Raw genomic sequence first — 72,089 nt, 5'->3', positions numbered from 1 at the left:
GCAATATTGAAAGAATCTAGTTATTGTGTGAGTTTTGTATTACGGATTGTTACCATAAGCAGTTCCAATAGTGCAAATTGTGTTTCAGTGGTGGATTTTGTTGGTTCCCCAAAGGGTTTACACTGCAAAAGGAAGAAATCAAGTTGATGTTAGATAATTCAAAAAACCGGAAGACAACTAAGAGGGGGGTGAATTAGTTGTCACAGATTATTGAAACCTAAAACATTAATATAAGAATAGAAGATAAACTAATTAAGCATAAACAATAATCACATAATAAATACCATCCACATGACACCAAGATTTGTACGTGTAAAAATAGATAAAGGGAAAAACCACGGTGGGAAGCCTACCCACAGTCAGATAATACTTCTGCAATAGGTATGTGAATTACAATTGAAGGGCCTACACTTGCAGGAAGGCCAACAACCTAGAGTGCACTTCTCATCACAAAAGGAGCCTCACTGACTGCATAGAAATCTAGACTACAATCTGGAGAAGTGTTGAACTATAAAAGAAAGCATCTTATATGGCTGAGTATAGTTCCAGTTAAGCTCAATACCGAAGGACTAAATCCTCTTACATAAACCCAACTCAATCTCCAATAATAGACCAACTCTTCTTCCTGAATGATATTACATTATTCACACATTACATTCCTCACCCATGACCTCTAACATTAACCATGATGATCTACAATGACATCTTACATCTATTTATACAAAACCCTCGACTATAAACAATCAGGTCGGCCATTAGACAATAAATCGATTACATAATTATAAACCATGTCGGCCTTAGACAAAACAAATAATATCAACACATAAGACATCTCAAAAATACATCAATAGGTCTTATCCACATGTTACATTAAAGCTGGTCCATAAACTAGATCAATCGGGACCCAGTATAGGTCCATATGCTTTAGAAATGATATCCATCTGCCAAGTCTTAAACATGATCACTAAAAACATCCAAAAACTCTATCAGAAGCTGCACCAGCACCAATTATGTAATTCAACAAAGATCTCCACAAAAAGCTTTGCCGGTGAAACCCTCGCCGGAACCAGAAACCAATCTTCTAAGTAAGAAGCATAGCATCCAATCTCCAGACCAAAACCAACTGACCAAATATGAGTATGAGTATCATCAACAAGCCAATTCCATCATTAGACTATACCGGATCATGCCAGATCCAAGTTAACTAGAAACCACTCAACCTATCGGGACCATAAGGGTTCCAGTAAAGCATCCAAACAACTAGTGTTGGCATCAATGACAAAACATTAATCTGACACATAATCAATTCCACCAAATGGCCAACAATCTCCCCCTTTGGCATTGATGGCAACACTAGATGTGAAAACCATCTGAGTACCAAGAAATGCCAAATAAGTCTCCCCCAATGAAAGACAACTAACAAAATCCCACATATAGTTCTGAATAACAATATCTCCCCCTATGAATAATATCTCTTTAAAGCTTTGAATTTCTTTACCAATATCACTCCCCTTTCATTTTCTTTTTCACATCAATATCACTCCCCCTTTGACATCAATGCCAGAAATCTGACAGAAATATCAAAGCAAAAACATAAATCACAAAGTTGACTACTCCCCTTGAGCAGTAACATACCACATCAGTGCTAGAGTGAATAGTATCTCTGATAATGTATGTCGGACTGATGCCAAATTTCATCAATCAAGTCTCTACCGGAGGGGTAGAAACTCCCAATCTATCTCTCAGGTACTCAAATGATTTCTTGGGCAAAGGTTTAGTGAAAATATCTGCAATCTACTCTTTAGTGTTCACATAAACCTGTCTCACTTCATTTGATTTCACCTTTTCCTTAAAAAAGTTATACTTGATAGACATGTGCTTTATTTTAGAATGAAATGCCGGATCCTTTGATATATCAATAGCAACAAAGTTATCACAGTGAATAACTACCGGTGCATCACAATCCACCTTTATATCCTTCAACATTTGCTTCATCCATAAAACTTGTGTCAGTTAGTAGCAGCAATAACATACTCAGCTTCAGCAGTAGATAAAGAAGTACATGACTGTTTCTTGCTAATCATGAATCCAGCTTCTTTCCAAGAAAGAAATCTCCACCGAAAGTTCTTTTCCGGTCATCAACATCTCCAGCCCAATCAACATTTGTATATGCACATAAAGTAAAGTTATCATTCTTAGGGTACCGCAAGCCATATTCTAATGTACCTTTCAAGTATCTAAAAATCCTTTTCACTGCCATCTCATGATTTTCTCTAGGATCACTCTGAAATCTTGAGATAATACAAACAAAATTCATAATGCCAGGCCTAGTCTAAGTCAAATAAATCAGACCTCCAATCATAGATTTGTATCTTGTAGTATTTATTGGTGCAAAAGCATCTTTTCTTGTCAATTTTTCACTTGTAAGCATAGGAGTACTTACCGGTTTAGAATCTCACATACCAAATTTCTTCAACAATTCCTCTTCATATTTAGTTTAACAGATGAAAATACCTTTGTCAGTTTGCAAATTATTGCAAACTTAAAAAAATTTTCATCTCACCAATCATAGACATCATAAATTACTATCAGCACTACCCTTAGTAAAAACAAACTTCAAAAGATATTTATCCAACCTTGCATACCAAGCTCTAGGTGCTTGTTTCAATCCATATTGTAGCTAGGAAATGTGGAAATCATCAAAGCAATATAAACATTAATCATTAGCTCAATCACAAAAGCAAATTGCCATGATCTATCCTAACACACTCAATAAAGACATGAAAATGAAACATTTAAAACTTAAAGATTATGCAAACCAGATGTAGATCTGAATGCTTCCTTCATGCGGCTCCATTGTTCTTCTTTCTTCTCCAAATAGTTTTGTTGTGGATCTCACCTACTAGTGCATGATCATGATATGAAGGCAAGTAAATAAGATATTGGCGCAAGAGTACTCGAAGTGTGATTTGACAAAGTGATTAGAAATTCGATAATCTAATTAGGGATTAGATTGAAGAAATTCATCCAATTTATAGACAAATTGGAGAAATGGATCAAATTAGCATGATTCAATTCAAATAGAAATTGCAAATCAAAAATGTCAATTATGACAATTTATGACAAATTATGCACTTTCTATGCAAAATTTGATTGATTGATAATTCATGACAATTTATGACAAATTTCTATGTCAAGAATTGATTGATTGTCAATTATGACAAATTATGACAAACTTCTATGTCATTCCCATGAAATTAGGAGAAAAATAGGAGAGAATTGAAATTAGGAATTTAGAAAATTAGAAAATTAGAAAAAGAGGAAAATTAGGAAATTAGGAATTAGGTAAATTAATTAATAATTTGTCATTTATTAATTAATTCACAAAAAGAGGAATAATTAGCCAATTAAATGAACATTTAATTGCGATGAGAAGACCTAGGATAAATAAATAATTTATTAATCCTAGGGAGAGAAATGACAAACAAGGTTAAATGATTAAATCATGAAACCCTAAAAGATGAATCAAAAATGCAAGAACGACAATTAGGTCTTGATGAAAGATAATTGATATCGATTTGATTCTGATTAACAAAGGACCAATGTGATAAATGATTTGATTGATAAATGTGCCAATTGATGAGGAACAATGACTAATTGATCCAAATTGACATAATTGAGACAGACAACGATCGATGACAAATCGATCGCAAAATGACAAGATTGACAAGAGGACAAGAAACAATGACAAAATAGATTGCAAAATGACAAGATTGAAAATGACAACAATCAATGACAAATTGATCGCAAAATGACAAGGTCGAACATAACAACGATCGATGACAAATTGATCGCTAGATGATAAGATTGATCAGAGGACAAAACCCTAATTAGGATTGACAATGTCCAAAATAATGACAAATGAGTACGCACATTGATGTGATAGGATAAAATCGATCAAAATCATGACTGGATAGTGTTGTCGACAAGACCAAATTTGAGAGCGAGATAAATGAAGAACGTAGAAGAATGACTCGATGCTCGCAAATGATAAAAACCAAGTGCGTGACATAGGAGAAATGTTAATGCGACGCAAAAACCTAAAATGAGGCAATGCGCAAATGTTAAAGTATGACTCCGCAAGCGTTGACCATTTTTAGGTGTCTACATTTTGCCCCTCTTTGAGACAATGCGATTCTAAGCATTGTTTCAAAGAACTTAATGAAAATGCCCCAGACAATGACAATGACATATGCATGGCCCCTCGAGGAACTGGCCAGAAACATGCAAAAAATAGGCCAATTGATCGGTAAAAATGATAGGATCGAATGGACTGACAATCAGATACCGGATGCATGAAGGAAAAGCAATTAATGACACAAAAGACCATGACCAACATAAGATGGAGAGGTTGCACGTCCATCTATGCACTGACAAAGATCTATAAATGAGACCAAGAGAGAAGGAAAATTGCTCATTTGCACTAGCCCAAGAGGAGAATTTGTTGCTCTAGAAAAGGACACTTGCAGAGAGATGGCGAACATTCCATGGGCAGATCACCTTGGAGAATGTGTACGCACATTCAGACGACCAGACGATGTAGGAGCAGCGGTATGTATCTCAAAAACCCATGTTTTCAATTTCATGAATTTCGATCGCTTGCGGGACATTGCCGGGCCCATAGGGAGTGCAGAAACTAACTTCTGCGCTTGTGTAGGGTGAATCCTGTGCTTGTGTGAGGTCTTCTGTGCTTGTGTAGGGTACACAGGCGTAGGTTACATGACACAAGCGCAAGTTCCTTGACACAGGCGCAGTTGTGCATTGGGAACTCAATTTTGGTCCAAAACAACATGCAAATGATCCGGAAAGGGGGGATAAGGGTAAGATAGGTCAGATTAGATGAAAAACACCCTGATTTGAACATGAAAATGAGGAAATGCAACCCATAGGAGCAAACCCTAAAACAAACAAAATGTGCCCCAATTGTGATGCAGAGGTGACAGTATCCATTGATCACGCGGGAGAACCAACCTGACTACTTCATGATACGACATAGACTCAAGAGCACGGACAGAGATACATTAGCAGGACTGGGGATATACTATATCACGTTCATGCCCGAGATTAGGGCAAACACAGGACTGCTTACTGCATTGGCAGAGTGATGGCATTTGGAGACCTTCTCCTTCCATTTGGTGACTGGAGAGGCGACTGTGACACTAGAGGATGTATGGCATATCCTCCGCATTCTGATTCATGGAGAGATGATAGAGTATGACCCAGTGATAGGGAGAGACGCGATGTGCAGATTATTTGAGTGTAACGTAGATGATCTAAATATCGTAGAGAGAGAGATTGGCTGGGAGACTATGGCATTAGAGTATGATCGATGATATGTGGTGATAGTTGTGGTGATAGCATGTCTACTAGTAGGAGACAGACGAGGACATGGATTCCCTATTGGATGGGGAAGAGTACTAGAGCGGATGGCGATAGAGGGGATGGTGTATGCATGGGGACCATGTGTACTGGCTATGCTATATTTTCAGCTACATCAGATAGCGTATCAGGGAGTTCAGACTTTGAGCTGTGGAGTCACATTGCTACAGGTATGGGCATTTGAGCACATAGCCATATGTCAATCGATTACAAATAGACAGGTAGTACCACACCGACCATATGTGTATTGCTATGGAGGAGCACTAAGACAGGTTCCTTTTGGATACATACTATATTGGCGACATGAGCTAGACCGACTGAGAGAGTTCATATGGAGGCCATATCGTGATTGTCTGGGATGGTCAGATGACAGTGAGGAGTTACCATATTGTAGACAAGAGAGGTACTTGATTGGGTAACCTGTGAATCACCAGAGAGTGATTGAGATGTACCTACCAGAGAGAGTCAGATGACAGTTTGGAGAAAGGCAGGATGTACCTAGGAGGACTGTACACTTTGCCCGATCTCACAGAGAGACGAGTCAGTGGGGGAGTATGATTCAGCCACACATAGTATATGTTGACTTCTCATAGTTACAACAGAGACCGTGGGATTGGAGATCAGATGTGGAGGATGTCGGGATGACAGATGAGTATGAGAGATGGTTTGCACAACTACAACCAGTGCCATTGACAGATCCGGATATTCCAGTACCGAGGCGACAGGAGGACTTCCCACTCACAGGAGAGGAGGAGGAAGATGATGAGGACGAGGAGGATGAGGGCAGGGATGAGGATGAGGGGGATGATGAGGACGGAGATGAGGATGGGGATGACAATGATGGAGATGAGGATGGGGATGATGAGCAGGAGGCATTGCAGGATATACCCATAGAGCCGAAGACAGCTAGGACAGAGGAGATGGAGATGTGCAGGGCTATCATAGCAAGTCAGCAGGATCACATTGTGACATTAGAGAGATAGCAGGATCAGTTCAGAGCGGAGATAGCCAGACTCACAGCGGCTCGAGATGCAGCAATTGCTCAGGCACAGCGAGAGGAACAGAGAGTCACTGAGTTCATTGGGTCGATTCAGGATGCCAGTGCATAGGAGATGGCACAGATGTTGGTAGAGACCGGAGAGGAGATACGCCATTGGAGGACACTATATGAGAGCGCAGTCCCACCAGAGCAGAGAGCAACATCATATCGGACCCGATCAAGGACAAAGAGTAGGGCACGCTCTCGGAGGTCATTGAGCAGCATGGGAGTGAGTGGACCTATGAGACCACCACCGCCAAGACCAGGAGGGACATCATCCGCAAGACATTGCAAGGATGAGGAGGACAGAGGGAGCACCCAGTGACAAAGGCACGTGCTCCTTATGACAGACAGTGGACATTATGTAGTTTGACATTTTGTAGTCAGCCTGCGGGCCATACTTAGGACAGACAATCCAATTTTGTACTCCGATATTATTGTGACATATGATATGATATGCATTGATATGATTAAATGCAATGTGTTATGACTTATGTTATTTTCCATGTATGGATGACCTATGCACTGTTTATGTACCATTGTGGAACATGTATGGATATATTTTTTTATGTGTTTTTGATGCATTGATAATATGAAATGGATAACATGCTTGATGTGATTCTTGATATAATGCAAATGTACTAACCAATGAATGCAGGATGCAGCATATGTGTGTTGAAAAATCGAAGCACTAGACCAAACTGACTATCTGAATTGACGGAAGAAATGTTAGTAAGAAGAAATGAAATAGAGGACAGTTAGAGATGAAGAAAAAAACTTGCTTTCAGTAATGCACTTTGTAGGTGAGAACCTTTATTTAATGTAGCAAAATGGATGTGTAGCATCATGGCATTGAAGGCCAGAGCTGAAATGCAACCCTTTTTGCAAAAGACAGACACATCGCAAACAAACATCAATCACAACAAGGAAGGACCATGAACCATCCCGGTCACTCTAAATCACTCAGTGACATCATCGAGCAACATAGGAACATGATCGAAGCCAAAGATAAATCAATAAAAAGATAAGATGCAAAAATTCCAACAAATCAAACAAACATATTGATCTTCATTGTCAAGAGTTGAAAGTGCTGATAGGACAATCATGCTGTCTAGTTTCAAGACATGCGGTACCCTGTCTAAGACAGGACACAGTTTGGTTTTGAGTATACCACACCTTGTATAAGACCCATGATATTAGTGACAAGGACAAATAAATTTGCGATTGAGTGATATGACAAGTGCGATCAGTTTTGAATGTCTGGTTTGATTGAAAAGTTCATCTGTTAATGCATGATTTCATTAAAGCACAATGTGTGATTGCGTGTCATTGGAGGGATGCTCAGTGATTTGTCTTATGCACAAAAAGGGATCCTTTATTGACAAAATGTTTGTTTTTTGGATTTTAATGTTTTGAAATGTTTTTGTGTTCATTTTTTTAAGGACTTTTTATGACTTTTTAGGGATTTTCTCAGGACATTTTTCAATTTTTAAGAGATTTTTTTAGGACATTTTTCAATTATTTCAGGACATTTTTCAATTTTTTTTTGAATTATTTCAGGACATTTTTAAATTTTTTTTTGAATTATTTCAGGACATTTTTCAATTTTTTTGAATTATTTCAGGACATTTTTCAATTTTTTTGAATTATTTTAGGACATTTTTCAATTTTTTTGAATTATTTCAGGACATTTTTGAATTTTGTTGAATTTTTGCCCCCAGTGTCTAGCAAGGCAAGGAATATGACAAGTGAATAAATAGGCTTTCTAAAATGATGGTGGATAGAGGGAAGACAAAGGCCTTTTATCATGGATACAATACAGATGCAATTTTGAAGGGCTATTGCGTGATGGGACAAGAGACTGGATATGACAATGTAAAGCAGGGACATGGCATGAGGGACATGTCAAGAGGTTTTTGAAACCATGTTTAAATTTTGCGTCCTTATGTCAAATCAAGATCAAGGAATGAAAAAGAGTGTATGGATAGTGATAAGATATGGATAGGATAAGCAAGACCAAGAATGGATAAGGGACTGAAGGTCAAGATTGGCTAAGGGATAGTGGCAAAAAGTTGCAATAAGCTAGGAAATATGGATGAAAGGTTATAATAAGCAAATGGATAAAGACCAAAAGCTATGATAGACTAAAAGCTGCAAACAAGATGCATGATGCTCATGAAGATCCTCAGCCTTGTCAAGATCAAAGGTGGAAAGAGGAAATGGACATGAGGGACAATAGGATATGAAGGGTAATGATAGGGGATGATAGGATAATGAAGGGCAATAGGATATGAAGGAATATGACATGGGTTCGATAGGATAATGAAGGGCAATAGGATATGAAGGAGTATGACATGGTATGATAGGATAATGAAGGGCAATAGGATATGAAGGAGGAAACCTGCCCCCAAGTGTGGTATGCAAGAAGTTCATAGATTACGCATGATGCCTGTTTACCAGGTTTTCATCATGGTACTTGCCCAAGGCACCTGTTTACTAGGTTTTCACTAGAGGGCGAATTATTTTTGCTTTACTTTTTTCTTTTGTCTTTTTTCACTTTTTTTTTTTTTTTTTTTCACTTTTTGATTTTTTCAATAGAAGATGGACACATGATAGGGGATGGAAGAAGGACTCAAGCGTCTTTTTTTTTTTTTTTGGATAGTAGCCTTGAAAAAAAATGGACCATGACCTTTAAAAGTATGCTCAAAGACGTTGGTAGGATAAGGACATGGAAAATAAGATGAAACTAAGGCAAGGATTTATGTAAAGAATTGGATCAGAGGGATGGAAGGATGGAAAATATGCATTGGATAATGGATAGGGTATTGGAAGAATTGTGCTTGAGTGGATAGAAATGTTGGCAAGATCGACATTGGCACACACCTTGAGGGGTGATGGATTGATGGAGGAAAGACGTATTTTGGATATTGAGATTTTGATGAAGGAAAGGCTATGGATTTTGGGACATAAGGGCCCAAAATGGATGAAGAAGGTGATGGAGGAACAAATTTGAGAGGGTTGGATGGAGGAATAGCAACTTTGGATGCCAAGTTGGATGTTTCTTTAGGCTTTTGTGCTTCAAGGAGCCGCTTAGGGATCCACATGGTTTTTGATTTTTCATGTTTTTGTGGTTCCTTGGAGTGCATTGCTTGCACTAGGGATTTAGGAACCCATATATATTTTGACTTTGCTTGATTTTTTTCAGTGGGCCTTTGTGGCCTTTTGGATTTTTCCTTTTCTTTTTGGATCATATTGTTCTTTGTTTTGACATGTCGATTATATTGGACATGTTGATCCTTGAATACATGTGGATTGCTAGACTTATGACTTTTATACTTGGCATCCAAATTGCTTGGAGGGGGAAAGGAATGCATGGATGGATATGAATGAAATGGAGTTCTGTTGGATGGATGGAAGGTTCTCAAAGATGTGTGCCTTTTCTGACCTTGCATAGAGGACGAAGGGATATAAGGACCTAAGATGGATGGAAGGTATGATGGGGAAGGTGTATGTTTTGATCTTGATGGAGGGATGTTGGATTTAGCAGGGGTACCCACGTCTTGAGGGTGAGTTGTGTGGACATGACCCTTAAGATCTTCTTTAACATGAAGGGATTCTTTCTCATGAACATCTACTCCTTTGCCTTTATGAATATCTTGACTTGTAGGATGCTCTTTTCTTTGGGAAGAAGATGTGAGTCCATTATGAGGTGGATATGATATGAGAGAAATAATGAGATCTTGAAGTGGATCGGATTGCACCAAAGTGGAAGAACCCATTATGCATGTCAAGGGTTCATGAACATCTTGCACTAACATGTTAGAATCATGAAGGGGATTAGGATCATGAGAGGGACTAGGATCATGTGGTGGACATGGTTCAATGATAGGCTCTTCAAGAGATGGAATGGAAGAAATAATGGGATCACCAAAAGAAATGCGCTCTTGGAGTGGATATGCTGGATTAGGACGTGGAGATGGAGGAACAAGTGGATCTTGTGGAGGATCTAAAGGAATGATAGGGTCTTGTGTTGGAAATGAATTTGGAAGGATACTTTGATCTTTACAAGGAGGAAGATCATTGGATTCCTCTTTAAAGGTGCTTTGCTCTTGACTTTTAATGGGATCATCAGAAAGGATGGAAGGGATATCTTGATCTTGCTTAGGAAGTGGAATGTCAATGGGATTTGAAAGGACATTTTTTTCATGAAATGGAAGGGGATCATTTGGGATTGGATGGACTGGGATATCTTGATCTTGCCCAGGGAATGGAGTGTCAATAGGACTTTGGATAGGATGGACAAGAATAGGGGAATCATCATGAGTTTCTGGGAAGATGAGATCCTGGTCAATAATTGGATGGGATGATAAGGTTTCGGGATCTTGATCTTGATCTATTTTAAGACATGTTTCTTCATGCTCTAAATTATCCTCTTGACATGAGGTTGGACTTTGGATATGCATGGAGGATTCTGACAAGGGATCAATGTTTTGGCATGAAGGAAATGCACTTTGAACATTTGTGATGGATTCTGGCAAGGAATCAATGCTTGAACATGAGGAAGAGGGACTTTGAATGGGGTCCTCTAAAATAGGTAATGGCAATAAAGTGCATGGTTGCATTGGGTCTTGTATTTCTGAAACATGACAAGGATGTGCATCATGAACTGGATTATCGTGGCAATCAATTATGATAGCCCTTGGGTAATTGCATCCTTGGGTGTATTGTTTGATGAGGACAATATGGAAGGTTCTTGGGAAACTTCTAAAGGTGTAGGGATAGATGCCACTAGAGAGTCAATTTGTTTGCGGGGGGATGAGGCATTGCTAGACATAAGTGTATTATCTTGATCTTCCTCAATAAACTCACTTGGTAATTTCCTGAAGAGAATTGCAATAAAGCCACCTTTCTTTCGAGGTTTTGACATAGTTGTATCTGGAATTTGAATTTGTTTGGCAAGGAGTTGGTTCTGATCTGATGTCATGTTTTGATTTCGAACTAGATGTTGATCAAATTGGTTTGACATGTTCAAAATTTGGCTTGGTGCATGTTGCAAGTTTTGTGTTTGAATTTGTGATTGTGGTTGTTCACATTGATATGTTGATTGAACTTGTTGATATCCCACCATTGGTTGAACCATTTGTGGACATTGTATAGTTGGTTGGACATATTGTTGAAATTGAACCATTGGTTGTATTGGTTAAAAATCTGATTGATAGTAAACACCTTCTTGTTCTTGTTGTGGAGGCACATAATGTTGAAATTGATGTTGTCTCCTTTCTTGAAATTGTTTCATCATCTCTATTTGCGAGAGGAGAGCTGGTATGTCTGATCGTTCAAGAAGAGATCTTACATCAATTGGCTCAATCTTTGGATTTCGACCTGAAAATTTTTGAAACATTTTGGACATTTGTGATCTATTCTTCTCAATGTTTTTCACTCTTTGTTCCAATATCTCCTGTTCTTGAGCTAGTTTCTCCTCTAGTTTTTGTATTTGGACATTTACATCACCATGAAAAGTTTGATCAATGTTGCTTTGTTGTTGGGTTGGATAGAATTGTGATTGCATTGTCGGTTGATATTTCAATCTTTGTTGCATCATTGGTGCTTGGAACCTTGTTTCAATAGACATGTCACTATGCAAATGCAATATTTTTGGAATTTTTCAAGGATAATGTATGATATGCAACTAAGTGAAAACTAAAGAATTGAAGATGCAAAATCTATGGCAAGAATGCAATCTATGTTTTTGGTTGTTTTTCAAGATTTTGACAAAGTTTTTGGAATGCAAATCTAAAAGAAACCCTTAGGAAATTGAAATGATGTCTAGACCTCAAAGGACAAAAGGACCAAGTGACAAAAGGACAAAATGACAATGTCTCCCCTATATGCTTGGATACTAAGCTAGGTTTGACCAAGTGACAATAATGACATAAAGAGAAAAGGTTTGATAAGATCTAGACCTCCTAACAATGACTTAGGGTTTGTTCAAAGATTTGGATTACTCAAGTATGACAAAACCTAGTTTTGACACTATATGCTAAGGGACAATTACTATGCAAATGACCCTAATATGATATGATAATGACCTAAGCTTAATGAAGGGACCTAGGGTATGCAAATGCAAATGTATGACAATGGTATTACTCTAATGCAAGAGGACACATGCAAATGGATGACCCTTATTGATATGCAAAGGAGTATGACTTAGGTGAAACCTAACCTTGGTACTTGACAATGAACTTTGCAAAATGCAACCTAGGATGAACCTAAATGTAAGTGACATGAATGTTGAGACAAGATTTTGAACAATGTTTGATAACCATGTTTGAAAGTGTTTTGAAGTTTGTTGGATGAAATGCTCTTATGTTTAACCTTGTTTTGAATCAATTTGTCTTGCTTTTGAAATGAGATGCAATTTAAATTTTGACAAGTAAAGAAGACAAGATATTTTAACATAGACTCAAGACAATCATGCTCATTCCCACATTTCTTATGGTAGGCAAGGACATTAGGTACTTGAGAGGTAGACTTGTTGTGGGATTCAAGGAGAATACATAGATGCTTGACCCCACGGGCTCCCCTCCATGACACTCACTTCTCAGGGCAGCCAAGCATCAGTCCCCATGGAAATATCCCCATGGAAAACTTAGTAAGTATCCGAACTTGTCCTTCTCAAGCAACTAGAAGGGTTTTTGGCCTCTAAAAACAAGGTGTTTAGTAAGGATTTCTGTTAAGCGTTACTCCTTGATGTCACACAAGCGTGATTGAGACATTAAGCCCATCAAGATACCAAACAAATGTAGTCATGCAAGAATGATTTAGACCATGAGGTCCTACTTAGATGTTGATATGAGAAAGAGTTCAAGGGTCATCACTTCCCAAGTAACTGCAATTCCCACGTAACCCTTCCTTCAAAGCTTTCGCTCATCAGGTATTTTTTTATAGTGCGTTAGAATGCCAAGGTATTCTAGCCATACTCACTTTGGGTCATTCCCTTCTCACGATTATCACTTGCTTGCAAAAGCAAATGGTCGGGAAGGTAGGCCCTCTAAAGGTGACACACAATCAAAGATATGAGCATGGTATTGAAGATCTGGATTTTTGATCACCCTAAGAAGGATGAGAGCATACTCTCCTACTCCAATGTCAAACTTGACAATCAAATCAAGCATATATTCATTCCATCCTATTTATAAATCAGTAGGTGCCTAAAAAAATAATTGCAAACACAAGGTTTAGTTGTAGTCCAAGGCAACCTGCAAAACCCAAGTCAGAAGTTTGAAATGTTTAGTCTTTGACTATCAAAACTACACAAAAATGTGTTAGTAGTTTCATTTATTGCCTTTGTCATGCATATGCCAAGGTTCTGCACAGAGAATTAGTACCAAAAACCAAAAAGCAGAAAATAGAATGCAAAAATAAACAATTTTCAAGTAAAACATTGCATTTTTACCTCTGTTTCTGGACTTTACACAGGCGCAGAAGTCATGACACAGGCGCAGAAGCCATGACACAGGCACATAATGTCTTTAACACAAGCGCATAATGCTTAACATAGGCACAAGTTGTCTTACATAGGCGCAGAAGTCCCCAGAAAACCCTGCACTGCCCTGTTTTTGGTTTTTTTTGACCTGCAAATCAACTCAAAAGCACTCAAAAACATAGTTAAGGGGTTAGATGGTTAGTGTTCAAGTCGGGTTCACCAATTAATGTAGCTAGGAAATGTGGAAATCATCAAAGCAATATAAACATTAATCATTAGCTCAATCACAAAAGCAAATTGCCATGATCTATCCTAACACACTCAATAAAGACACGAAAATGAAACATTTAAAACTTAAAGATTATGCAAACCAGATGTAGATCTAAATGCTTCCTTCATGTGGCTCCATTGTTCTTCTTTCTTCTCCAAATAGTTTTGTTGTGGATCTCACCTACTAGTGCATGATCATGATATGAAGGCAAGTAAATAAGATATTGGTGCAAGAGTACTCGAAGTGTGAATTGACAAAGTGATTAGAAATTCGATAATCTAATTAGGGATTAGATTGAAGAAATTCATCCAATTTATAGACAAATTGGAGAAATGGATCAAATTAGCATGATTCAATTCAAATAGAAATTGCAAATCAAAAATGTCAATTATGACAATTTATGACAAATTATGCACTTTCTATGCAAAATTTGATTGATTGATAATTCATGACAATTTATGACAAATTTCTATGTCAAGAATTGATTGATTGTCAATTATGACAAATTATGACAAACTTCTATGTCATTACCATGAAATTAGGAGAAAAATAGGAGAGAATTGAAATTAGGAATTTAGAAAATTAGAAAATTAGAAAAAGAGGAAAATTAGGAAATTAGGAATTAGGTAAATTAATTAATAATTTGTCATTTATTAATTAATTCACAAAAAGAGGAATAATTAGCCAATTAAATGAACATTTAATTGCGATGAGAAGACCTAGGATAAATAAATAATTTATTAATCCTAGAGAGAGAAATGACAAACAAGGTTAAATGATTAAATCATGAAACCCTAAAAGATGAATCAACAATGCAAGAACGACAATTAGGTCTTGATGAAAGATAATTGATATCGATTTGATTCTGATTAACAAAGGACCAATGTGATAAATGATTTGATTGATAAATGCGCCAATTGACGAGGAACAATGACTAATTGATCCAAATTGACATAATTGAGACAGACAACAATCGATGACAAATCGATTGCAAAATGACAAGATTGACAAGAGGACAAGAATCGATGACAAAATAGATTGCAAAATGACAAGATTGAAAATGACAATGATCAATGACAAATTGATCGCAAAATGACAAGATCGAACATAACAACGATCGATGACAATTCAATCGCCAGATGATAAGATTGATCAGAGGACAAAACCCTAATTAGGATTGACGATGTCCAAAATAATGACAAATGAGTACACACATTGATGTGATAGGATAAAATCGATCAAAATCATGACTGGATAGTGTTGTCGACAAGACCAAATTTGAGAGCGAGACAAACAAAGAATGCAGAAGAATGATTCGATGCTTGCGAATGATAAAAACCAAGTGCGTGACATAGGAGAAATGTTAATGCGACGCAAAAACCTAAAATGAGGCAATGCGCAAATGTTAAAGTATGACTCCGCAAGCATTGACCATTTTTAGGTGTCTACACATATAAAGCTTTCCTTAACCTGTAGACCATATCCGTATCATCAAATAGTGAAAATTCATCAGGTTTCTCCATATAAACTTCCTCATCAAGATCCCCATTCAAAAATGCACATTTAACATCCATCTAATAAACCTTGTAGTTTTTATAAGCAGCATAGGCAAGAAATAATCTTACAGCTTCAATCCTAGCTATAGGTGAAAAAGTCTTTCAAAAATCAATTTCTTCTTTCTGAGAGTATCCTTTACAAACCAATCTAGCCTTATTCCTTATAACTTGACCATCCTCATTCAATTTATTCTTAAAAACCCATTTAGTTCCAATAACATTTTTATTTTTAGGCCGGAGAACCAAGGTCCATGTGTTATTTTTCTCAATCTGATCTAATTCTTCTTCCATAGCTTTCAACCAATGTTCATCTTTACATGCCTCAACTACTGATACCGGTTCAACTTTTGAAATAAAACATACCTAGGAGTTTTCTGACTTTTAGTTCCTCTTCCCTATTCTCCAGTTACTGTAGAGTTATCTGATACTGCCAGAGTAACTGGTTCAACTCTCTATTCTGGTAAAGGTGCTACCAGTTCATATATAATCATTTCCACTGCCAGTTCCTTCTCATAAACTCTGATTTGACTTCTGTTCAGCTTATCTACCTTAACATTAGCACTCTCCACAATTCTCTGCAATCTCTTGTTATAACATCTATATTCTTTGCTTTCATTAGAATAGCCAAGAAATATTCCTTCATCACATCTAGGATCAAATTTCCCAATTATATAATTTCTCTTGATATAGCATTTACTAACAAAAATTGTGAAATACTTAACGGTAGGTGTATTTCCAAACCATAATTCATAAGGTGTCTTACTAATTTCTCCTTTGATATGTACTCTGTTGAATGTATAAACCATTGTACTCACTGATTCTCTCCAGTAGATATGAGGTAGACTAGCTTCCATCATCATTTTGCTATCAACATCCAAGATAGTTTTGTTCTTCCTTTCCATAATTCCAGTCTGCTGAGGTGTCTAGGGAGAAGAAAATTGTCTTCTTATACGATGCTTGTCACAAAAGTTATTAAATTCATCGAATGTTAATTTTCCACCTTGATCTGATCTCAAACACTTAATATTCAATCCTTGTCTTAGTTTCCACTTTAGCTTGAAAGATTTTAAACTTTACAAATGCTTTAGATTTTTCTTTCAAAAAAGTAACCCACATCATTCTAGAATATTCATCAATAATTAGCATGAAATATCTATCACCTTGAAAACTTTTAACTCTAGCAGGGCCACACAAATCAGTATGAATAAGATCAAGAACATCATTTGATTTATATTGTATACTCCTTAAAGAGTTTCTGACTTGTTTACCCATTTGACATTCTTTACATATCAGATTATAGGGCTTCATAATCTTAGGTATATCCCTAACTACCTTAGTTGAGCTGATCTTCACAATGCAATCAAAATTCACATGACACAACCTTTTATGCCATAGCCAACACTCATCAATCTGTGTAATCAAACATGCCTTTTCACCAGAGTTCAAATGAAATATATTACCTTTTGTCTATGTACTGGTTTCTATCTCCAAGCTGAATGTATTAATGATTTTGCATTTTCTATCCTTGAACTGTAATTGAAATCCCTTATCTACTAATTGTCCTACACTCAAAATATTATGCCTTAAACCTTCAACATAATAAACATTGTCAGTATTGTTCTTACCATCCAATGATATAGTTCCTTTTCCTTTGATCATACATGCTTTGTCATCTCCAAATATAACTGGACCACCATCAAATTATTGCAAAGATAAAAACTTCCCTTTATCTCCAGTCATATGATGTGAACAACCACTATCAATTACCCATTAATCCTTGTCTTCAATTTTAGCAGCAAGAGCCTTCTCTTCAGGTACATTCTCTTCCAGTGCCAGATCATCTTCCTTGATAGCTAGGAACACCCATTCCTTCCCATTGTTGGATCCACTAGTAGAGTCTTCTGTTGGTTCATCGTATGAATCAGTAATGCCTCCCCCATCTTCTATGTACCATGATTTGTCTCTATTTTTCTTGTACTTATACTTGTTCTGATATCCAGGTAAATGATGTTCTAACTCTTTCTTCAAATCTTGAATTCCTTTCAGGACATCTAGATGCAAAATGACCAATCTTATTCCATGCAAAACATTTAAAAGGTGTTTTTCCTTCATACTTACTTTCTATTGGTCCTTTAGGTACTCTTCTAGAAAATAGTTCGTTGAGTTTCTCAAACTCATCATCTTGTCTTTTCATATCTTCCATTTACTTTGCATACAAAGCTTTCCAGTCTTGCTTATCAGTTGTAGATGTAGATGCATGAAAAGAAGGTTCAAACTTCACAGCTCCAGAAGGTCCAAATTCTTCAAGATCAAAAGCATATAGTTTCCTAACCAAAGTATCTTGGTTGACAGATGTATTAGCCATTGTTCTTAACTCATTAATAGTAGTAGCCTTCATTTTGTAAGCCAGTGGTAGGGCTCTCAGGATTTTAGAAACAATTTCATCTTCGCTCAGAGTACCACCAAAACATTGAATTCCCATAACAATCTCATTTACCCTTTCCATGAATGCAGTAATCCTTTGATCTTCTTCCATCTCCATAATCTCACCCCGTAACCATCAAATTTAACAATCTTGACTGTAGGGTCACCTTCATTAAGAGTCTCCAACTTATCCCATATAGCTTTTCCAGATGATTTGTCGGTTAATCCCATTATTTGCTGATCAGAAAGTACACACAAGAGGGCTTCTCTTTCTCTACAATCATTCTCAAGCTCCTTGTCCAGGTTTTTCAGAGGAGGATTGCTAGATCTCAGATTATAGGGTATGACACCATTCTATGTGATCTCCCAAATATCCTTGCCAAGACATCTAAGATGAGTCTCCATCTGAATCTTCCATACTATGTAATTTGTTCCATCAAGCCTCGGAATAACCCTTCGAAAGATAGCTCCAGAAGAATGTGATGAACTTGAACCGCTAGTTGCCATAGGATCTTCCTCAAATGGTTATGCTTTCTCTAGAGAGGACCAAATCTCTGATACCAATTGTTAGACATTCTAAATAACTAGAAGACAACTTAGAGGGGGGGGAGTGAATCAGTTGTCACAGATTACTGAAAGCTAAAACATTAATACTGAAATAGTAGATAAACGAATTAAGCATAAACAATAATCACAGAATAAATACCATCCACATGACACCAATATTTGTACATGGAAAACCCGTCAAAGGGAAAAACCACAGTGGGAAGCCTACCCATAGTCAGATAATACTTCTACAGTAAGTATGCGAATTACAATTGAGGGGCTTGCAGTTCCAAGAAGGCCAACAACCTAGAGTGCATTGCTCATCAGAAAAGGAGCCTCATTGACTACATAGAATTTCATACTACAATCCGGGAGAAGTGTTGAACTATAAAAGATAGCATCTCCTATGCCTGAGTACAGTTCCGGTTAAGCTCAATACCGAAGGACTAAATCCTCTTACATAAACTGAATTTGATCTCGAATGATCGACCAACTCTTCTGCCTAAATGATATTACATTATTCACACATTACATTCCTTGACCATGACCTCTAACATAAACCATGATGATCTATAATGAGATCTTACATCTATTTATTCAAAACCCTCGACCATAAACAATCAGGTCGGCCATCAGAAAATAAACCAATTACATAATTATAAACCTTGTTAGCCTTAGACCAAACAAATAATATCAACACACAAGACATCCTAAAAATACATCAATAGGTCCTATCCACACATTAAATTAAAATCAGTCCATAACCTAGATCAACTGGGACCCAATATAGGTCCATATGCTTCAGCAATGATCTCCATCTGTCAAGTCTCAAATATGATCACTAACAACATCCAAAAACTCCATAAGAAGATGCACCAACACCACTTATGCAATTCATCAAAGATCTCCACAAAAAGCTCTGCTGGTGAAACCCTCACCAGAACTAGAAACCAATCTTCTAAGTAAGAAGGATAGCATCCGATATCCAGACCAAAAACAACTGACCAAATATGAGCATGAGTATCATGAACAAGCCAATTCCATCACTAGACTATACCGGAGCCTACTACATCATGCCGAATCCAAGTTAACCAGAAACCACTCAACCTACCAGGACCAGAAGGGTGCCGGTAAAGCATCCAAATAGTTAGTGTTGGCATCAATGACAAAACAATAATGCAACACATAATCAATTCCACCAAATGGCCAACAATTGATTCTTCAAATATCTATGGAGAAGCTAACTCCAACTATCAAAATCCTCTAGAACTTGGACCAGCTGACAAGGATTCTATAGATCCTTTTACACTTTGGGATCTACAAGACCTGGGAGGGTGATGCCTTAGTGAATTCATGATCTTTGCGCCATACTCACAAATTTCACTAAAAAAAAGCGGATAATGTCATATACAAGCTCAACAAAGAGGGAGAATGCTTAAGAATGGCGAATTATTCAGTGATCCTCAACCTATTGGAGCATGAGATAAAGAAAACATACAATGACAAACATGAAGTAAAATGTATTTTGATAATCAGCAAATTTATAGCAAATATAGGTGAATGGAGCATAAAACTGTTCGTAAGGACTAAGACAAGCTAATAACCAGTGCCTTATTCCATTGAAGAGTTAGATTCATGAACTGTAAAATGAATCACAACATAATTTATCTGATATCATGTTGAACTAAGAATATATTGCATTACAGGATAAGTGTGCCAAGATGGTGAACAAAAAAGTGGCCACATGCCAAAAAAAAACTAAATTTTTCATAACCTATCTGGGTTCTAAAAATTCAAATATGTGCTAGGCTTGGTAGCACCAAGCCTAGAGAAAAACAATTAAAAAAACCAAAAGTTCCTCAAAACTCGTATGTGCTAGGCTTGGTAGCACCAAGCCTAGAGAAAAACAATTAAAAAAACCAAAAGTTCCTCAAAACCCGTATGGGTTTTGAGGAACATTTTTTTTTTTAATAAAAAATTAAAAGTTTCTCAAAACTCGTATGGGTTTTGAGGAACATTTTTTTTTTTAATAAAAAATTAAAAGTTTCTCAAAACTCGTATGGGTTTTGAGAAACATTATTTTTGGGTGTAGGCCAATGCCAAAACCCGTGGAACAGTAGCAAGTAAAATCCAAAAAAACATAGAACTCGCATGCGTTTGCAACTATTTTGGATTTTCCCAACATTTAGAGCAATTTTCAACAATGGCACCCCATCGAACAGATAAGATTTGATTGGTTTGATTATTTTTGTTTGCATTTTAGTTGAAGTAGGGTTTTTTAATTGATTTAAGTTTTGCTTTTATTAATTTAATGTTATATTCTTCAAGCAATCTCCCAAAACAAAATAGACAACAAAGACCTCCTCCTGCACAATCAACACAAGAAAACCTTGTAAACATTGCACAAGAGCAACAAGAAAACCCTCAAAATCCTCAAAATGTTGCTCCTCAACAACCACCACCACCCAGAAACCCTCCATGTCCTCCATTAGATCATGTAGATGCCACACAAGAGGATCTCATCAATCGCCTTACACAAAATAGTGCCCAAATTTCTATATTGGTGAATAGGTTGAGGTCCTCTAGCCTTGAGCACCACTCAACCATTGCTAGAAAACTGGAAACAATGGCTAATAGTGCAAATGAGGTATCTAGGGAGGTTACAAAATGGGGTTCATGGAGGGATAGATGTCGAATATTTTATGCGAAAGGGTTGTCATATGATCAAGTGAAGAAAAAGGGCATAGGTAAAGCTGACACATGTGCTCTTTTCACTGATCATGTTACCAAAAACAACCTATAACTAAATACGACTCGATTTCCTATACATTGGTGTGTTCATGCTAGGCTGAAAGAAGTTTTTTGGGATGGGTGGTATATGGCCTTTGACCAACCACCTTGTAATAATTGGGAGGTGCGCCCTTTATATTTTTTGAGAAAGTTGTATTGTGAATTTATCCTCAATGGGAAGCCGAATTACTTTGACATCCAACAATTTTAGGGTAGAGGGAGAGGCTCTATGTAGGATAGACCTGGGGCCCATAGTGTGGTAGAGCCACAACATAAGAGGTGTACAACTCCTTAATCCATGGTTCATGTCACTGTCCCTATATCCTTGAAGGAGTCTATGGAATTTTAGACTCTTTAGGCAGCTGCATCATTGATTGATGTCATTGTTCAGCATGGCACATAGTTGTTCGGGGTAGAGGATGTAACGACACCTACGAAACCTCCTTCATCAGTGACACCTCCTTCATCAGCAACACCTCCTTCCTTAACGACACCTCCTTCATCAACAACACCTCATGCATCATTTGGCATGAGCTAGCCCATTCAACATATGTTCCCTACCTGCCATGGTGTATGTTCTGGTGTAGACACTGATGCAGACGAGGATGGTTTGACATCTCATTCATGTACATGTTGCGGAAGTAGATGCCATGCTTCCACTGTAGAGGATGTGGCCCTTATCGACAAACTGATCAATATGTTGTACGCTCTCTATCAAACATAGGTGTGTTTAATTCTGTTTATGACATGTTATCAATTAAGTGACTAAATCTTATAAAAAGAAATGAATTTTTATTTTTAGAAAAATTTAAAGTGACATATAAATAAAATGCATTGCAGGGTGCAATAGGTGGTGGGAGTACACCACATACTTTTCAGTCGACTCCACAGTCACGAGTAGTTTCGCTACCAGAGGTAAATATTTGTAAATTTGTTAAAAATATAATAATACATTGGTTTCAAAATATATTTTGGTAAATATATGTATCATTACTTGGTATTTTATAGGGCTTATCAGTGATTGAGATGTCCCAACTTGATGATATCACGCTTTTGGCCATTGACTTTGGCCAAGATAGCTATGCGGTACGATTTAGATTTATATATTTTTTACTTAAGTGATATATTAAATACATACTCTTTTCCCTTATGTTAATTTTTTTCCATTAGTTTACCCCACCTACCTCAAGGACATCTCATGTGAGAAAGCCATCCTCTAGCACTCCGAGGCAGAAAAAGATATCGTCTCAGACACCCCAAATGATAGAAGGTAATTCAGTACAATTTAAATTCATTTGTTGAAATGTATTATGATCAAACATGTATATGTAGATATTGATAAATGCACTTAATTTATTTGTTCTATATACAAAAACATATGGGGTTTAAGGAATTAATGAATGCACCTGATGTTGATGAGGTTCAACAGAGAGAAGAGGTGATATCTTCATATTCACTTTGGATTGCATTCTTTCTTGTTCGAAATAACTAAATCCTTTTATGTCTATATCATATGTTATCATTTTTCATATAGGAAATGGTAATAACTGTATCAGATTCAACTAGGCCTCCTAAGGCTACAAGAGAACTATACGAGGCTTCGGTGTGCATTTGTTCTACATATGTTACAATATTTGTTTTATCTAGTTTGTCAACAACTTTGGGTTATTAACTTGTATGATTGTCTTTAACCTATTCCAGGCCCCTTCCAAACTTCCTACTATTATTCTACCATTCCATTTCAGTAGAAGTCCTACACATATATTATGGGATCCAACACGACCAAGGGAAAATGTATGTCTGTCTTAGATCAACTCCTTTTCACTAAGTGCACAACGGAGTTAAAACCATCTAGTTAACTCCTTTTGGATCATTTACCATGGATATAGGAAATGGTCATAATTGATTCATCTATGACTTTGCCTCCTACGACCACAACACATCCATCTGAGGCTCCGGTATGCTTTAGTTTTTCAGTCTATTCATTTTTAGTTATTATGTGTTATTTGACATATATGTTATTAAGATGTATTAATGTTGTTTTACCAGTTACAACCTCCTTTAGGACATCCCATGGATCCTCAGCCTCACCCAATTGCAGAAGATAGAGATGAGGTAATCAACATTTCAACTTTAAACAATTTAGAGTTCAATATTTAGTTATTTTGATGTTATATTGAGAAAATATATTTGATTTGACATTTGAATTGTCCTTGTGCAACCACCTGCAGAGCCACCTACTACTTCGAAGAGGCTCAATTTTGATGATCCGCCACAGTCATAGATATCAATAGAGACATATAGTTATAGTTGTGGTCATTGAAGGACCAATTTTTTTATATATTTGACATTTGTATATGTATATATCAACTATGAAAGACATGTAACATGCCACATTTTTGTAACTATTATTGATTTGGCATCTATGCTATTTTTTGATATGTACATGATTATTGTTCATTTTGATATATTTGAAACTTGATATTCGATCCAATTTGTTCATTGATATATATGAAACTTGACATTCTTGAAACTTAGTTAGTTACTATTGAAATGTGATCAAACTTGTTCATTGTGTATATGTCTTGAAATGTGATCCAATTTGTTCATTAATTGTAACTCATATGGTGTATACTTTTAAACTGTCTATTGCTCATATTGTGTATACCCAAGTACTGACACTAGTAATGCTAATATTGTGTATTTTGATTGAGTGAATTTTCTTTGAGTCCTTCGTGCATGAAGAGATTGGAGTGAAGTTATTATTTCATAAACTCATGCTTATGGAGCGAAGTTCATCATTTCAAGAACCAATTAAGATAAGATTTGAGCACACAAAGAAGATTTGAATTTTATCTAAGCATGAGTCAGCTTAGGTAGGGTTTTCATTTAAATTTTATTCCATAACAAGTCGGCCTTAGGGTAAGAGACACACCTATTCATCCAAATCGCCTATAAAAGAAGAGTTGAAGCACTTATGGATAATCCATGTGAACCTGTGGGGTCATTTTGTTTCTTCCTAAAAAGGCCTCTCGCGGTTTTGGACAACTTGATTTTGTTTTCTTGTGGTGAGATTTTTTCTGTCGCATCAAAAACTATCAATGAGAGGTGGCAAAATAGTGCATCTTTCATTTTGCTTATCGTGGGAACAAACTGTCAGTGCGAGCGCATCTAGGTGGCCAGGTTTATGTTATTTGTGCCCTTGTCTTTCTCCCCAAGACGTCTGATCGTTCTGAGCCACCTCATATTGACGGTTTCCCTTGAGCGCTCAAAGTGGAAAAAATGGTCAAACTTTGACGTCGCGTAAATTGGAAACCGTGGCACTTATGGATGATCCATTTGAACCTATGGGGTAGTGTTGTCTCTGCCTAAAAAGGCCTCTCTTGTTTTTGGACAACTCGATTCTATTTTCTTGTGGTGAGATTTTTTCTGTTGCATTAAAAATTGTCAAAAACCATTAGTGAGAGGTGACAAAATAGTGCATCTTTTGTTCTTCTTGTCGTGGGAACAAATTGTCAGCACGAGTGCATCAAAGTGGCCGGTTGTACACTATGTGTGACCTTGTCTCACTCCCCAAGACATCTGATCATTCCGAGCCACCTCATGGCGACGTTTTCCCTTGAGCGCTCAAAGTGGAAAAAATGGTCAAACTTTGACGTTGCGTAACTCGGAGGTTGTGGCACTTATGGATGATCCATTTGAACATATGGGGTCATGTTGTTGTTTCCTAAAAATGCCTCTCTCAGTTTTAGGAAACTCGATACCATTTTCTTGTGGTGAGATTTTTTCTGTCGCATCAAAAACCATCAAAAACCGTTAGTGAGAGGTGGAAAAATAGTGCATCTTTTGTTCTGCTTGTTGTGGGAATGAACCGTTAGTGCGAGTGCATCTGGGTGGCCGGGTTTACACTAGGTGTGCCCTTGTCTCACTCCCCAAGATGTTCGATCGTTCCGAACCACCTCGTAGCGACGTTTTCCCTTGAGCACTGAAAGTGGAAAAAATGGTCAAACTTTGACATCGTGTAGCTTGGAGACCATGGAACTTATGGAAGATCTGTTTGAACCTATGGGGCCATGTTGTTGCTCCCTAAAAAATCCTCTCTCATTTTCAGGCAACTTGATTCTTTTTTCTTGTGGTGAGATTTTTTTTGTCGCATAAAAAATTGTCAGTGAGAGGTGGCAAAATAGTGCATCTTTCATTCTGCTTGTCGTGGGAATGAACCATCAATGCAAGTGCATTTGGGTGGCTGGTTTTACACTAGGTGTGCCATTGTCTCTCTCCCTAAGATGTCTGATCATTCCGAGCCACCTCGTAGCGATGTTTTCCCTTGAGCGCTCAAAGTGGAAAAAATGGTAAAACTTTGATGTCGTGTAACTCGGAGAATGTGGCACTTATGGATGATTGGTTTGAACCTATGGGGCTGTGTTGTCACTGCCTAAAAAGGCCTCTCTCAGTTTTGGACTATTCCTAGCATCCCTTCAGATCGGGTAATTCAACAATAACTCAAAACTTTCCCAAAACACTTGGAAAAAGAATTACATATTCAAATACCCATTTGCAAGTTATTTAACATATGTCAGAATTAGAATCAGTTATTTATAATCAAATAGTACAAATTTATAATCAAATGGTACAAGTTTATTACAAATGTATTTATAATGAAATGGTACAAATTTGGGCTCTCAAAATTTGCAAATCAGCCTCATGGACACTTGCATATATAAAATTTGGCATCTAATATAAACGATCAATCTCATTAGTGTTTATATTTACAAAATTTTGCATCTAAATATGCAAATTACAACTCGTTGTTGTTTTTTATACAAAAATTAGCATCTAGATATGCACCTTACAACTCGTTTTTTTATACAAAATTTAGCATCTAGATATGCACAATACAACTCATTGATGTTTTTATATACAAAATTTAGCATCTACATATGCACATTATAGCTCATATGCATATTACAACTCATATTCATGTAGAGCACATCCAGAAAAGAAAAGTTACAATGTTTCACATAAGATACATACAAAATTGTCAAAATTATTCTACCATATTGTAGAATTATTCTTCTAGATGGCCCAAAATCAATCCAGTGAACCTTCTGGATCAGCTCTAACCCTTAGTGTCTCAAGTATTGCCTCATGGTCTAATTCACAAACTTTCCACAAATCCTTGTTAAGAGGTCTACCACGATGTTTAATCAAATGAATATTTGTTGCAAAAAGAAGGTTTGAGTAATGAAGAATATGTCTATGTGTCTCAAAGTCCTCAAACAACGAGGCATTAGAATTTTTGATAGGGTACCTTCATTTTATAGAAGGATAAGTTAATGCAAAAATCAATACAATGACTGCTAAACAAATGAATTTAAGAGGTCTCAATACAACTTGACACAACAACGGTACCTTGTAAGCAATGTCCCTGTCACAACAACGGATCCTATTGGGTACTCAATACCCTCTCCATCAACCACTGTAGAAGTCAATTTATTTTTGGGCTCAATACAATGACACAAAAAGTAATTTGTTCCTTCTTCATTGTTCTCATCCGCAATAACTACATATACATGACCTACATTTAATAGAAGGATATGAGTTAATACTAAAATCAGTATAAGTTAATACTAATAAATTAAGCTTAATATTATAGCAAATTGCAACCCTTTACCTATTTCAACTATGTCTGATATGTTGGTATTATGGATGTGTTGCATTGGTTTTGTCATTGATGTCAACATTTATCCTTCTAGAGATCTACATTGTTGATTTGGCACTATGGTTATATTGGTTTACTGCTGAACTGACACATTGTGTTCACTAGCAAGGTCAGTGACTTATGCATAGTCACTGGTATATGCTCACTGATAGGTTATATGTTTCATTGGTATTGATGATGACTTGTTATCATCTAGAGATCACTTGCCTATGTCAAAGACATGGCTTGGATACTTGGTTTTGGTGTTTTTGTTATTGGTCTAATCGGGTTGACATATTTGTTGTTATCGATAGATAGGTCTAGGTTGTGGACAGGTATACGTTATCTATTCTAGATCCAAATGACACGTTATGGAGATGATTTATTGATTGGATTTTGTTGTAAATGTATTGAGCTGACAGGTTGTATCACATCAAGACTTATTTGTAATTGATTTAATTGTAATATTCTTAGTGAGCTGACCTAGACATTTGGTGTTAGGTTTTGTATAAATGTAAGATCTCATTTGTGAGATGAAGTGTGGAATTGTGGTATGGTCATGGTTTGTGCGAATATTGAACATCATATGAGTAGATCATAGAGCGAATCAAGCATACATCATTTCAAGGTTAAAGGAAGGTTTAAAGGTGTTTATCAGAGCTTAAACCGGTACTGAATCCAACATTGTAGATGCACTTTGAAGCAATACATTATTATAGGATTTAACCATCCTAATGTAGTCAGTGTGATTTCTATTATTGAGCAGTGTGACTCCCATTATTGAGCAGTGTGCTTTAGGTGATTGGCCTTTCTGCATGTGCATACCCCATTTGTATACACATACTATCTGCAGTAGTATCATATGATTGTAGGTAAGGTTTCCCACCGTGGTTTTTCCCCTTACAGGGTTTCCACGTCAAAAAGATATGTGTTATGTGTTGTGGATATTGTTTCTCTTTCTGTTTCATGCATGAAGTTTCACCGGTATTGATATACACTATTAATCTGTTTAACCGACATTAAGATTGGTTTACCGACATTAAGTATTAAGTTGAATTAATTTATAATTGGGTTGAAATTCATTGACAACTGATTCACCCCCCCTCTCAGTTGTCCTTCTGGTTGCTAACATGGTACATGGTCAAAATCCACTGATGCTTCAATCTGGTTCATTTGTAGTGCTCTAGGAAGTTGATATGTATCTAGGGTTTGCAAAGGTCTACAAGACCATTGGTCAACCCACTCTTTTGATTCACATTCATCCCACACAAAATGCATACACGAAGAGAAAAAGCATGCAATCTGTCTAGTATAAATAACTAGTGATGTTGCATTTGAACTTCTAAATGAATGCATGTCACTTGATCTAGTAAGTGTACAACAATCTAGATAGTTTTAAATGTTAGATTCACTTATTAACCAAAAATATGTAGAAACCATAGACTTACCTGCATTACCTAGTCCCATCGTAGAGTTACACCATTGCACAATTGTTTCTGCATCTATTAACATTGTACCACCTTTGTACTTCAATTCCTCTCTGGTAAGAGCTCTTTTCACACATTCTCCCAGACCATCATGCTCTCCCTTTCCATGCCCCGCCTCAATGAAATTCCAAAAATGTTTCACACCACTTGTCACATGCATCCTAGTCAACCAGTAGAACATCCTTGCATTCTTGAATTGTGTGGTGCAATTGTCCGACCATATTAAGTGCTAGTTGTATCTTATATCTCTTTCCCTTAAACTATCATAGAAGACTGTAAATCATCCTTGCACAAACTCTGAGGAATGAGTACAATCATCACTGATATAGAAGTGATATTCTCTTATAACCTTTCCATCCTCCTCAGTGCTATCATGTGCATGCATGAATTCTATGTGTACAAAAATTGTAACTTGTGTAGTGTGGTAATACATATATTGTACTTCATTTTGTAGCTTTAGTGTATAATTCTTAGTAAAATCAATGGCAGAGACAATAGTGTCAAGGGGGAAAGTGTCCTTACACAACTTGAATTTCTCATCTAACCACCTAGCTCTATGTGTGTGACCTATGTACTCATGCACTAGTTTCTCTTGAAACATCTTCATAAAATCAGCTATGCATATATCCCTTTTCACTAACTCACACCTCTTTAATTATTTTCCATCTTTAACACCATATGTGACTGACTTATATTTTCCAATAGAAACTAGTTCCTTACCAATTTCATGTGTTCTATCCAGATGTAGGCATCTATGCAACTGTTGCAAACCGCTACATGTAGGACAAAAACCTCTCAAACACATCATCTTATAGTAAATGCACCCGTCATCTTGTTTACATAGTAAAATTGAAATAAATTCTCTCAGTGACTTAGGAGGTTCTTGTAGACCACATTCCTGCAAAACATCGTTACTGTGCAAAGTACAACATATATAGTGATAAATATCATAATGTATGGAAAATTCAACATGGACCCTACAACAACATGTAGTATGTGCATGATTAATCTTAACATAAAATGGTTTTGTCATCTCAAAACATCTTTGACTAATTTTAATCTGAGGAAAACTTTGAAGAAACCTTTCATAAAATTGTGTTTGAGTGGTATCTAAATAGTGTTTTAGATGTGGCTCACGATTACTAATTCCAATTCGCCTTCTAACAACATCTCTTTTGTTGGGTGAAACCTTTGTGTTGTCATGCCAATATTTCTCAATTAACATTCTTAGTGCATCAAACAACCCTGTCCTTGCGTGGGAGTCCACCCGAGAATGCCCAAAGAGAATTATTGTTAGGATCCTCAATTTTCTCTCGCCTCTCTAAGGCATAGTGTAATGTGGTTCTGCTTATCCTTAACGACTTGCTTGTTTTGCTTATTAAACGAGATTTTTTCATTTTGTTTGCCATTATGGTTGATGTGAGGACACGATGAGTAACATTAGCATTTTTAGTGCATGATTTTGAACCAATGGCTTGGTATGCATCAAAAAGATTTCTCACAATGGTTCTTTCACTATTACTTTTGGATGTTCTTAACCCCAAAATTTTCATTGTCTCTCTAAATTTCATATTTTTAATCATTTCAACAACTAATTGGCATCTTCCACTTTGATTTAAGTTTTTAAAATAGTTATTCCAAATTCTTCTAGCCATCCTTCTACAAGTTCTTTCAAAAATTTTATCATGCATTGGCTTCACAATATTTTCATCAATATCTATTAGGAACTTTGGTTTTCTACGAATTATTCTAAGAGGTGTTAAGATTGGTGTATGCTCTTCGTTTTCATTATGTGCATTATGTGCATTGATCACATCAAATTCAAATGGTACATCTTCTTCAATTTCATTAACATGTGCATTCACCAAATCATTTTCAAATGTTGTATGTTCATTGCATTCATTAGGTGCATTCATCATATCAATTTCAATTATTGAATGTTCATCACTTTCATTAGGTGCATTAGATGATGTACCTTCACGTAATCTCCTCATAATCTCCCTTTGTCTTTCCTTTGCTACCTCTCTTTGTTCATTTGTTCCTCTCTTGTTCTTTCCCATTGTCCTACACATAACATCATGATTACAATCCATAATCAAATAGAAAAAAAACAAGAAATGATCATCAATTTGTTATAATCTAAAGTAACAATAATAAAATAACTAAAAAACAAAACAAAATACAAGCCAAATCAATCATGATCAAAGCAAAAAAATAACAAATGATCATGATTTTGTTATAATCTAAAGTAACAATGATAAAATAACTTCAAAAATAATCCAATATACGAGACAAATCAATCATTCCAAAGAAAAAGTGACAAAAGAATATGAAAACTTGACTGTTATTGTACCATCAAATCATGTGCAAAAGTAGTGTGGCCTTCAAACAACTTGCAATGCATAACCCGTATGGGTTATGGAAACTTTTATGTAAACATTCACAATTAATCATAACCCATACGGGTTATGTAGAATTAGGAAAAGGAGAGGGGGAGAGGGAGAGGGAGAGAGAGGGAGATTGGGAAAAGGAGAGGAGAGAGAGAGAGAGAGAGAGAGAGAGAGAGAGAGAGAGAGAGAGAGAGAGAGAGAGAGAGAGAGAGAGAGGGAAATTGGGAAAAGGAGAGGCATAGAGGGAAGGGAGAGAGGGTGGGAAAGGGATATTGGGAAAATGAGAGAGAGAGAGAGAGAGAGAGAGAGAGAGAGAGAGAGAGAGAGAGAGAGAGAGAGAGAGAGAGAGAATAGGAGGGTGAGGGGGATGCATGGTGAGGGAGAGATAGGGAGATTAGGAAAAGGAGAGTGGGAGAGGGAGAGGGAGGGAGAGAGAGAGAGAGAGAGAGAGAGAGAGCGAGAGAGAGAGAGAGAGAGAGAGAGAGAGACTGGGAAAAGGAGAGAGAGAGAGAGAGAGAGAGAGAGAGAGAGAGAGAGAGAGAGAGAGAGAGAGATAATAGGGGATAGGAAGAGAGGGAGAGGGGGAGGGAGGGAGAGAGAGAGAGAGAGAGAGAGAGAGAGAGAGAGAGAGATGGATGGAGAGGGAGAGAGAGGGAGAGGGAGAGAGAGGGAGAGAGAGAGAGAGAGAGAGAGAGAGAGAGAATATGTTAGGGTTCCCACAGACACTGAGAGGGGGGGTGAATAAGTATTTGACCAGTAATGAATTTTTCTTAAAATTGAATATGCAGAACATAAAGTAACAATATACCGGTATGCAAGAATTAATGTACATAACAGAATCAAAAACATCCGCATGAAAAGAACACCATAACACAAGATGTTTAACGAGGAAACCCGGCGTGGGAAAAACCTCGGTGGGATTTGTGACCCACAATATTCACTTACTGGCCAATAAGAGAATATTACTTACAATAGGGGCCTGCACATGCAGGAAGGCCAACTGCCTGGAGCACATTGCTCAATAAGAAGTCACACTAACTTACAACGAGGATTATGCAAATCCAATGATCTGTACTGCTTTACAATGGCATCTTCAATGCTAGATTCAGTACCGATTCTTGCTCCGTTCTTTACATATACCCTTGACCTACAATTCGCACATTAGGTCTGCCTTATAATTTTCTTTATGCTTCCTATCCATATCCTCCAAATGTCTACAATGATCTCTTTTATATACAAGAGTCATTTTACAATTTGCCAAGTCGGCTTACAATAATAAACAAAATATTACATATCAAAAATCCTGTCGGCCTCTGTGCCGATATACATGTTCTCTTCTATGCCGGTGCCGGTGTAGATTGATCTTGCTGATGTCGGTGCACTGTCTTGTTTGAATAATGCTTTGTCGATATAATGTCTTGCCGGTGCCATAGGATTGCAAGGTTGCCTGTGTAATGCTTTTGCTGGTATAATGTCTTGCCGGTGCCATAGGATTGCAAGGTTGCCATCAATGACAAAACCTTCAATCACACACAATGTCTTATTGGAGTGTCCATATGCCAACAATCTCCCCCTTTGGCATTGATGGCAACACTCATGAGAAATTTCAAAAGATATCCAAAAAATATGTAGACCAAAAATGTTACCAAAAATGTGAGAGCTCCCCTTGAACATATGATCCCTATGTTTTGAATTTTCTCATCCTACTACTCCCCCTTTGGCATCAATGACAAAGGTTAGTAGAGATTGTAGTTGTACCAATCCATAACCTCAACCTTGTAGTTGGGTAGTTATTATCCGAAGAATATCTCCCAAAATTAAGTTTATACCATCCATAAACTTCTTACTGTCTTTTATTACTGTCTCAGTTCTGTATACTGTACCGGTGAGATCCTGCAAGTGCTCTGCTAGTATTTTGCTTCCCTGTGTTAGTGCCTCTGAGATTTCCTTCCGCAGAGATGCTAAATAGTCCAATCTTGGACTTAGTTTAGATCTCAAGAATTTTGCCTTGTTTATTATTTTCTCCTTTTCTCTTTCCAATTTGAGTACTTCTTCCTCAAAATTTGTTATCTTTTCCTCAAAAACTAATAATGTATCAGGTGAGTTAACAAAATTATCTACAAGTTTATTGATCTCTTCCTGTACCTTGCTCATATTTTTGTCTACATCTATGGTCAAAATTTTTGTCTTACAGGTGTCTTTGTACAAAGTTTTGTACTCTTTCAATAAATTGCACAGTTCCGGTAGAAGTGTGTCAAATTCCCTGTTACACTTCTTTATTCCTTAAAGAATTTTTGTTTCTCTTTTTCTACAATTTCCTTTACAGTTTCTACCTTTGTTTGCTCAAAATTTCTAGAAATATATTTACAATGTGTATCCAACTGGCCTAAAGAATCTTTATTGTTTATATTACAATTAGGAGCTATTGATTTCAAAAATGGAATTGAATCATCTATTGCTTTATAAGCTTGTGAGCTATAATCAATTATTTTCTTGATAGATTCAAGTAATACCTCAGTCACATTTGATGGTGACCCAACAAACTGAGTGCTGGTGGAAGTGACCATGCTAGTATTGACCTCTGGTAGGTCTGTTTGCGTCTCCATCTCTTTAAGCACTGGTTTTCTTGCATCATATCTTACTGGTGGCATCTGTTCTGGAGGCTTTAGCTCTGTTGGTTTCTCTATTTGTGTTCCAGATTCCATCTTTTTCTCTATATCTGCTGCCGGTTGCTCTGTGTTTCCTGTTGCCGGAGGCTCTTTAAATATACTTGATTTGTCTATTGTATCCTTATCTACCACTATGTTGATCTTCTGAGTATCAACATTCACAGTATATAGGACATCAAGATTAGGATTATTATCCTCTATATCCATACTCTCAGCTACTGGTTGATCTTCTGTAGTTGTTGTTTTTACCGATGGAGTATTTAAAGGAGGTGGGGGTAAGTTGTCTCTAATCTTGATACTTGGTGGTCCACCAACTTTACCTTTCCCTTTGTCCTTTTGATATACTAGAATGGGCTTGGGATTCCTATATTCTTCTTGTTTTTCTTTTTCAACCAAGAATATGTCCCAACCATTTTCTGTTTCCTTTGAAACTTTTGTAACTCTACCTGCCATTAGTGAAATTTGCCGGTGTGCAGTGGAAAAAACTGTCCGATTGGCCTGAGCTATCAGATCATCAATTTCCTTAGGTGAGTTAACCGGGTATACTGCAAGTAATTTTTATATTTTAATTTTCTTATCCAACTTAGTTATTCCTTTCCTTCTGGCCTCAAGTCTTTTATATAGATCATCAGGAATTTCATTTAGGACTTGCATCAAAAACTTTTTATACATGTCCATGTGTAATATAACACTCTCCTCAACTTCTCCTTTCTCATCATCTGTTAAAGTGTCATATATTTTCTCTATGTTTTTCAATTTACCTTCCTTTGTGATCTCTTTTAGTAATATGTCAAGAGGGGCCAAGTCAGTGTTTGTCTTCTTCTTCTTTTTGGGGGTCAGCTTCTTCTTAGGTGTGACTTTCTTGACCGGAGATCTCACGGCTTGTTGCTTTTGTCTTGTCTTTCTAGGTGAAGGAGTGGTTGCCGGTGAGGGGTCTCTTTTCCTGACAACTCTTTTGAAGGTTGCTGGCATATCTCCTTCTAAGGAGGTACCTACCGGTGATAGATGAGTTTTAGGTTGTTGGGCTGCCAACTCATCTTCAGTTATGCCAGTTTTCTTTAATACATCTTCCTTTATGGCTCTTGCTTGTCTGGATCCTTTTCTCACAAATTCCTCAACCTTTTTCACTCTCTTCTTAGATTGAATTTGACTTTCTATGGTCTTAGCACTACCAAATACTTCTTCCTTTGGTTCATTGGGGGCTTCCAGAAGTGTTTTGGCATAAGTTTCAATAATATGATCATCGGTCTCATAACCCATCTCTGTTACCCAAATTGTTCTTGGGATGACTGCATCCATCCAGATCTCATCCTTTTTGATTACAAAACATATATCATCCTTGTATTTGTTGACAATTTCCTGTGATAGTTTGATTCTTTTATTCATTCTGACCTTTAGTGCTTGAAAATACTCATTGATATTCTTTTTTCTGTTTTCACCCATGTTGTTGAATAAGTCAGATAATTGTTTTCCTACTGGTATGTCAAATCCAAAATCCTTGTTACCTATACCGGGAGCCTATTTGGTTATATGTAGCATTAAGCATGCAAGTAAATTTCCAAATCTAAAGGTTCCTTTCTTATCCTTCTTGATTTTTGCTAAATTGTCAATTAACTCATCCTTTAACCATTCACAAATATCAATTTTTACATTGTCCTTAACCATGTCATAAGCACTCTTTATGCATAAACTAGAAACTGAGTTAAGCCTATTAGCACGAGTTGCTTTGTAACCTAAAATCATGCTAACAAATCTAACATTTGTATCGGTCACATCATTAACCCTCAATGATCTCTTGTCGGATGTTGCACCAGTTAAGTTTGTTACTAAGTCATTGGAGACCTTATTAGTCTTGTCAGGTCTGTTACTGGTGGAGGGTAACCCTGTTACTACTTTCACAGCTTCCTTTGTAATTTTATGCACTGAGTCAAGCCAAAAGAATGAATCATGTACCCTGCTCAGAACTATCCTAACCACTTCTTTGGGAAATTCAGGAATGCAGAGGATTTCAGTGAATCCTAGGGTTTCAACAACTTTATGTTTAGGTTTCACATTTTTGGAATTGTCACATATAACAGTCTTATACATGTTTTTAATTTCTTCATCACCTAATTCCTCTATGTTGCAATGAATATACATTCTAGGGTCTTCTGCATTAAACAACACCTTTTGGAATTTTTGAAAAAGCGCCTGTGTTGTCATCTTTCTTAGCTACCTCGGGAACTAGCTGAAACATGGGCCTAGGTCATTTTATAACTTTGACTACTATAGGGTTTGCTATGAATTGAAGTGCAGAGGAGGATGCCATGATGATAAATACCTTTTTCTGCCTTTGGATGGATTGATTGCTAAAGTGCTTTGCCTCTTTTCTCGGAATGCCTTAGCTCGGAAATCTTCGTGCTCTCTGAAAGATTGAATTCATGGTGAAATGAAATGGAGCCAAAACCTTATTTTATAAAGTCTTTTATGCTACCTGCCACATTAATTGCTTGTCGGTAATGTATTAGCTCAACTTTATTTGCCGGTAATGAATGATTTTCAACTTCTTTTCTCTAACCGAGGGAATAATAGCACATGTGTCATTAGATTGCCAACCCCTCAAGATAATTTTCTTCAATTTGATGAAGAACATCCTGCTGGTGGAGCATTGCTCTACCCTGCTGGTGGAGCATTTGTTGGTTCTACCGGTGGAGGAGTATCCCCAATATTTAGATCACCTTTTCTAATCCATTGCTTTGAAAATTCTTGCTTAACCTCTTCAACCTTTTCTTTACCCTTCAAACTAGTACTTTTGTTGTCTACCGGTGTACCTTTACTTCTATAAAATTTAGCAATATGACCAATCTTGTTACATGCATAACAAGTTACATTATTTTTCTGAATAGCTTTCCCATAACCTATGCCGGTTTGTGTTCTGCATTTATTTGATAAATGACCAAATCTTCCACAAACATAACATCTTACATTCATTCTGCAATTTTCAGAGTTATGACCAATTTTGTTGCATTTGGAGCATTGACTGGTGGGAGGATTGATATTCTAATAATTCCTAGATCTACATTCATTTGCCCTATGACCAAATTTATTGCAGTTAAAGCATTTTCCATTGAATTTGTAAGTATTAGAAGGTCTTACCGGTTTGCTATGATCCTGGGTATTTGTAGTACCGGAGCTTCTTCCAACTTCAAATCCAATTCCAGAAGTGTCACCTTTGGGTTTTTGATTCTTCAATAAGGTACCAAGTTCTTCTGAGCTTTTCTTGAATTTTTCTTTGTGTTGATTTGCAGTTTCCAATTCCCTTTCCAAGATTTCTTTTTGTCTCATTAGTTCATTCGAGTCATTCTGAGTATGCATCAGATCTGTTTTCAATATGTCATTTTCATAGCTAAGTCTTGTGTTCTCATTTGCTGCATCACTTAGTCTCCTGGTCAATTCTTCTTCATTCTTCTTTCTATCCTCAATCTCTTTGTAAAATCTCATAGTCATATCCTGCATTTCATTTTTTGTTGTCATGATCTCTTGTTTCAATTTGCTTATCATATCATTTAGTGATTCCTTTTCATCATTCTCATTTTGTAATTTTTCACAAAGTTCTCTTCTCTTATTTCTTGTAACAGTAAGATTTTCTTGAAGTGCCTGAATAATGTCCTGAGCTGCATTTAAATCATCTTCTAATTTGATATTTTTCAACTTCTCTGCATCATAGTCAGTAAGAGCTCCTTCAAGTTGCTTCATCAGATTTTTCATCTTTATCGGTGTCAAGATCTTCCTCAAGCTGTTAGGCTTCTAAAAATAGAGGACCAGGCTCTGATACCAATTGTTAGGGTTCCCACAAATACTAAGAGGGGGGGGTGAATCAGTATCTGATCAGTAATGAATTTTTCTTAAAACTGAATATGCAGAACATAAAGTAACAATATACCGGTATGCAAGAATTAATGTAAATAATAGAATCAAAAACATCCACATGAAAAGAACACCATAACACAAGATGTTTAACGAGGAAACTCGGTGTGGGAAAAACCTCGGTGGGATTTGTGACCCACAATATGCACTTACAATTTGCCAAGTTTGCTTACAATAATAAACAAAATATTACATATCAAAAATCTTGTTGGCCTCTGTGCCGATATACATGTTCTCTTCTATGCTGGTGTATATCTTCTATGCCGGTAGCGGTGTAGATTGATCTTGCTGATGCCGGTGCACTGTCTTGTTTGAATAATTCTGTGCCGGTATAATGTCTTGCCGGTGCCATAGGATTGCAAGGTTGCCTGTGTAATGCTTTTGCCGGTATAATGTCTTGCCGGTGCCATAGGATTGCAAGGTTGCCATCAATGACAAAACCTTCAATCATACACAATGTCTCATTGGAGTGTCCATATGTTAACAGAATAGGGGATAGGAAGAGAGGGAGATTGGGAAAAGGAGAGGGAGAGAGAGAGAGAGAGAGAGAGAGAGAGAGAGAGAGGGGGGGGGGGAATAGGGGATATGAAGAGAGGGAGATTGGGAAAGGAGATGGAGAGAGGGAGAGAGAGGGGGGTAAGATATAGAATAGGGGATAGGAAGAGAGGGAGATTGGGAAAAGGAGAAGAGAGGGAGAGAAGGAGAGGGGGAGGGAGAGAGGGAGGGAGAGGGAGATTGGGAAAAGGAGAGGGAGAGAGGGAGAGAAGGAGAGGGAGAGAGAGAGAGAGAGAGAGAGGGGGGGGGGGAATAGGGGATATGAAGAGAGGGAGATTGGGAAAGGAGACGGAGAGAGGGAGAGAGAGGGGGGTAAGATATAGAATAGGGGATAGGAAGAGAGGGAGATTGGGAAAAGGAGAAGAGAGGGAGAGAAGGAGAGGGGGAGGGAGAGAGGGAGGGAGAGGGAGATTGGGAAAAGGAGAGGGAGAGAGGGAGAGAGAGAGAGAGAGAGAGAGAGAGAGAGAGAGAGAGAGAGAGAGAGAGAGGCAAGGCGTAAGAGAGAATAGGAAGAGAGGGGGAGAGGGAGAGGGGGAGAGGGAGAGGGAGAGTGGGAAAAGGAGAGAGAGAGAGAGGGCGGTAAGAGAGAGAATAGGAGATATGAAGAGAGGAGTAGAATAGGATAAGGAGAGGGGGAAGGAAGACGAGAGAGAGAGGAAAAGAAGAGGTACATGAATGTATACAAACATATATACATATATCTATATAAATATATGTATATATAACTATAGATATGCCTATATACATACATAAACACATATTATATAGGTATGTAAAAGATATGTGTAGTAAATGCTAAGTTTACAAGCATACATTATTATGTCTTCATAACCCGTACGGGTTTTGTGAAACAAAAAAAAATGTTTTTAGTTTAACATAACCCGTACGGGTTTTGTGAAACAAAAAAAAAAGTTTTTTAGGTTTACATAACCCATATGGGTTTTGTGAAACAAAAAAAAATGTTTTTTAGGTTTACATAACCCATATGGGTTTTGTAAAACTAAAAATAATGGTTTTAGTTCTACATAACTCGTGCGGGTTATTTAGAACTGTGAATAGTACTTTTTGTTTTTTAAAACCCGTGCGGGTTTTGGCTTGGTAAGAGGGTTGGAAAACAACCCTAAGGCTTGCAAGCCCATTTTCCCCCCTTTTTTGTCCCTTTACATGGTTTTTCATCCTCCAACATGATTTCTCGACTTCATCGTCATCAAGTTTACAAATGATCAAGTGGGTATCTCTAAAATTACCACCATAATCTCACACATCTTCTTAGTTTTCTGACCATATAAATATTTCTATTTTTGGACAACATTAGCATAGTAAACTTTAATTTTCTTTATCAGTGCCTTGACAGTCCTCACAAACATATATCTACCATTTTTTTAATAAATTTTGATATACTTGACCAAATTCAAAATAAATTACATATTATTATTCTACACTAGATTCTATACACTTTAAAAAAAAAAGTTTGCATTTTTTATTATGTTGATGCAAGTTATGCCCAGTGCACGAACATGTACCAAATTTTCAGGATGCGGTCACTTCAAAAAATCATTAAAAAAAAATACTCAATGAAAATTACAAAAAAATAGACGACTTCTAGATCTCACTCTTACCTAGCATCCTACCAAAGGGTTTTGCAAAATACTAAATCTAACTATATATTTTGTGCAGTGCATGTAAACAACTATGTTATATTTTTTTGAAAAAATCAGGAAAAGTTTTTCGTGCGTGAAATATTTGACCCTCTTAATCTCATCCATTTAAAAAAAAAATTAGTAGTTTAGAAACTAGATTCAAATTAATACAATTCTTATTCTTTTCTCAACTCCTAGTTTTGAGTGCATGACCTTCAAATATCTCTTTGAAGTTCAGGTTTACCTGTTTTTCAGAAGAAAAAAAAGTGGCCACTTATACCCCCCTTTTTGTTCACCATCTTGGTGCACTTACCCTACAATATATTTGTACTATAACCCAAACCCAAACTACTTATCAAAATCTCTACACAAGCCCTAGCACTTTGCAATTTTGTTTAAGCATTTAATTGATCCCTTAGATCACAACATAAACATAAATCACATATATCATAAAAATGCAATGAATGAAAAAAATTATTGATAATATTTCATTCAAAAGATAGTAGAATCATACAATGGAGGGAATAGGCTTGAATTCTATTTCATTAATTCAAATGCTATATCTGTCATAAGACGATATACAACTCAATCCTTCAAAACCTGCATAAAATATGACACAAGACTCATTTCTATTTTTGCTCTGCAAAAGGACTTTACACTTTACTCATGTAGTGCCCCTCCCTGATTCATCTTGTCCATTTTGCATTCATATATCATATTAATATAGCTTAGTTTACTTTATGATGATTTGATGACATCTAACCATGTACTAACCCTAATTCATGATTAGATTGGATATGATGATTATTATGACATTGCTTGATTGTTTGTGAGTGTCTTCTACTATTTTTGTTATGGGGATGATGTCATATCACTCATTGCGAGTGGGATGTGCCATTGCAATTCTCTATCACTTGCTTGTATTATATATTATATATGTTGTATCGTGGATTTGTGGATGCAAGATTTGTAGGTACTAGACATCGACTCCACCTGGCTTCACAAGTTTGATCGTGTCTTATCCCAATGGCAAATTGATCGGAGATGACATGAAAACCCATTCCACACTCTAGGTTTAAGTCGGCCACCCTTGTCAATTGGTATCTTGGTATGAGTTGTTTTTTAATGTTAGTGATCTCTTGAGTTTCCCTTTGTTATCTTGTGTGGCATATTGTGTTTATTGTTTGATTTAATTATTATTAATTAATTAATTAATTAATTAAGTTATATAGTTTAATAATGTTACATTAAATTAATAGATATATATAGTTTATAATAAATTAAATATCTATAGTTGGTAATAAAAAGATAAATAATTGAGAAAGAGTAATATTGGATAAATAATTTTATATCATTAGATAATTATCATCCATTATTTAATTAATTGCTTTGGAATTAATATTATCATTTAGTAAGAAAAAGGCTTTATTATTAATTTGAATATTTATTTATATAAATAGCCTTTGATTTATTCTTGTGGCTTTAATTTATTATAGCCTTGGTTTATTTATTTATTTATTGCGGTTTATATTTCATAGGTGATTTTATATTATTGATTTATGATCATTGGATAAATATTATCTATTAATTTGAGTATTTGTCTGTACATCCTTAGCTATTTTGTTGATGGGATTTGATAGTTAATTGTGCCCATGAGTATTATTATTATTTCTCTTTTTACACTTTGGGATAATTAATATATGTTGGAATCGAAGAACATTGAGAGAGGGGGGGGGTGAATTAGTGTTCTATCGGTATGATCAATTTTAACCTTATTAAAACATGCATACACCAACCGGTATACTGACACATAAAGAATTGAAAGAAGTAAAGCAACCAATATGCTAATCACATAAATGAACACCATAACACACATAATTATACGTGGAAAACCTCAAAGAGGAAAAAACATGGTGGGATTTGTGACTCACAATATCAATTCACTGGCCATATAAATAGATATTACAAAATATAGGGGCCTGCACTTACAAGAAGGCTTACAGCCTAGAGCACACTACTCAATCACAAAAGGAGCCTCACTGACTACATACAAATCTAGCCTACAATTCAGAGAAGTGTTGAACTGCAAAAGATAGGATCTCCTATGCCTGAATATAGTTCCAGTTAAGCTCTGTCTATTTAGATCTGAAACCTTAAACCCTTTACCGGAATAGCCCTTACATAAATATCCTCACATACATGATCTCTCTGATATATTTCGCATCTCCTTCCTAATAGATAATCGCATCACATCACATATATTCCATAATCTCACATCTCCCAAAATGATCTAATCAAACTGACCTATATACCCTATACAATTTATCATGCCTTATGTCAGCTTACAAAGATATTTACAATATCAAATTACATGTCAGCTAGATAACATAAATACATGAATATAAAAAACAATTGTCGATGCTAGATCCAAGAGATGTCGTCCTCCAATACCTATTAACTTATTCTAAACCATGTCGGCCTGTATTGCGGGTACCCTGAGAATTTCTTCTATCCTGTCAGTGTCGGTGCTGATGTCAATGCCGGTGTCTGTGAAATTCCTGCCGATACACAAGTGAACCAAAACATGAAGTCGGAACAAGATACCATGTTGTCATCAATGACAACATAGTGAAACCAACCAATTGAGTGTCAATTGCCAACAATATATTCTTTCTACTTACCCTCTTATTCTATTGGCTGAATTATTGGGTAAGTTAATTAAATAATATCTTATCATTTTTACCTTGGATTTTTTTATGGATTGGTAAGAAATATTATTCTTGCTATTATTTTGATCGACTGACATATTATATGATTTTGGCTTGATTTTCTATTTAATTGCTTTCCTGTGATTTCATGGGGGCTGGCTCCAGAAGTATTTTTCTGTGATTTTCGATTTGGATTGTAGCTTGTTGGATTGTGTTATTTGGGTTTGTGTTGTGATTGCATCCTTATTGAGTGTATTTTCAGAACCTTATCTTATTACTGTGATTTTATTTTACTTCCATAAGTTTTATTTCTCCATCTAGGAGTAAACGCGCTAAATCTATATTTGCGCTAATGTTTTGATTATATGCATTGTTTTAATTATCAATTGCACTACCTCATGTGGCAAATGGGTTGCATAATAGTATGTATGCACTAAAACTTAGTAAGAGTGCTAGAACTTAGTGTAAAAGTGTTGAATTCCTCGGCATAAGTGTTGCATGAGTTGTTGAATGCGCTAAACTATCAGATGAAAGCGCTGCACAACTAGGTGTAAGCACTAAATTGGTTATTTTTGTCTTCTAATCTATTATTCTGAACTATTTGAGTTTCATATTTGATTTTTTGTTTTTATCAGACTATGTTGAGGTCAGTCCAAAGGCTGTGATATGTATTTTGAATACTCTTGGATGTCCAGAGTAATATTTTGATGTGTTATTTGATTATTTGTATTGTTGCAAGTGGAGTGATGCCTTGCTATAATGATGGATTTTTACAGAATGATGTTGGGTGGACTATGTGACCTATGTGGTATATGATATTGATTCTTATGCATTTATGATGTTCTATCTTAGTTAGCCAGATTTGGTTTTGTGAGATTTGTTGTTTGAGTAGGGGGAGTGTGTTGGCATATGCACACTCCAATGAGACATTGTATGTGATTGAAGGTTTTGTCATTGATGGCAACCTTGCAATCCTATGGCACCGACAAAGGCATTATACTGGCATCAATAGATCACACTCAGGACACCGGCATCGGCACATAAGAAAGGAAGTATACCGGCATAGAGGCCGACAGGATTTTGTTATATTATATTTTGTGTATTATTGTAAAAATGTGTAAGCTGACTTGGCAAATTGTAAAATGACTCTTATATATAAAAGAGATCATTGTACACATTTGGTAATGTAACAGATGTGGAAAAAGAATTATTAAGGAAAATATGAGGCAGACCTAATGTGCAAAATATAGGTCAAGAGGTATATGTAAAGAAAAGAGCAGGAACCGGTACTAAATCTGGCATAGAAGATGCTATTGTAAAGCAGTACAAGATATTGGATTTGTATAATCCTTATTGTAAGTCAGTGAGACATCTAATTGAGCAGTGAGCTCTAGGTAGTTGGCCTTCCTGCATGTGCAGGCCCCTATTGTAAGTAATATTCTCTTATTGGCCAGTGAGTGAATATTGCGGGTCACAAATCCCACCAAGGTTTTTCCCACACCGGGTTTCCTTGTTAATATCTTGTGTTATGGTGTGTTTTTCATGTGGATATTCTTGATTCTGTTTATTGCATTATTTCTTGCATACCGGTACACTGTTATATTATGTTCCACATGTTTTAAGTTAAGAAATTCTAATTACTGGATAGATACTGATTCACCCCCCCCGCTTTCAGTATCTGTGGAACCCCTAACAATTGGTATCAGAGCCTGGTCCTCTATTTTCAAAAGCCTAACAACTTGAGGAAGATCTTGACATCGGTAAAGATGGAAAATCTAATGAAGCAACTGGAAGGAGCTCTTAGAGACTATGATGCAGAAAAGTTGAAAAATATCAAATTAGAAGATGATTTAAGAGCAGCTTAGGACATCATTCAGACACTTCAAGAAAATTTTACTGTTGCAAGAATAAGAGAAGAGAACTTTGTGAAAAACTAGAAAATGAGAATGATGAAAAGGAATCACTTAATGATATGATAAGCAAGTTGAGACAAGAGATCGTGACAACAAAAAATGAAATGCAAGATATGACTATGAGATTTTGCAAAGAGATTGAGGATAGGAAGAAGAATGAAGAAGAATTGACCAAAAGACTAAGTGATGCAGCAAATGAGAATACAAGACTTAGCTATGAAAATGACATGTTGAAGACAGATCTGATGCATACTCAAAATGACTCAAATGAACTGATGAGACAAAAGGAAGTCCTAGAAAGAGAACTAGAAACTGCAAATCAACATAGAGAAAAATTCAAGAAAAGCTCAGAGGAACTTGGCACCTTATTGAAGAATCAAAAACCTAAAGGTGACACTTCTAGAATTAGCTTTGAAGTTGGTGAAAGCTCTGGTACTGCAAATACTCAGGATCACAGCAAACCGGTAAGACAACCTAATGCTTATAAATTCAATGGTAAATTCTTTAAGTGTAATAAATATGGTCATAGAGCAAATGAATGTAGATCTAGAAATTATTAGAATATCAACACACCCACCAGTCAATGTTCTAGATGCAACAAAGTTTGTCACAACTCTAAAAATTGCAGAATGAATGTGAGATGTTATGTTTGTGGAAGATTTGGACATTTATTTAATCAATGCAGAACACAAATCGACATAGGTTATAGGAAAGCTATTTAGAAAAATAATGTAACCTGTTATGAATGCAACAAGGTTGGGCATATTGCTGAATTTTGTAGAAGTAAAGGAACACCGGTAGACAACAAAAGTTCTAGCTTGAAAGGTAAAGAAAAAGTTGAAGAGGTTAAACAATAATTCTCAAAAGAATGGATTAGAAAAGGTGATCTAAATATTGGGAATACTCCTCCACTGGTAGAACCAACCAATGCTTCACCAGTAGGACAGAGTGATGCTTCATCGGAAGGGGAGAGCAATGCTCCACCGGCAGGAAGTTCTTCATCAAATTGAGGAAAATTTCCTTGAGGGTTTGGCAATCTATTGATACATGTGCTATTATTCCCTCGGTTAGAGATAAGAAGTTGGAAATTACTTATTACCGGCAAACAATGTTATGTGAATAGTTAACCGGGATGCAATTAATGTGGTAGATGGCAAAAAGACATTATAAAATTAAGGTTTTGGCTCCATTTCATTTCATCGAGATTTCAAATTTTCGAAGAGCACGAAGACTCCGAGCTAAGGCATTTCAAGCAAGAAGCAAGAACAATCCAAACAATCATCCATCCAAGGCAATAAAAGGTATTTAATCATGGCATCCACCTCTGCAATTGAATATAAAGCAAACCCTACTGTTGTTGAAGTAATAATAATACCTAGGCCCGTATTTCAGTTAGTTCCCAGGATAGAAAAGAAGGATGATACCTTAGGTGCTTTTTCTCAAATTCCTAAGGGATTTGTATATGTTGAAGACCCAAGAATGTACATCCACTGCAACATTGAAGAGTTAGGAGATGAGGAAATTAAAACCATGTATAAAACTGTGATAAGTGATAATACTGACAATATAAAGGATGAACACAAGATCATTGAGACCCTAGGATTTACAAAAATCCTTTGCATTCCTAAATTTCCAAAGGATGTGATTAGGATAGTTTTAAGCAAGGTACATGGAGAATTTTTCTAGTTAGATGCAATTCACAAAATCACCAAGGAAGCTATGAAAGTTGTCATAGGGTTACCGACCATTGGTAAAAGACCAGATAAAACCAAGAAAGTTTCCAATGACCTAGTTATAAACCCAACTAGTGCAACATTTGACAAGAGGTCTCTAAGGGTTAATGATGTAAAAGATATCAATGTGAGATTCATCAGTATGATATTAGGGTATAAAGCTACTCATGCTAATAGACTTAATTCAGTTTCAAGTTTATGCCTTAAGAGTGCTTATGACATGGTCACAGACAATGCAAAAATTGACATATGTGAGTGGTTAAAGGATGAATTAATTGACAATCTTGGAAAGATTAAGAAGGACAAGAAAGGAACTTTCAAATTTGGAAATCTGTTAGTATGCTTAATGCTACATATAACAAAATAGATTCCTGATATAGGTTACAAAGAACTCGGATATGACATACCAGTAGGCAAACAATTGACTTAACTATTCAATAACATGGGTGAGAACAAGGAAAATAATATTCATAACTTTTTCCAAGCATTAAAGACCAAAATGAAGAAAAGAGTAAGTTTATCACAGAAGATTGTAGACAAATACAAAGATGATATATGCTTTGTCATCAAGAAAGATGAAATCTAGATGGAAGCGGTCATCCCAAGGACAGTTTAGGTAACCGAGATGGGATATGAAACAGATGATCACATAGTTGAAACATATGCTAAAGCACTTCTGGAAGCCTCCAGAGAACCAAAGGAAGAAGTATTTGGTAGTGCAGAGAATATGGAAAGACAAATTCAATCAAAGAAAAGGGTGAAAAAGGTTGAGGCAGTTGTAAGGAAAGGGTCCAGACAAGCAAAAGCCATTAAGGAAGATGTATTGAAGAAAACCGGCATAACAGAGGATGAGTTAGCAGCTCCACAGCCTGAAACTCACCTATCACCAGTAGGTACTTCTTCAAGAAGTGACATGCGTGCAAATTTTAAAAGAGTTGTAAGAAAAAGAGATCCCTCACCGGCAACCACACCTTTACCTAGGAGGACAGGGCAAAAGCAACAAGCTGTAAGATCTCCGGTTAGAAAGGCCACACCAAAGAAGAAACTGACACCCAAGAAGAAGAAAAGGACAAATAGAGACTTGGCCCCTCTTGATATACTGCTGAATGAAACCACAGAGGAAGGTAAACTGAAGAACATAGAGAAAATATATGACACTCTATTAGCTGATGAGAAAGAACAAGTTGAAAATAGTGTTATATTGCACATGGATATGTACAAGAAATTTCTGATGGAAGTAGTCAATGAAATACCAGATGGATTATTCAAAAGATTAGAGGCAAGAAGACATGCAGTAATAGAATTGGATAAGAAAATAAAAATTGAGAAGTTACTTGTTGTATATCTGGTAAACTCTCCACAAGAAATTGATGACCTGATTGCAAAGGGCAACCGATCAATATTCTCTACCGCACACTGGCATATTTCACTAATGGCAAGAAGAGTTAATGAAGTGACAGAGGAAACAAAAAATGGATGGGATATATTCCTGGATGAGAAAGAAAAACAAGAAGAGTACATGAACCCTAAACCCATAAAGGTATATCAGAAAGATAGAGATAAGGGTAAAGGAAAAGTTGGTGGACCACCAAGTATCAAGGTTAGAGACAACTTACCCCCACCTTTAAATACTCCATCAGTAAAATTAACAACTACTGAAGATCAACCGACAACCGAGAGTATGGATGTAGAGGATAATAATCCTAATCCTGAAGTCCTATATACTGTGAATGTTGATACTCAGAAGATCAACATAGTAGTAGACAAAGATACAATAGAAGAGTTAGATATGGCTAGTGAGCCTCCGGTGACTGAGGAAACTGATAAACCAGCAGATGATAAAGAGAAAAAGGTAGAGACTGAGACACAGACTGAGGAAATGAAACCTACAGAGAAACAAACAGAGCAAAAGGCTCCAGAACAACAACAATCAGAACAGGTACATAAGGAAATAGTGCCACCGGTAACTAGTGAAGTAGGAAAACCAGTGCTTAAAGAAATGCAGACACAAACTAACCTACCAGAGGTCAATACAAGCTTGGTTACTTCCACCAGTACTCAGACTGTTGGATCATCATTAGGATACAAATCAACAAATGTGACTGAGGTATTATTAGATTCTATCAAGAAAATAACTGACTGTAGCTCACAAGCTTACAAAGCAATTGATGATACCATACCAATTTTGAAGGTAATTGCACCTAACTGTAATATAGATAACAAAGATTCTTTAGGACAATTGGATACACTGTGTAAATACATCTTTGAAAACATTGAGAAAATAAAGGAAGATTTAGTGAAGGATAAGGTAGAAATTGAAAAACATAAATTCTTTGATGAGAAAATAAAGAAGTGTAATAGAGATTTTGACACACTTCTACCGGAATTATGCAATTTGTTGAAAGAGTACAAAAATATGTATAAAGATACCTGTAAAACAAACTTTTTGACTGTAGATATTGACAAGAAAATGAGCAAGGTACAGGATGAGATCAATAAACTTGCAGATAGTTTTGTCAACTCACCTGATACACTATCAGTTTTTGAGGAGAAGATAACAAATTTTGAGGAAGAACTACTCAAATTGGAAAGAGAGAAAGAAAGAATAATAAATAAGGAAAAACATTTGAGATCTAAACTAAGTCCAAGATTGGACTATCTAGCATCTCTGTGGAAGGAAATTTCTGAGGCATTAATACAGGGAAGCAAAACACTAGCAGAGCATTTGCAGCATCTCACCGGTACAATGAAGAGAACAGAAACAACAATAAAGGATAGCAAGAAGTTTATGGATAGTATAAACTTGATTTTGGGAGATCTTTTTCAAATCATAACTACCCAGCTACAAGGTTGAGTTTTTTTTGGGATAGTTGAAACTACCAACTCTACTGACATCTTGACAACCTTTGTCATTGATGCCAAAGGGGGAGTAGTGGGATGAGAAAGTTCAAATCATAGAACAGGAATCATATGCTCAGGGGGAGCACACACATTTTTTTGGTAACATTTTTGGATACTTTTTGAAATTTCTCATGAGTGTTGCCATCAATGCCAAAGGGGGAGATTGTTGGCATATGCACACTCCAATGAGACATTGTATGTGATTGAAGGTTTTGTCATTGATGGAAACCTTGCAATCCTATGGCAACGACAAAGGCATTATACCAACATCAACAGATCACACTCAAGACACCGACACCGGTACAGAAGAAAGGAAGTATACCGTTACAGAGGCCGACAGGATTTTGTTATATTATATTTTGTTTATTATTGTAAAAATGTGTAAGCCGACTTGGCAAATTGTAAAATGACTCTTATATATAAAAGAGATCATTGTAGACATTTGGTAATGTAACGGATGTGGAAAAAGAAGTATTAAGGAAAATATGAGACAGACCTAATGTGCGAAATATAGGTCAAGAGGTATATGTAAATAACAGAGTAGCAACTGGTACTGAATCTGGCATAGAAGATGCTATTGTAAAGCAGTACAAGATATTGGATTTGTATAATCCTTATTGTAAGTCAGTGAGACATCCCATTGAGCAGTGAGCTCTGGGCAGTTGGCCTTCTTGCATGTGCAGGCCCCTATTGTAAGTAATATTCTCTTATTGGCTAGTGAGTGAATATTGTGGGTCACAAATCCCACCGAAGTTTTTCCCACACTGGGTTTCCTCGTTAATATCTTGTGTTATGGTGTTTTTTTCATGTGGATATTCTTGATTCTATTTATTTCATTATTTCTTGCATACCGGTACATTGTTATATTATGTTCTACATGTTTTAAGTTAAGAAATTCTAATTACCAGACAGATATTGATTCACCCCCCCCTCTCAGTATCTATGGGACCCCTAACAGAGTGGGCTTCCATGAGTGTGTTGAGGTCATGAGGAATGAACTGCTAGGATTATTGAGTAAGAGAGCCGGGGTCTAGACTATCTGGATAGCTCATTGGAGGTTTTTCATTGTAAATAATAAGTGATAACATTAAAATTAATCTTAGGTAGTAGTAACTCATTTAAGAAAGATAATAAATATGTTGTGGTGCCTATCTCATGGATTAGATACCAGAGTGAGGCAGAGGATCTAGTAATCAGGTAAACCATACTCCTTGATTTCCTCAAAGGTTGAGATGGTTATGCATGTGCATCCTTTGTGGTAGCATGTGATGACACTCTTTCCCTACATGTTGATCTTAGTTCATTATGTCTTGATGTTGAGTTGCCTCTAGGGGTTCTCTTTGTTGTTTGGTATGTTTCTCCTTAGTTGTGTTAGAGTTGTTTCCTCCTTGGTTGATAGGTGTCAGCTTAGATCTAGAGTGTGTGTGGGTTCTTGTGTCATCTCCTAACATGGGGGGTGGTTCCTTTGGTTCCACATGGTCGGGTGGTTGGTGCCTTTATTCCATTGGGATGTTCTTCATTGGATGCTCTCTTATGCGTGGATATGGATTCTATCATTGTAGCTCATGGATGGATATTTGTAGAAGCTTATTGTAATATGATTCATTTGACATATGCATTGGTATTATCCTTGATGTAATTTTATTTAGAGGGTTATACTCATTGATGTAAAATACATTGTATTCATGTATCTAGTAGATATTATTAGGGAAAATGATGTATCATGTGTATCTTGATATTTTTTAATAATGATATTAGTAGATATTGAATCTATGGATGTGTACTTAGTGCTATGCGTGTGATGATGCAATTAGTTCATATTGCTATGGTTTAATAATGTGGTAATCGGTATTGAAATGGTTATTTGATGTTAAAAGAAATGAATGGTTGGGATTAGGAACATTCGGTATTGGTGCTTAAAATGAACCTTATAGGATGGTTGAGTATTCATAAATGGATTTAATCATTCTAGGATAAGTAATCAATCATATATGATTATGTGAAAGGAATTAATGAAAGTAAGTTATATTGCACGTGGATTATGGAAGTTAAATGATATCATAATTAGGAATTGTTAAGTGTAGATTAAGTAGTGGTGTTGATTTATCCTAGGGAAGTTAGATAATTATTGATGTATTATATTTCATTTCCACTTGTGTAACATGATTGGTGATTATATTCATGATGAGTAGTTGTGTATCAAGTTAATGGATGTTATTGCATATGAGAAGTTATTGTATTGGATGCGTGGATAGATGTTTAAAAAAAACAATTGTTATCTCTGTTGCGTATGTTAGTTAGTGTATTTATCTAGGGTATTTTGGCAAGCATTACAACTCATTCCACCTAAAACATTCTAATGGGACCTATAACTCTAATTTAAAAAACTAAGTACAAAGATCAAAATCAAAACCCTGACTCTTGGTGTTGAATTCCCTTTAATAGAAACAAGGGAGCAAACAAGCTATGGGCTAGAGGAGAAACATGTCACAAGACAATTGGATAACATGTGACATCTTGTTACAAAAATATTTCCTTTATGGAAATGTCACTGTAAAGTGGAAAATTGGACCCTAGTGGTTCCTCACCTAGGAGAGAGAAAGGAAACTAGGATGATTTTCACTTGGGGAATACTTTACATTCAAAAGAAGGGTTCAATCCACTAGATCCAAATCCAAGGAGAATAAGGATGTGAATACCAAGTGGATTGCAAGGATGAGAATGCAATATGCCCTCTTTTATAAATAAATATGTTGACTTGTTGACTATGCAAAAAAGGGAGACAAAAATGAATGAAATAAGGAGCTACCGGTCTAGGATCACATTATAACTTTAGATATGAGATATTTAGACTGATACAGATCTGCCTTGCAAATTTGGAGAAAAGTCACTGGGACTGGGTTGAAAGTGTACTTGGTCCTCCGAAAAATCTGTGTGTCAAAAAGGGTTGTGGATAGGGGTTTGCCTCAGTGAAACCCTGGTTGAGGAATCAACCTTGATAGAAAGTGATTGCAAATGCTTAAATGTAAATGATGGAAATGTAACCTTGTAGATCTGCAATTTGTTGATGATTATTGCTTTTCTTCTTGAATGTAATCACAAATGTTGTATGGAATGACATGTAACATGACAAAACCCTAACACACACATATGCTTGCAAATAAATGTTGTAATGTTTCTCTAATGGATGAATGTGTTAGAAATTCACACTGTACTATTTAGGTTTCATTATATTGTCATTGATGGCAACATATTTTTAGGTTTAGGCTTCATATGGTGTACTAGCAGGCACTTCATAGATTCTACACCGACACTGGCACTGACATCGATAGGATATAAGACTTCTTTGGTCACTGACAATGCATGCCGACATGGTATGGTAAAGGATATCGGTATTGGAGGCCGACACATCTTGGATCTGACATCGACAACTTGTTTTAATGCTTATTCATTTACGTTATAAGGCTAACATGTAATATGTAATTGTATATATCCTTGTAAGCCGACATAAGGCATAAATTTGTATAGGGTATATAGGGGAGAATGATTAGAACATTTAAAAAAAAGAAGATGGATGAAATGTAATGCAAAATATATTAGAGAGACTATGTATGTGAGGAATTCATTGTAAGGGTTATTCCGGTACTGAGGTTTAGGGTTTTAACCGGAACAGATAGAGCTTAAACTGGAACTATATTCTGGCATAGGAGATGCTATACTAAGAAGTTCACTATTCTCTGGATTGTCGCCAAGAGTTTTATGTAGTCTATGAGGCTCTTTTTGTGATGAGTAGTGTGCTCTAGGCTGTAAGCCTTCCTGCAAGTTCAGGCCCATCATATATTTTAATATCTCTTCATATGGCTAGTGAATTGATATTGTGGGTCACAAATCCCACTGTGGTTTTTCCTCATTGAGGTTTTCCACGTATAAATTTATGTGTTATGGTTCTCATTTATGTGTTTGGCTTATTGGTTGAATTACTTCTTTCAATTCTATTTATATCAATATACCGATTGGTGTATGTATGTTTTGTTAAGGCTAAAGTCTTCTATTCCGGTATAATATTGATTCACCCCCCACTCTCAGTGTTATTGGTTTCCAACAGAATGAAGAAGACACATGAAGAAGAGAACTTGATAGATGCTTGAAGACTTGAATGCTTAATGACGATAATGAAGTCCTTCCTCCTGAATTTTTCTTATTGTCCTTATATTATATATCAAATGAGGGAATTGAATCCCCTTTGTATACATACCTGAGAGAATTAATTTTCATCTCATTGAAGGCCGACATCAGGGAGATTAAATACTGAAAGAAAACCGGGTGCAAGGGTCAGATGGACCTATCTTAGGGCCAGCTAAAATGCGGTCAAAATTACATGGGTCACCATTTTATGATGCTACATTTAACCCCCACTTTAGTGGGAGTATGACTTACACCAATACTGTCGGTAAAGTAGAAGAAGGGAGAGATGAAGATGAGAGATCCAGAGCAATACCACAAGGAGTATAGGACATCACTAATCTTGAGGAACAAAAGCCTCCAATCTTAGGATCTTAGCTCACTCAAGCATATGCAAGAGCACACAAAACAAAAAGAACAAACAAAACAAAACAAAGCATAAAAGGCACATGACAAAGACAAAACACAAAACCACAAATCAACTAGCCAAAGAGACCTTGATACTCAAATGTCTCAAATAACTAATTGAAACATAAAGACCAATGGAATCACATAAACACCAATGATCACATAAAAGAGAAAATCTGACATCATCCATGAACCATCAATAGTAAAACTATGAGTTCATGAAAGGAAGAAGAGAACAAACATGAATACACACTTGGTGATCCATTAGAAGAAAGGTGAACAAAAGGAACCATGGACATCTTGTTGGTATTTGATTGAAGATTGCATTGATGAACTATTGTGTTGTCATTGATGTCAATTGTAATCGGTAATAATGTTTTTATGATGTTGTTTTGCAACCGATAGGTGAGCTAGTGAAGGAAACTGGTATTACTTTAGAAGCAGTGAGATCAACCGGTAACCCTACGTATTGATGTGACAAACCCTAACCAATGGAGCTTGGTGAATTGGTTGTATTGGTTTATGATAAAATGATGAATGATAATGATTATGCCACATATGCATGTTGTATGTGATAAGTTTCAAGTGGTTTTTGGCATGTAGAGATAAAAAATTTATCTGAGGAATGAGCGAGTACATTGCATGAAGAGGAAACCGCGTGATAAGTTAAAAGTTTCGATGAAGTGGTGATTAAGGAGTGGTCGAGGTTGTCTTGAATAGTGTGCAATGATTCATATGTAATCTAATAGTCATACTTGAACCAATTTGTTTGTAATCTCTATGAGATCTTAGGTTTGTGATGTGTTACTGACCTATTGTTTTTCTTATAAGGTCAATGAGTTGTTTTGTGTTGGAAATTTTGGTTAAGTGCAAGTGTGATTGATTGCTGAACCAGAAGGAGTATATGTAGTATGTGTGAAGGTAGATAGTAACATGAATAGGATCTGATCAAGCAAAGTGGTGCTATTTACCAGATCAACAAACCCCCGTTGTTCTCTAAACATTACAACAATCAAATCCCTTAACCGGGTAAGCTTTAACAGGCTTAGTGCTATCTAAATCCTTTAACCAAATGATCCATTAGTTTGTATTTGAAATCCTCTATCAAGGTTACTCCTAATGGTGTATTGCTTCTAACGGGGCATTATAGTCAATCCCTTAACTGGGTAGTCCCTAACAGGATCTATTCTTAACAGGACTTTTTGTAAAGCTTTAACATGCTTGGCTCCTAACAGGGAAAACTTAAGAAGAGTTTAGAATACTTGTGGGTATTCATCCCCACTGTGGTTTTTCCCATTTGGGTTTCCATGTCAAAAATCATTGTGTCAAGTGGTGAATAGTTTTTGTGGTTATTTTTTATATGGTTAATTTGCTTAACTGTTAAATCCACTTATATATGATAAGATGAGTGATAATAATCTGAAATGTGTTTTTACTATTGTCAGTAAAGTATTTGGATATTTTGGTTAAATGGTTTGGGAGTTTCAGAGTTGTTATACTATTATTTTGATATGCCAGTCAAACTGGTAAACTATCAATGCTATTAAAGTTTGTAGTTCAATGTTTGAACCAGTTAGTTCATAGATTGACTTGTGAGATCGTTGTAGAGGTTGGTGAAAATTTAGTTATTTTTATATCTACCGATTCACCCCCCCTCTTAGTAGTTGTCTAGATCCTTATTGATTCATCATATCATCAATTGGTATTAGAGCTATTCAGGTCCTCTAGTGTCTACGCCTAGCAACTTGAGGTAAAGATCTAGAAGAACATGATGAAGAAAGAAGGTCCAAAGTTTAATAGGGAAAACTATAGAATATGGAGTGATAGGATGAAAATCTATATCAAGAGTTTAGGAAGTCAATGAAGAGGGGAAAAGTGAAGTGAAAGATCAAATGATCAAAAACACAAAGAAATAAGAAAGAAAACCATAAAACATCAAAAGATAATTTTATACCTTTGCTATTTTACCTCTTCCTTGGATTGAGCCTTCAGTGAAGTTGAATAGCGCCTCTCTTCAACTTGATTGGGTGAGCTCCTTCTTGATGGATGTGGAATGCTCTCCAAATGCTTAACACGGTAAGTGGATTTGATAGGATTTTGATAGGATTATTGATAGGATTAAGGATGGATGGATTTGATAGAGGATTATGAAGAGAGAGAGGAGAAAAGAGTAGCATGACAATGCATGAGAAGTGGATGATTTGTGAGGAGAATAGGCTCCAATTTATAGATTGGATAAGGTCAATGGAGGGCCAAGATTGATTTGATAATGAAGGGTTGAGATTGATTTTAGATAGAAGGCATGGATCGAGGGTGCCTTGGAAAAATAAACAGGAATATAAAATTCCTTGGAAAAAGGGGGGAGAAATTTGAATTTCAAATATGAAGAATTAAAAATTCCAAAATAAGGATGCATTGAGGGATTCAAAGAAATTTGAATTTCTTTGAGAGACTCAATGTTGATGTGACATGCATAGGAATTAAAAATTGAGGGATAATGATAATCATGATTATGAGAGATTCTAGAAGAATTAATTAGGTTGAGTGGGATTAGGAAAAGTGATTTGTAGGAATCATATGACTAGGTTAATTAATTAGAATTAATTAACTGAGTGGGTTTAGAGGAAATAATTATTGGAGGGGACTTTAGAAGAATAGGGGAATAATTTATTTATTTGATAAATTAATTATTGGACAATAGTGATAGGATTAATTATGTTGATAGGCTTAAATTAATTAAATATTAATTTTAGGTGTCTACAATCAATACTGGGAACATGATGTTACACAATATACTGCACCTAGTGGGACTATGTATAATGATCAAAAGAAAGAGAAACAAGAGAATAATCAAGCATTGGAGGCCATTATCAATTCTTTGTCTGATTCAGAGTATGTTGATGTCCATGGTCTAGAGACTGCTTATGATGTGTGGAAGAAACTTGAGGAAATCTATAGCAGTGATGAGCATGTGAAGATTGCCAAAGAAGAGAGTCTGAGAGGTAAATTTGATGACATGTAGATGGTTGAAGGTGAGAGTATTCAATAGTATGGTCAAAGGATCAAGGAGATAGTTGGTGAGATCAAGAGTGTTGGTGGTAAAGTGGAGGATGCTACAGTAGTTAGTAAGGTGTTGAGAACCCTTCTACCGATCTACGCTATCCGAGTTGCAGCCATTCAAGAGCTAAAGTCTATTGATAAAACAAAGGTAACTCTTGACTCCATCATTGGTAAACTTACTACATTTGAATTAAACAGTTATGATGGTAGTGCTCAGAAATCCGAATCTACATTTAGAGATTTGGTTTCTAACACACTTGTGAGGAACAACAGAGATGTCAATCAAAGTTATGAGTCTAGATCCAGTAGAGAAGCTAATTATGAAGACAGTCTGATCGAGCTTGAAGCATTTTTGGCCAAGCGGTTACCCAGAGGTACCGGTAAGTATAGAGGTAAATTACCTTTGAAGTGTTTTGCATGTAACAAGATTGGACATATTGCGGCTAACTGTCCTAATGGTGACAATGAGCATAAGCATGAGAAGTACAAGAAGTACAAAGGAAAAGGAAAAAGAGATTGCCTCGTTGTAGTTGATGGTGGTATCATTGATGAGGAATCTAAGGGAGATGATAATGAAGACATTGTTTTGGTTTCCATTAAAGAGGAGACATCTGATCAGAAGGCATTACTTTCTTGAATGGATAGTTCTGTTGATTGGATCATAGATAGTGGTTGTTCACACCACATGACAGTGATCGGAGTAAATTTCTTAGTTTGAAGGAATTTGATGGAGGAGTTGTGAGATTTGGAAATGACTCACCTTGCATGGTAAAAGGAAAGGGAACCATTTCTCTTAATGGAAAGATAGTGCAGATGATGTCTACTGGGTTGAAGGATTAAAGCACAATCTATTGAGTGTAGATCAATGTTGGCATTTTCGCACTAAGTTGTCACTGATATCAACTGACATGATGTAGAACCACATAAGGGTGAGCATAAAGAATGAAGGTCTACTAGTCTGAAGGATGGTTACTTGTTTATGCTGAAGAGGAAGAATGTTAAAAGTTGTCTCACACCACCGGAGGTGAATATGTGAAACTGGTACAAGATGCTCTACTGGTTAATAGAAGAAGAACTCTCTACTAGAAAAGGGATATACCAGTATGTGTTTGACAGATCGACTACATGTTGGTGGGCCATGTCTTGATCTGTGTGATGCCAGGCGAAGAAGAGGTGGCAAACGTGTTGTGGTTGGTGAAGCCTCATCGACGGGGTTGATGAAACAGATAATCGCCATTAATGAAGGAGCCACAAATTAAGGGATTGCACCTGATTGATTGTAGCTTGAGGAAGAAGGAATGATAGAGGAAGATCGGGGTGTAGTTGGTGCCTGAATCAAGGCAAAGGAAATCCGATTCAAGATGTTCTCATAAAGGAAACTTCTAGAACACTTTATGTGTTGTCTGACTTCATGACAAAAGATCTGATTCGTGGTTGCCACTCTGAGAAAAACATGCATTGGATAATGGAAACCATGTGCAGGTGCAGTCTTCAAGGGCAGGTGATTGTTCCAAGATAAGGGGATTGGATCTCATTAAGATTATGTTGGAAAGAGAAAAACCTAACCACTCAGGTTTTTGAATTGCGTTTTGGCAGGAAAACAGGTATAAGAAATGAAAGCTTTGGACATAATATGTTGTTGATGTTGTGAAGATTGAGCAGCCAAGAGAAGTGAGAGCGAGCAAGGAGAAGACTCTAGAAGGTGTTTTGAGCAAGGTGCAGGTTGAGTGAGCAAGCAAACTGGTGAGAGGATTCTACCGACAGTATCATAGTCTGGTAGTTGAGCCTAACCGGTAAGGTGTGGCAGAGAAGGTAACATCCTAGTGTGACATGGTGTGTTGAGAGACTATGTGTGAGAGGGAGAGAAAGATAACAGAGAGTTATTTGATTGAAGAGTTGCAGAATTCATTTGCAACAAGAAGCCTTAATTGTATTCAAATAGTATTTCAATATACATTGCTAGGTTGAAGCTTGGTGTAGGGGTTGGTGCCCTAAAAGTGCGGGGGTTGGTGCTCATTTGGTTGGTACCCAAAATCTTTGTAAGTCTGTGTTTTACCTATGAGGCTGGATTGGAGCAGTAGTCTCCAGCATCTTTTCTCACCGAGGTTTTTTCCATATTGGGGTTTCCTCATAAATCTGGTGTTGTGACTATCTTGTGTGTGAATGATCTCTTTGTCTTTCTCTCTTGTATTACCGGTATGATTGTTTAGTGGTTAAGTAAATAGTTGATAGTCTGAAGTTAGATCGGTAAGAAGAAAGATTTAAGAACCACTGATTCACCCCCCCCCCCCCTCTTAGTGGCATTCTGTGTTCAACAATTAGTATCAGAGCCTAGGTTCCCAGTTATATTTAAACCTTGGGTTGATTCTGGACTTTGAACACAATGGCAAGAAGTGAGTTTGCTTCCTCAAAAGCCCCCATGTTTGATGGATCCAACTATGCCTTCTAAAGCAGAATAATGGAGACCTATATTTCATCTCTTGGTTTTGATGTGTGGATGTCGGTCAAGAATGGGTATGTTGTTCTTAATACTCCTCCCTCTAATCCGGATGCAAAAAAGGAGTATGAGAATAATGCAAAGGAAAATCATGCTATCCTAAGTGGACTGTCCGATAATGAATTTCTCAAAGTCATGCACTGTATTTCAGCAAAGGAGACATGGGACAAATTCAGAGGTTGTGTGAGGGAGATGCAAAAGTCAAAGAAGCCAAGATGCAAGCACTAAGGGGTCAAATTGAAAGCATCAAAATGAAAGATGATGAAAAGATTGCAGACTATCTTCACAAATTTGATGAAACTGTGAATACCATTAGAGGACTTGGAGAAGAGATTGCAGATGAGGTTCTTGTCAAAAAGATACTTAGTTCTCTCACTCCCAAATATGATACTAACTTGTCAGCCATTGAAGAAGCCAAGGATCTGAATACTTTTACAATGGATGAGATATTTGGCTCCCTGACAGCCTATGAGATGAGAACAATCGGTGATACTTCCTCAAGGAAAGAAGTAGCATTCAACATCACCAAAAAGGGCAAAGAATTTGTTACTCACAAAGAATCCAGTGAATATTTTGATGTAGAAGTAGCAAAATTTGTCAGGAAGCTCAAAAGAGGATCTGACTGGTACAAAGGAAAGATACCACTTAAGTGCTTCAATTGTGGAAAGGTAGGACACTTCGCTACAAACTGTCCTCACAAAGAAACTGGTGGAGAAGAGTCAAGAGAGTTCAGAAGATCTGCTGGAAAAGATAGTGAGAGGAATGACTACCAGCAGGGAAGAAGAGGCTACCAAAACTAGAACATCTTATATACCTTTGAGGAGGACACAATAGATGATGAAAATGCATCAGAAGATGATGACCATGAGAACAATAGAAAATTCAATCTCTTCATGGCACTTGACAGAACAACTGATGAAGGTGAGGAAGAAGAGGATGTTGAGGCTAAAGTGGATTTGGAGAGAAAACTTAAGTGCTTTTGAAGAATTGAGTAAAACAAGAAGAGAAGTCAATAGGGTTAAGCTTTTTGCAGTAGATTAACAAGATCTTTTGAAATAATCTCTAGAAGAGTCCGGTCAAGTCATATCTGACTTGAAGCTGCAGCTGGAAGAAACTAAGAGGATTAGTGAATCTACAACCTCTGATTTGACCAAGAAAGAAAAGGAGCATCAAGAGTTGGAAGCTAAAATAATAAGGCTCAGAAAGGAGCTTGAAGAAAGCAAGGAAAAAATAAAAATAAGAAGCAAGTATGAAGGCAACACTGAGGCCTTAGATAAGATGTTGAGCAAACAAAAGCAATCCAAAGACACCGATGGCTTAGGTTTTGAAGAAGGTCAAAGTTCAAGCCACTAAGATAAATCCGACAAAGAAATAATGTTCACCTCTTCAATTGAAGGTGAAGGAAAGAAGACATTCACTATAGGCAAGGATATCGACAAAAAGACATATGCAGATGCTGTTGGAAATTGTCACTCAAACTGGTATGCAGAAATGAACTGGAAGCCGCACTTCTTGCACCAAAATGCATATCCAAGGAGAAATGCCAAAATTGATCGTGAAGGATTTACCAGATTTAACAACATGAAGGGAAAACCCTCCATGAGGCAGTTCTATTTAGGACCAAGTTAGCTTAACCAGTATGTTTCAAACTTTCATGGTTATTGTTACTGGTGCAATAAATTTGGACACAGAATAGCTGACTCTAGATTAAACAATAAGCCTTCTATGAATTATGAAAGCAGAAATCCATTTAATACAATCTAGGATATGAATGTTGTCTTCTATCAGTGCAATGGATATGGTCATAATATTTTTTATTGTAGGAAGAATAAACCTGCACCCTACAATAATGCTAAGGGCGTTCCCTTTACTACAAATCTAAAATGCTATAACTGTCAATAATTTGGACACATAGAGAAGTTATCCAAAAACAAGAAGATCAAGCAAATGAAGGCAAATCCAGGTCAAGGGCCCATAACTAAACTTGAGCTCAATATAGCAACAAACAAGAAGAAGGAAATAAAACTAGTTTGGGTTGAGAAAGAAAAGGAACAGGCAGAATCAAGTCTCTTAGTACAGATAACCTTGCATGCTGAAAGGAAAAATCTATGGGTGGTAGATAGTGGTTGTTCAAACCATATGAATGGTGACAAAAAGAAATTCATCAAACTTGAAGAATGGAATGGTGGATCAGTAAGGTTTGGAGACAACTCCTCCATCAAAATAAAGGGAAAAGGAACTCTAAGCATTGATGGAAAACTGAAGGCACATGATGTATATTATGTGGAAGGCCTTAAGTATAATCTACTGAGTGAGCCAAATGTGTGACAAAGGTTACAAATTCACCTTTGAATCAACCGGTTGTCAGATAAAGAAAGATAGTACTGGTAAATTTGTGGCAGAAGGAAAGAGAATTGATGGAAATGTTTATAATCTGAAGGAATGCTATGAGTCCCAATGTATGTTAGGTCAAGTGGATGAAAGTTGGCTATGGCACAAAATATTAGGTCATATCAACTTTGATAACTTAGTTGCAATAAGAAAAAAGGGGTGTGTGAGGAATATCCCACCCATCACCAAATTGGTAAACACATTTTGTGATGAATGTGTAAAAAGTAAGCAAACAAAAGTGAGTTTTAGGACAAAGGAGCACAACATCTCAAAACCACTTGAAATTGTGCATACAGATTTGTGTGGTCCAACTCGAACAAGAGAACTTGCCGGTGAAAGATACTTTGTTCTCTTCATTGATGACTACTCAAGGATGACATGGGTCACCTTTCAGAAAGATAAATCACAAGCATTTGAAAGATTCAAGGTCTTTCAAAAAATGGTGGAAAAAGGAAAGTGGGTATAGATTAAAGTGTCTAAGATCAGACAAGGGTGGAGAGTTCACATCAAATGAATTTGAAGATTATTGTGAAAAAAATGGAATTAGAAGGCGATACTCTACTCCTGGAACACCACAACAAAATGGTGTGGTAGAAAGGAAGAACATGATAGTCAAGGAGATGGCGAAAACCATGTTGAATGAGGCCACTCTTCCAGATACTTATTGGAAAGAAGTTGTTCATACTACTGCATACACTTTGAACATGGTTCAATTAAGAACAAACAACAAGATGACACATTATGAGTTATGGTATGACAGGAAGCCATTAGTCAAATATTTCAAAGTATTTGGAAGCAAGCGCTTCATTAAGAAAGATACAGATGGTTTAGGAAGTTTTGTCTCGAGGAGTGATGAAGGAATCTTTCTTGGTTACTCATCTAACAACAAAGCCTACAAATGCTACAATAAAAGGCTAAGAAAGGTCGTTGAGAGTATGCATGTAAAATTTGATGAAGATATGCATAGAGGATGTCAACCACAGGTTAACTGGTATGATGACTCTGGTGATGAATATTATGAAGCTCAGACAGATACTGAACCAGAGGTAGCATCCAAGAAGGTTCCTAACCGGTATGTACAGCTGAATCACCCGGAAGAACAAATTTTGGGAAATAAGAGTGATGGTGTGCAGACGAGAAGAAGACTTGCCTAGAATGATAAAAAATTCAACCTATGCTTCATGGCTAAAGTTGAACCTAAACATTTGAATGAGGCTAGCTAGAGACAAGAATGGATGGATGCCATGGAAGAAGAACTGCACCAGATTGAGAAGAACAAGACTTGGGAATTAGTCCCTAGACTGGAAGACAAGAAGATCATTGGCACAAAGTGGGTCTACCAAAACAAGATGAATGAAGAAGGTAAGATCATGAGGCATAAAGCTAGACTACTGTGCAAAGGATACTCTCAAGTAGAGGGGATTGACTTTGAAGAAACATTTGCACCAGTGGCTAGATTAGAAGCAATTAGGATGTTTCTAGCTTACTCTACCTACAAGGAGTATAATTATATCAAATGAATGTAAAATCTGCTTTTCTAAATGGAAATTTAGAACAAGAAGTATACATGGAGCAACCAGAGGGAATTCTACTGCATGATGATGAGATATTTGTGTGTCGGTTAAAGAAAGCTTTGTATGGTTTAAAGAAAGCTACCAGAGCATGGTACTCAAGATTAGATTAGTATCTAAAGCAGCAAGGATTCAAAAATGGAAGCACTGACAACAATCTATACATAAGGAAAGATGGGAATCACATGATTATTGTGGTTGTGTATGTAGATGACATCATCTTTGGAGGCAACAAGGATACTCTTTGCAAAGAGTTTTCTGATCAGATGCAGTCAAAATTTGAGATGTCAATGCTTGGTGAATTGACTTACTTCCTTGGCTTGCAGATATTACAAGAAAAAAAAATGGAATCTTTATCTCACAAGTCAAGTATGCAAAGGAGATGCTGAAAAAATTCCAACTGGAATATTGCAAACCGGTAAGTACCGCCATGGTGACTGGCAGCAAATTGAGTAAGAATGATGAATCACTACTGGTGGATCAGACTCTGTACAGATCCATGATAGGTAGTCTGTTGTATCTCATTGCTTCAAGACCGGATATAGTTCAGGGAGTATGCATGGTAGCCAGATTCCAAGCTGCACCAAAGTAGTCACACATGAATGTTGTTAGCATAATTTTTAGGTACCTATAAGGAACGCTTAGCTATAATTTGTGGTATCCTAAATAGGAAGATTTTATCTTGGAAGCATACACTGATGCCAATTGGGCAGGATGCATTGATGATAGAAAGAGCACAAGCAGTGGTGCATTCTTTCTAGGTGACCGGTTGGTCTCTTGGCATAGCAAGAAGCAGGACTCAGTCTCCTTATCTAATACTGAAGCTAAGTACATTGTTGCTACTACATGTTGCTCTCATTTGCTTTGGATGAAGCAAACTCTCAAAGATATATAGGTGGACATCACTGAACCTATTCTCATCCAGTGTGACAATTTGAGTGCAATCAACATAGCCAAGAATCTAGTCATGCATTCCAGAACAAAACATATTGCTATCAAATATCACTTTCTCTGAGAGAAGGCTAAAGGATAGGAGGTAAGGATGGATTATGTCCCCACTAGTGAACAAGTAGCAGAGATTTTCACCAAACCATTACCGGTAAGCACTTTTGAGTACCTCCGACACAAGTTTGGAGTTGTGTCATCTTCCTAGGAAGGCCTTATGTGGCTCAGGGGAAGTTGATAGTGTTCAAAGGGCGAGCTTGGTATGGGTCAAAGGGGGAGTGCACAAGTACTCTTTGTCATTGTGTCAAAGGGGGAGAAATGTACTGGTATGGAGTGGATCGTGAGAAGTTGACATCAATGCCAAAGGGCGAGATTGTTGGCATTTGGCACTAAGTTACCATTGATGTCAATTGACATGATGGAGATCCACATAAGGGTGAGCATAAAAAATGGAGGTCTACCGGTATGAAGGATGCTTCTTGTTTATGATGAAGAGGTAGAATGTTAAAAGTTTTCTCACACCACCTGAGGTGAAGATGTGAAATCTGTACAGGATACTCTACCGATTAATAGAAGAAGAACACTCTACTGGAAAAGGGACATATCGATATGTGTTTGATGGACTGAATGCATGTTGGTGGGCCGTGTCTTGATCCGTGTGATGCTAGGTGAAGAAGAGGTGGAAAACGTGTTGTGGTTGGTGAAGCCTCATCAACAGGATTGATGAAACAGATAATCACCATTAATGAAGGAGTCACAAATCATGGGATTGCACCTGACTAATTGAGGCTCGAGGAAGAACGAATGACAAAGGAAGATCAGGGTGTAGTTGGTGCCTTAATCAAGGCAAAGGAAATCTGATTCAGGACATTCTCATAAAGGAAACTTTTGGAACACTTTATGTGTCATCTGACTTCATGATAGAAGATTTGATTCGTGATTGCCACCCCGAGAAAGACATGCATTAGATAATGGAAACTGTGTGTAGGTGTAGTCTTCAAGGACATATGATTGATCCAAGATAGGGGGATTGGATCTCATGAAGACTGTGTCGAAAAGAGAAAACCCTAACCGACTAGGTTTTTGAATTGCATTCTGGTGGGAAAACGGGTATAAGAAATGAAAGCTCTAGATGGAATATGTTGTTGATGCTGTGAAGATTGAGAAGAAAAGAGAAGTGAGAGCGAGCAAGGATAAGACTCTAGAAGGTGTTCTGAGCAAGGTGCAGGTTGAGTGAGCAAGTAAACTGGTGAGAGGATTCTACCCGCAGTATCATAGTCTGGCAGTTGAGCCTAACTGGTAAGGTGTGGTAGAGAAAGCGTCATCCTAGTGTGACATAGTGTGTTGAGAGATTGTGTGTGAGAGGGAGAGAAAGATAACATAGAGTTATTTGATTCAAGAGTTGTAGAATTCGTTTGCAACAAGAAGCCTTGATTGTATTCAAATAGTATTTCAATATACATCACCAAGTTGAAGCTTGGTGCAGGGATTGGTGCTCCTTGGGTTGGTGCCCAAAATATTTGTAAGTCTGTATTTTACCTGTGAGGCTGGATTGGAGCAGTAGTCTCAAACAACTTTTCTCACCGAGGTTTTTACCATATTGGGTTTTCCTCGTAAATCTAGTGTTCTGTGTATCTTGTGTGTGAATGATCTCTTTGGCTTTCTCTCTTGTATTACCACTATGACTGTTTAGTGGTTAAGTAAATAGTTGATAGTTTGAAGTTAGATCGGTAAGAAGAAAGATTTAGGAAGCACTGATTCACCCCCCTCTCAGTGGCATTCTATGTTCAACACTCAACACAATGACATAGGTTATCCATTAGAATTTAAGAATGGAATGTGCAAAATCTATGGGAGCAAAGGTGAACTGATTGCAACAGGCAAGCAGACAAAAGGTAACTTGTTTTACCTAAATCCTAAAGTCGACAACTATTTAATTGCTAAAGTAGATGTCAGTTGGCTTTTGCATTAGAGATTTTATCATATAAATTTTGATAACTTTGTCAAAGATAGTAAGTCCAAGTCAGTAAGAGATTTGCCCTAGTTGGAAAAACCAGTGAATGATCTATGTAAGGAATGTCAATTAGGAAAGATGACATCCTCAAATTTTAAGAGAAAATCTTTCTCAGCGGAACATTTGTTAGATTTGGTTCATATAGATCTCTGTGGACCAATAAGGACTAAAATTATTCAAGGTGATAGATATTTTATGATATTCACTGATGATTTCTCAAGAATGGTGTAGGTCACATTCCTGAAGGAAAAAACAAAAGCCTTTAGTAAGTTCAAGGCATTCAGGGCCTTAGCTGAAAAGGAAAGTGGTAAGAAGAAAAAGTGTCTAAGGACTGATCAAGGAGGTGAATTTACTTAAGAGGAACTCACTGGATATTATGAATAAAATGGAATTAAGAGGCAAATTTCTACACCTAGGACACCACAACAGAATGGTGTTGCAGAGAGGAACAACCAGTTAGTTGTTCAAGCTGCTAGAATGATGCTAATACAAGGAGGTGTAGCAAAAAATTTCTAGAGAGAAGTTGTCAGCACAACTGTCTACACTATGAAGTGGATATTGATAAAGAGAGGTAAGTACAAAACTCCTTATGAATACTGGTGTAGTAGATCACCTAATGTCAGTTATTTCAAGATTTTTGGCAATAAATATTTTATCAAGAGAGGTGTCTATGTTGGTAAGTTTGATTCTAAGAGTGATGAAGGCATATTTCTTGGTTACTCCACCAAGAGTAAAGCCTACAAATGTTACAACAACCAGACAAAAAGGATCATTGAAAGTGTTGATGTTCTTGTAGATGAGTATGCTAAAGTTTCAGGAGAAACTAGTGAGTAGAAGAAGGATGAACCTTATATCCTGATTTTGAAACTAGAATCGGTGAAGCCAGAAGTTGATGAAGTGAATTTTGTAGTACTAGTTCAACTGAAACAGGTAGATTCTACAAAAGAAGATGATGATAGCGAGGAAGAAGAACCTAAAGATAATGATCATGTTATTCCAAGGTATGTGAGATCAATCATAATCCTGACCATATTATTGGAGATAAAGATGTTGGAGTGTTAACTAGAAGAAGAATTAGAGAGAATTCTTGCATGATCTCCACTATTGAGCCTAGAACTGCTAAGGAAGCCTTTGGAGATGATCACTGGATCAAAGCTATGGAAGAGGATCTTGACTAGATTGATAAGAACAATACATGGACCCTAGTACCTAGACCAATGAATAAAAATGTGATAGGTACTAAATGGGTATTTAGGAATAAATTGAATGTAGATGGAGTAGTAGTCAGAAAGAATGCTAGATTGGTATGTAAAGGTTATGCACATGTAGAAGGAGAAGACTATGGCGAGACATTTGCACCAGTTTCTAGATTGGAAGGTGTTAAGACTCTACTTGTATTTGCAACATATAGGGGATTCAAAGTATATCAGATGGATGTGAAGTCAACATTTCTAAAGGGAATACTAGAAGATAAAGTATACATTGAACAACCAGATGGTTATGCTTTGATTGATGTAAAGGATATGGTGTGTAAACTGCACAAGGCACTATATAGTTTGAAGAAAGCACCGAGAGAATGGTATGAAAGACTATAATCACATCTGATGAAGATAATTTTTTAGAGAACCAGAGAAAACAACAATATATATCTCAAGACTGAAGGAGATAAGATACTGGTTGGTGAGGTGTTTGTGGATGATATCATTTTTGGTGGCAATGATGACATGCGTAATGACTTTGCAAATGAGATGAAAAGTGAATTTGAGATGTCTCTGGTAGGAGAGATAAAATTCTTCATAGGTTTGCAAATTCAGTAGATGAAGAGGCATTTTTATCACATAGTCCAAATATGTGAAAGAGGTATTGAAGACATTTGGAATGAGTGACTGTAAACTAGTTGGGACACCAATGGTTACAGGTTGTAAACTGTCTAAGGATGATGATGCTGCATCTATTGATGAAAAGGAGTACATATCAATGATAGGGAAACTGCATTATGTTGTTCACAGAAGACTGAATATTGCTCATGCAGTTGGTTTAGTTGCTAGATTTCAAAAGAATCCTAAGGAAACACACGTGATTGCAACTAAAAGGATATTTAGATAGTTGAAAGGTACTATTGATTATTGATTATGGTATCCATATGTAGGTAACTTTGATTTGAAGGTTTATACAAATGCAGACTGAGTGGGAAATGTTGATGATAGGAAGAGCAGAATCAGTGGTGCATTCTTTCTTGGTGGGAAACTTGTATCTTGGAGCAACAAGAAGCAGAGCTGTATATCATAGTCCACCACTGATGCTGAATATGTTGGAGCACAATTGAATTGTACCTAGGCAATCTGAATGAAACACATTCTGGAAGGATTCAAGTTGAAGACCACGAAACCAGTAAAGATTTTATGTGATAACACCAGTGCAATAAATATTTCAAATATTCCGTTGTTGCATGCTAGAACCAAGCATATTGAGTTGAAATATCATTTCTTGAGGGAGAAAGTGCAAAGTAAAGATGCATTACTAGAGCATCTATCTACTAAGGAGAAGATAGTAGATAAATTTACTAAACCTCTACCTAAGACTACTTTTGAGTATCTTAGAGGGCAGCAAGGAGTTGTGACCCTACATGAGGTCAATTGAGAAGATGTGGAAGACATCAGTCCCGAAGCTAATTGAAGAATCTTGAAGTGGGATTGGTGTAGAGTGGAGCTATTCCACAAGGGGAGCATCAAGATGTAGATTGTTGATGTAGAATACTGAAGTATGACACTGCATGTTTTACTTTCACTTTGGCATTATTGTCAAAGGGGGAGAAGAACTATATAATTATGGAGAAGAATTGTATGATTGATAGAGAGAAGAACTATAGCCAGTTACCAACTGAAGACATGGAGACTCAGTTGAAGAAGAGTACATGGTAAAATGTAAATAAGGATTCCTATACCTGTGTATGTGCATTACTCTCAATAATCACAATCAAGGGTATTGATATTTATATTGCCATCGATGCCAAAGGGGGAGATTGTTGGTATTTGATTGAAGATTGCATTGACGAACTATTGTGTTGTCATTGATGTCAATTGTAATCGGTAATAATGTTTTTATGATGTTGTTGTGCAACTGGTAGGTGCTCTAGTGAAGGAAACCAGTATTACTTTAGAAGCAGTGAGATCACCTGGTAACCCTACCTGTTGATGTGCCAAACCCTAACCAATGGAGCTTGGTGAATCAATTGTATTGGTTTATGATCAAATGATGAACGGTAATGATTATGCCACGTATGGATGTTGTGTGTGATAAGTTTCAAGTGGTTTTTGGTGTGTAGAGATAGTGGTTTTATCTTGGGAATGAGTGGGTACATTGCATGAAGAGGAAACCACGCGATGAGTTACTGGATTCGATGAAGCAGTGATCAAGGAGTTGTCAAGGTTGTCTTGAATAGTGTGCAATGATTGATATGTAATCTAATGGTCATACTTGAACCAATTTGTTTGTAATCTCTATAAGATGTTAGGTTTGTGATGTGTTATTGACCTATTGTTTTTCTCATAAGGTTGATGAGTTGTTTTGTTGTAGTGTTAGAAATTTTGGTTAAGTGTAAGTGTGATTGATTTCTGAACCAGAAGGAGTATCTACAATATGTGTGAAGGAAGATAGGAGAATGAAAAGGATCTGATCAAGTAGAGTAGTGCTATTTACCATATCAACAAACCCCTGTTGTTCTCTAACAATTACAACAGTCAAATCCCTTAATCGGGTAAGCTTTAACATGCTTAGTACTATCTAAATCCTCTAACTAGGTGATCCATTAGCTTGGATTTGAAATCCTCTATTGAGGTTACTCCTAATAGGGTATTGCTTCTAACAGGACATTATAGTCAATCCCTTAACTGGGTGGTCCCTAACATGATCTGTTCTTAACAAGACTTTTTGTAAATCTTTAACAGGCTTGGCTCCTAACAGGGAAAACTTCAGAAGAGTTCAGAATACTTTTGAGTATTTATCCCCACCGTGGTTTTTCCCATTTGGGTTTCCACGTCAAAAATCATTGTGTCAAGTGGTGAATAGTTTTTATGGTTATGTTTGATATGGTTAATTTGCTTAACTATTAAATCCACTTAGATATGATAAGATGACCGATAGTAATCTAAAATGTGTTTTTACTATTGTCAATAAAGTATTTGGATGTTTTGGTAAAATGGTTTGGGAGTTTCAAAGTTGTTATACTATTATTTTGATATGCTAGTCAAACCGGTAAACTGTCAATGCTATTGAAGTTTGTAGTTCAGTGTTTGAACCAATTAGTTCAGAGATTGACTTATGAGATTGTTTTAGGGGTTGGTGAAAGTTTAGTCAGTTTTCTATGTACTAATTCACCCCCCCCTTCTCAGTAGTTGTCTAGATACTTATTGATTCATCATATCATCACATCTCACCCCTAGAATTAGGTCATCCATGGAGAAAAAAGGACATGGAAAAATAGCCCCCAGATTTTGTGTAGGTGATCCATGTAAGGGAGGAGGGTGAGAACGCCGCTAGTTCCACTCAACCTTGTGCACATGTGTGCAAGTGAGGTTCAAAGCACCTCATAGGAGTCTATGCTTGAGTATGCTACAACCTATATAAGATGTATAGTACAAAGGTTAAGAAAGTGGGGACATCTCGCTCTAAGAGGCTACCCTATGGTTTCAAGAATGACCCACTATATAAGAGAAAAGTGGCGACATATTTCTCTAAGAGGCTGCCCTTTGGTTCCAAGAATGACCCATTGTACAAAATAAAAGTGGTGACATCTTGCCCTCTAGTTTTGAGAATGACCCAGTGTACAAAAGAAAAGTTGCGACATCTTTTTCTAAGAGGCTACCCTCCAGTTCTGAGAATGACCCACTATACAAGAGACACAATGCACAAGAGAAATATAGTACAAAAGGAGTAGTGTGGGTGCCCCCCCCTTAAGGTGTCAACATATTTTAATGTTGATATCTTAAGGAAAGTAGAACAAGGATACCTTCCTTCAACACCAAGAAGATATCCTTTATGCAACAATGTCATGAATCCAAGGAAGAGAGGGAATGCTCTTCAAGAAAGGATAAGATAGTTGAAAAGAGATATCCTGTTGTAAGTGTAAAGGAGATCCTTGGAGGAGAAGAGATCTTTGATTAAAATACATCTACCTCCAAGAGGAGTTCTCTTAAACAAATATAACATCTTCTAGAATGAAACACAGAAGAGAACAAGAATTCAATCCTTCCTCCCATTACTAGGTGAAAGGGATTCTTGATAAAGGATGACTCACTTATATCTCAATGGGGATGAGTGAATTTATTATAGATGTACATTACCAAGTTTAAAAGAGGTTGTAGTCAAGGACTTACACCTCTTGTATAAGAGAGAACCCTTGAGCAAACAACAATGATTACACACAAGGAATGACATCAAGTAATGAAACGCACACCATCCAAAAAATAGGAAAGAGTGGATCCTTAGAGAAAGAGAGAGAGAGAAATCATTGCCTCCCAAGTGTAGGGACAATGAGAATAGCTTAAACAATCTTCTAGAGAGAGATTAAACATCAGCAAATGCACAATGTTCATACATGAACGCATGCAATAAAAAACATTCATATATGTAAAATACACATCTTAGGAAGTGGTAATCTTCTAAGAGAAGAGAGAAAGATCATCACATACTCCCCAACAGGGATTAGTCATAAGAACATACAATTGTAAGAAATGATAATCACATATGAAAAATGCAGCCCCTAAAGGAAATAATGACAAATGAGATAGAAAGAAAGAGAAAGGAGCGGAATCCTTGCCCCCCAAGTGAGAAGAACAAGGAGAAGTGTTACACATCTTTTAATGGTG

Source organism: Cryptomeria japonica, chromosome 5 (assembly GCF_030272615.1).
Source record: "Cryptomeria japonica chromosome 5, Sugi_1.0, whole genome shotgun sequence".
Lineage (NCBI taxonomy): Eukaryota > Viridiplantae > Streptophyta > Pinopsida > Cupressales > Cupressaceae > Cryptomeria > Cryptomeria japonica.
The sequence above is the reverse complement of the archived record's forward strand: the minus strand, read 5'-3'. Positions refer to the sequence as shown.